At 39.7% G+C, this 59522-nt stretch overlaps 1 protein-coding gene across 4 annotated transcripts; it reads left to right on the forward strand.

Annotated features, from left to right (window-relative positions):
- The first annotated feature begins 7995 nt into the window (after positions 1-7995).
- gpr155a (G protein-coupled receptor 155a) lies at positions 7996-58248 on the forward strand. Of its 4 annotated transcripts, none has more exons than XM_079821584.1 (17): positions 7996-8211; positions 11867-12341; positions 14872-15271; positions 22556-22724; positions 25967-26122; positions 28193-28276; positions 33432-33552; positions 35611-35695; positions 37598-37688; positions 41009-41210; positions 46866-46952; positions 47294-47433; positions 50279-50374; positions 50463-50527; positions 50839-50973; positions 54658-54892; positions 57924-58248. In XM_079821584.1, exons 2-16 carry the CDS (start codon positions 11915-11917, stop codon positions 54851-54853), a joined length of 2454 nt encoding a protein of 817 aa, XP_079677710.1. In that variant the 5' UTR covers positions 7996-8211; positions 11867-11914; the 3' UTR covers positions 54854-54892; positions 57924-58248. The 4 variants fall into 4 exon arrangements, with proteins under 4 accessions (XP_079677710.1, XP_079677711.1, XP_079677709.1 ...); XM_079821585.1 differs by lacking the exon at positions 57924-58248 and adding an exon at positions 57014-57853 and having other exon boundaries at positions 54658-54721; XM_079821583.1 differs by lacking the exon at positions 57924-58248 and having other exon boundaries at positions 54658-55720.
- The last annotated feature ends 1274 nt before the right edge of the window (positions 58249-59522 follow it).

Below are 59522 nucleotides of genomic sequence, written 5' to 3' on the forward strand. Positions count from 1 at the left end.
ACATGGTATATCCACAAATGTACTATTATGAAAGAAGTGTTTGCCATTTGATGCAAATGCTTCATTCTGACATGCGTTTATGGCATTTTGAATGCGGTGTTACATTTTGAAGGAGATGGCATTTTGCATTTTGTGTGTGCAGTTTTAGGAATTGTGTGTAGAATTTTGATGTAAATGTGTATAAGCAGTTGAAAAAAACTGTAACACTGATTATCTCTTCATCAGTGGGTGAGATGTATTAGGGAGCAAGTGAACATGTTGTCCACAAAGTTGATGTGTTAGAAGCAGGAAAAATGGGCAAGCGTAAGGATTTGAGCGAGTTTGACAAGGGCCAAATTGTGACGGCTAGACGACTGGGTCAGAGCATCTCCTGGTCCGATCAAACAGACGAGCTACTGGAGCTCAAATTGCACAACTTATTATTATTTGTTATCTTTCACAACATTACAGTTTTTCTTGAATGTTTACACACATTTTCTGACTACACAGTTACTCTCAGAACTCGACACACAAACAAAAAAACACACACACAATGGGCAAAACCCCTCAATTCTCCTGCAAAATGAACCTTTACATTCAAAACAATGTTATTTCTTCTCAAAATGGTATTTTGTTTTCAAATGACACACACAAACCATCATATGAATAGATATTTATAAGAACCAGCTGAACACTGACGTGCTCAATGTAAAACACTTCTTCTCCATTCATCACAATGAGTGTGTTGTAAAATATTTGAGAATGTTGTTTTTATAGTCAGAACACACAAATACACGGTAACAAATATATTTTATTGTTCCCACAAAAACAGTGTACACCGTGTACATCCCAACCAACACAAAGTTGCACATACAGTGGTCTACATACAAAACAACAGAAGAATTTACTGTATTTACAGTAAAAAACGATGCTGCTCCAAAACAGAAGAGCTCACCTGTTGCCCTTTTATGCTAAAGTTCTGCTTGCTGATTGTAAAACTGTGACGGGTGTTTGCCCATGTGAAGAGTCAGTGTGCTGATTTGAATGGCAGTGTGTTCCTTGTGAAAACAAGAGATTTTCTGCATGGAAATTGTGCCAAATGCAGAGAATTGTGTGGTGTTTTGAAAAAAAGAGTGCTTTAGACCTGCAATAGCGGGAACTGTGCTTGTAGTTTAGCAGCATTGGTTCAGGGGGTTGGTGCATGAGTTACATGTTGTGGTCATTGTGTCTCAAGTCCCAGTATTTGTGTGTAAACAATTACGAAAAACTGTAGGTGGAAGAAATAATGCCTATTTGCAAATAACCTCAATGTTAGGTTCACAGAAATGTCCATAAGCTTACTGGATAATGTCCGGGTAATAAAGCTGCCTGTACTTTTTACTGCCAATGTTATTTTACAGATTTATTTTTTACAGTGTAGTTTGAAGTTTTGATTTTGTGTGTTTTGCGAAAGTGGGCGGTGGTTTCGAGAAATAAAAGCTCTACTGATCATTCACTACACATCAAGAAATGGAGAACACAGCATCCGGAATGTTACAGAAAAAATATATATCATATACAATTTTTGCAATTACATAAAAAAGTATAGTAATTGCAACTGAGTAAGGAGTATATATTGCAAACTGTACTGCAATTTTAATATTGTGCTGAATATTGATTAGTCTCAGCACTTGCGTACTGTAAACATACTGCAGCCCAACTGCAAAAGACAAGAAGGTCAAATAAAACTCTAAAAGAAATACTGAGTTATTAAATATATTTTTGTGCAAAGAGTGCATGAGATTTGCAAACATTGTCTAACTGCATTAACTTATTTAAGGTTTTGCAAAAATAGTGATTTATTATTGAGAATTTGGTTCAATGGGGTTTAGTGCCTTAGCAATTGTTTAATATTTTTTTATTTTATTTTTATTTATTAATCAATGCCATGAGAACAAGAGGTATCACATACTCACAATGTCACATTAACATCAGCAGGGTTGCCAACTTTTAAGATCAGGTTGGAGTGAGATTTTCTTTTTTTAGGGGTGTTGAGGGGCTGGCGGTTTTTACGACGGTATATCGATTTCGATTTGAGTATCAATTCATAGCCCACTGTACATATAAGGAAATAAGGATATGTACGTTATTAACATTTTAAAGTTTCACATTTAAAGAAATCTTGTGTTTGATCATATCTAAATATTTATTAAAATGCAAAACTGCAATACTTTTTTGAGCAACTAGATTAGATACATGTATATTGATTAAAGAGCCATAAAGGCACCTAATGGCATTACAAATGGAAATTATTATTTTTCGAGCCACAAAATGACTCTAATTTGCCTCTTTGAATAAGAATTCTCTAATTTAACCTTAATTACTATACTAATTGTAATATAAAAAAAATATTAGAAGAAAAATATTTTAAGTGGTCATTAATGGACCATAATTATTGAACAAATAGTATTTAGTACCAAAATATCTCAAAATATTCAATAAATATTATTGAACTAAAATATAGAACATTTATTCAATTGAAAAATAGTTAAGGTCACATTTGACCATCAATGAGTAGCCTATGAGTGTGACCAATGAGTATGGAATACCTGAGGGCTAAATAGCCTACAATAAAAACATTAACATTAATGTTAACAATGTTGCATCTCCATCACTCTCCATTATAAAACGATCCTGTATGGTTGACGTAATAATCAATGCACACTATGCTGTAGTGTTTACCAAAACTTGCTGCAAACACCTGTAAAGTGGAGCTGTTGAGCATCAAGCCATTGACATGCATTGACCCAGCGCTAGAAGTATTGAGAGCTCCGTGAAGCACGTGACCGCGCGCGCCCCCGCGAGATGAGAGAGCATGGCGCAACTCCGAATGGTTTTTCAACACTCTGGCTTTATAGCTGTCAACCCTCCCGTTTTTTCCGGGTTTCTCACGTATTTTAGCTCTTTTCCCGTTGTCTTCCCGGTTTAGTATTTCCCCGTAAAATATCCCGTATTTTTACGTTCTGATTGTGTTAACTCAGAACACGCAACTATCTGGTTTAGTGCCAGAAGACGCGAATGAGAAGTCACGCGCGCTGTGAGAAAATGTGTCTGTGCACTCATCCGAGAGCGCGCACACGTCTCTCAGCGCGCAAATATTGAGTTCTCTTTCAAGTCTTGCTCTTGAACGGACAAACTCACGCAAAAAGTGTGTCAACATGTCCATATTGATGAGTATTCTAGCAGACATAGTCTGTATATGGCTTAAGTAAACTTTATACAGTCCAGAAAAGACGACGCATATCCGAGGTCTTAAAGGGGCAGTAGCCTTTACTGCTGTCTGTTTAATGTCAAACAAAAGACTTTTTTTAAGTTTGTGGGTAAGAATCATGTAAAAAAATCCCTTATTTTGTGGATGGATTCCGGGAAATCTCCCTTATTTTCAATGTTCAATGTTGACAGCTATGGCTGTTATGCCATATTAGCGCCAAAACGCTTATTGTTTGAATTTCGCATTTATTTCGCAATTTTTGCTTTAAAACTTAAAAAAACTTAAAAGCTTAGACTTTGTTTAATATCAAAAGCAGGTTTGGCAATTTGGCGTGAGATTAAGTTGGGCAGCGTGAGAGCGTGAGAATTACGCCAAATGCGTGAGAGTTGGCAACCCTGCATCTGCAGACAGGAAATTCATATATATGGCGGCGCCAAGATGGCGGCGCGAGTAGATCGCGAGGCTCAGCGTCTCTCCAGATTCTGCAATTTTGCGGTATTTTTCCTGTTCTTCTCGGGTCTGTTCGCACAGAACAGTTGTGCCTTTACATCGTACACCCGCGCTGAGCTTTTGGATATTGGTTTGCGAATTTCCGACAGTTTTATGGACAATCTACAACTCCTTCCTGAGATCGCTAAGACACCGGTGACTCTGCACTCTACCCGGCCGGGCGGAAGTGCACGCAGACGGCGGCGTGATCATAAACAAAGGCGAGGGAGACGTGGAGGAACGCGTGCTAAGCTAACGCTTACTCCTCATCGGCTCTCTTTACCCAGCATTTTCCTTGCCAATGTACGGTCGCTAGTGAACAAAATGGAGGAGATTCGACTCAGCATCACACACAGTAAGAAACTTTTGAACTGTAACGTCCTAATATTCACGGAAACCTGGTTAAACAGCGGAATACCGGACACCGCTATCGAGCTAGCGGGACGCCACACACTCCGGGCGGATAGAACATTAGATGGCTCTGGGAAGAGCAGAGGGGGTGGATTGTGCATTTATATTAACAAAGCTTGGTGCACAAACTCTGCTATTGTTGGGAGTCATTGTTCAGCTAACCTGGAGTTTCTCATGGTTAAATGTAGACCGTTTTATCTACCGCGGGAGTTCACCTCCACTATTATCACAGCAGCTTATATTCCACCCGATGCTGATGCCAAGCTTGCTATGAAAGAACTTCACGCAGCCATCAGTAAACAACAGACTGATCACCCGGAAGCTGCGTTTATTGTTGCAGGTGACTTTAATCACTCAAACTTAAAGTCAGTGCTACCCAAGTTTCACCAGCATGTTTCCTGCCACACCAGAGGAAACAAAACCTTAGACCATGTCTACACAAACATGGCCGGAGCTTACGTTGCGACACCCCTCCCCCACCTGGGACAGTCAGACCACCTCTCTTTGTTTCTCAGACCCAAATATTCACCCCTCATCAACCGCGTGAAGCCATCAATGAAAACCATCAAGGTGTGGCCTGCGGGGGCAGACTCCACACTCCAGGAAAGGTTTCTAAACACAGACTGGAGTATGTTTGCTTCTCAAGCCACCAGTGGCGCTCACACGGACATTGACTCCTACACCTCCTCAGTATTGGATCATATCAATACCACCATCGACAGTGTTACAACCCAGAAACAGATCACCACATACCCAAATCAGAAGCCTTGGATGAACAGGGAAGTACGACTCCTGCTGAAGTCACGCAATACTGCCTTCAGATCAGGAGATGCACAAGCCTACAGCGCATCCAGGGCAAACCTGAAGAGGGGCATCAAAAAGGCCAAGCACTGCTACAAGCTTAAGATTGAGGGTCACTTTTCCAACTCTGACCCTCGACGCATGTGGCAGGGCATCCAGGCCATCAGTGACTACAAACCCCCCCACTCCACCCCCGCAGCCACTGATGTCAACTTCCTGAATGAGCTAAATTACTTTTATGCTCGTTTTGAAAGAGACAACAGAGAAACTGCCACCAAGCTCAAACCCTCAGCTGACCACCCACCAATCACACTCTCCACCACAGATGTCTGCAAGGCACTGAGCCGGATCAGCGCGCACAAGGCTGCTGGACCAGACAACATCCCTGGACGTGTGCTCAGGGCATGTGCGGAGCAGCTCGCTGGGGTTTTTACAGACATTTTCAACCTGTCTCTCGCCCAAGCAGCTGTACCATCATGCTTTAAACGCACTTCCATTGTGCCAGTGCCGAAACACTCCAGCCCGAGGTGCCCTAATGACTACCGCCCTGTAGCACTCACACCCATCATTATGAAGTGCTTTGAGCGGCTGGTCCTGGAACACCTAAAAGACTCTATACCATCCACATTGGACTCACACCAGTTTGCCTACCGCAGCAATAGGAGCACAGAGGATGCCGTTTCCATGGCACTGCACTCTGTGCTCACCCATCTGGACAGTAAAAACACTTATGCACGCATGCTGTTTGTTGACTTCAGCTCAGCATTCAACACTGTCATCCCATCCAAGTTAATTGCCAAACTTGGAGACCTGGGCATCAACACTTCAATGTGTAACTGGATTTTGGACTTCCTAACTGACAGACCCCAGAATGTTCGATCAGGATCCACCTGCTCCACATCCATCACACTCAACACTGGTGTACCACAGGGCTGTGTGCTAAGTCCGTTTCTCTACTCCCTCTTCACCTCCGACTGCAAGCCTGTGTATGGAACTAATTCCATCGTCAAGTTTGCGGACGACACTACGGTGATTGGTCTCATCAGCAACAACGATGAGACTGCCTACAGGGAAGAGATCCAGCACCTGGCCACATGGTGCGCTGATAATAACCTGCTCCTCAACACCACCAAAACGAAGGAGCTCATCGTGGACTTCAGGAAGGAGTCAAGAGGCACACACGACACCATCCACATCAATGGAATGGCTGTTGAGCGTGTCTCCAGTTTCAAGTTCCTGGGGATCCACATCTCGGCGGACATGTCGTGGACGACCAACACCTCCAGCCTGGTCAAGAAGGCTCACCAGCGCCTCTTCTTCCTGAGGACACTGAGGAAGAATCAGCTCTCCTCGGCCATCCTGGTGAACTTCTACCGCTGCGCAATAGAAAGCATCCTGACCAACTGTGTGGCAGTGTGGTATGGGAGCTGCTCTGTTGCGGAGCGCAAGGCACTGCAGCGGGTGGTGAAAACTGCCCAGCGCATCACAGGGACTCCACTGCCTGCCATCGAACACATCCAGAGGAAACGCTGTCTGCATCGAGCTCGCAGCATCCTCAAGGACTCCTCTCACCCAGCCCACAGACTGTTTTCTCTCCTGCCCTCCGGCAGGCGTTTCAGGATCCTCCGGACCAGGACCAGCAGACTAAAGAACAGTTTTTTCCCCAGAGCTGTCTCTTTATTGAACTCAAACCCCCGTTGATCCACTTCCCTCATAAACTGATAACTCTCCTACCTCACATCTGCCTTCACTTTGTTATTTGCACTACTGACTGTTTATTACAGTAACAACTGTTTACTTATGCATTCTGCACCACCATACCGTAACTGGATAATGCTCATCTGCACTGCCGACTGTATTTACAGTAACAATGTTTACATTTGCATTTTGCACCGTACTTCTAACTGGAATATGCAACCACTTTCCACTGCACTTTTACACTTTCTTTCGGATAGCTCTGTCCATAATTTATTGTACTAACTTAATCCACTGCTATATTCCTCATATTAGCCTAACATATTACTGTATACCTCTAACTGTAAAATTCTGTTCAAGTAATAACCGTCTGTATATTTATTCATAGTACATAGTCACCTGTAAATTCTGTTTATAGTAATAGCCATCTGTATATTTATTCATAGTACATATTCACCTGTAAATTCTGTTTATAGTAATAGCCATCTGTATATTTATTCACTGTATATATTCATCTGTAAATTCAGTTCTACTTATAGTAATAACCATCTCTCTACTTATACATATTTATATATATTCAGAACATTTTTATGTCCTGCACTTACGCAACCATTGTATATATCCTGCACTTGCTGCTATTGCACTTCTGGTTAGACCTAAACTGCATTTCGTTGCCTTGTACTTGTACTTGTGTAATGACAATAAAGTTGAATCTAATATAAAATCCTGTGCTTTCGAAGCATAACATGTTTTCATCGCATTTTTGTTTTTAGTTTGTTCCAAAAGATTTACATATCATTTAAAGCCATTTACAAAATGACTGAGGCCACTTCTTTTTTATGTGTGCTATTTTCCTAATAAAATCAATAACTATATAATATGTTGTTCTGTACATTCCAAAATGTTGTTCTGAGTATGAAAATGCACATCGAATATACACATTTCTATCATACACTTCAGTTTTCTATTAGGTGGAAGGAATAATGACTATTTGCCATATAAAGACGTCAAATCACTGAAAGATGCTCATTGGCCCAGGACATTATTTAGCAGCTTAAATGCACATTTTAAGGCCTGTGTTGTTCTCTTTCACACGGAGTTCGCAGTGCATTGAGAATCCTTCATTTAGAGCAATGCTGCCCTCTATCGACCATAGCCAGAACATCTGCCTGGGTAGTATTTCGCAAAGCTGTTCAAAATGGTTCAGAATGAATACAAATTGAGTGTATGAAATGTAAGCCTTATTCTAATAGATTTTAGAGTTTTCATATCTTTTATGTTAATAAAGGAGGTGTCCATATCAAGTCTGTTTTGGGCTCTTATGCAAAGCACCACGTGAAAGGTCCCTGGGCTCTTATGCGCATGCGCACACTCTTAACGATAACTTGACTGCAGCGGTGTGTGTTAGTACTGATATAACGAGACACACGCTTACTCCCAGCGCACAGACAGAGCAGAGGCGATGCGGAAGAGCAGGCACGGGTCTGAGAGTCATCCTCTGAACGAGACAACATGAGGGAAAGTGTGTTTGTGTTGGTCTGTGTGTGTTTATCACTAGGTCGGATTTACAGGATTCAGCTGATCCGGTGAGTCTGTCAACAACTCACTGTACATACAGAACATCTGAAATACATTCTGCTGTTCGTGCTAAAGGATATTTCGCCTGGCACGTACATGCACTGGACGTACTGTGTACAATTTAGACCAGTACCAGAAAGTGCCATGGGTAACTGGTAGCATGACAGGCAAGACCATGATGTTATCTTGGAGTAAATACATAAATCTGATGCTATCACTGGTAAAGTGCTTGTTATACTATACCCACGTCTCTGTCTGTGTAACAAGATGCTGGATTAGATTAAAATCATGTCATGGTGTTCTGTTTCAACAGAGTATAGACTAAACATAATATTATTAGACAAAATATTATAGAAAATCTAAATAAAGTTGTATCATATTTGGCTTTTATGGCTCATATGGTGAGATATACTGAGAATATGGAGCTCATACTCGAGGAAGAAAAAAAATAACCCAAACTGAGCAAAAATATGCAATTTAGTACAGTTGTTGTTTAATTCTGATGTTTGTAATGTAAGTCAATGAGATCTATATCAAAGTAATGCTTACAAATATCAGTCATTGCTCTTTATCTCCCATTAATGTCTTGGTAAGCTGACATTTAAATGCTTAGTTTTATGATCAAAGCTCTTTAGTTTTTAAAACAAATAATGCAACGCAATAAAATGATGATTGAGAGATGAACCCACCCCCAAAAAAGTTTATCAAAATGGATCATATTTGATACTAATTACCTTAACAATAAAAAAAAAAGTGCAGTTAATCTTAAAATTACTAATAATAGGTATGAACCGATATGAACATTTCGGCCGATATAACCGATAATTCTTTATATTTGAAAGCTGATGACCGATATATTGGCCGATAAATCTAAATACAAATTTTTATATCATTTTTGAAAGCCTGATTACAAAAACAAAAGTCTCACCATTAAAAGCCATGTCCCAAGCACACAATTATAAGGTTTTAATATAATTTATATGACCGCTGCACATGTTGCATTAACTGTATTTAAATTTTTTTGAAGTGATTCCAATCATATTTCAAGCCATTCAAACCCATCATGGTGAACCGTGCGCATCTGAAGTGTCTCAGCTGAAGGAAATAATCAATTATTTTATCGGCTTTAATATATCAGGCAAAATTTCTTATCGGGCCGATAACGATAACGTTAACGTTAAAAATGAACACAGATCGGCCGGTACCGATATGGTGGTGATATATCGTGCATCCTTAATTAATAACAATATAAAAGTTATTGTTACATTAAAATAGCAAAAAGTATCACGACCTGATGGAGGAAATTTTTTTAGAATTATATTAAAGGACTTTTTACTTGTAAAAAAAGTACAAGCTATAAACGAGGGCAGAAGACATGTAGTAGATTGTGTACGAAATGTTTTTCGAGTTTTAATAATGTTAGAAATGTATGTATGAAATATGATACAGTAGGCACCTGCCAATGGCCGGTGACTTAAGAAAAGGTACCGTCCATAAATATTTTTTACTGGCAATGAAACTGTTTTTGCAAAAACAGTCAGTTAGGACACCAACATTTTAGATACCAGTGAATATTCACAATTTCAGTTTGATACAACAGCTAAAACTACTAGCCTAACTAATGTAAATGTAAAACATTAGCCTATTAAACAGTCAGTAATAACTGCTTTTCAGGTTTTTTTTTTTTGTAGGTCTAACAGTATTAAGGTACAGAATTAAACTTATTAATCCTTATTAAAGTTACAAAAGTTATTTAGTTGAGAGCAGTGCGCAAATTTTTATTTGTTTTGTTGTTTGATTTAACATTTAGAGCTGCAACTAACGATTATTTTTTCTGTCGACTAATCTAACGATTATTTTTTCGATTAGTCGACTAATCTAACTTTTCCGGATTAATCTTATGATTCTTTTTTACTGATTATTGTACTTCAAAGAGGGTAGTGAATTTGTATATTATTTTAACATGAAATCAATGAATGATGAAAATATTAATTGTATTTCAGGAAGGGTAGTGTACATAGTATGCCATTTTATAATGAAATATATGAACACAAGAAGCTTTTTAAACATAATATATAATGATACTATTCATCATAAAATGTATACAGAGTAGGCCTAATTAGGAAAAGTTGTTTACTATAGTATGATTTACTTATTGATTTGTGTCAATAGTAAACGAAAATGCACTTGTATTTATCTGCAAAAGGTTCACATGCAGGAGCTTTCATCATAGTTTTAATATAGTATAACTAGTCGTCTATTTTGAAGATACATGTGCATAAACAACGACTAAAGCTGCCAGAAGTTTTCGCCCAAACTTCAAAGACACATTTAAATGATTAAAGCTAGAGGAATATCTTAACTTTAATGTTACTTTAATCATGCAAACTACCTATATACAGCATATTGTTATTATGCATATGTGTTTGGGACAGAGGGGAACCAGGTCGCATTAACAGGATTTATGCAGCCCATAATAAATAAAAGCACGAGACGTACTGAGGTCGGAGAAGAACCCCAGAAAATGTGACCGAATGTTGCAATACACGCGCCACGGTTCAGCGAGACGAACACTGGCAGCAGGGTTGCCAGGTTTTCGCAACAAAACCCACCCATTCGTTACTCAGAACTAGCCCAAAACAAGCCCAATCGCGTTTCGGGGAGGTTCTCCGGTAAACATCGCATTCGGGGGGTTAAATATGTGTGTTTTTTTTGCAGGGCTGCCTGCTAAAATTCTCATTCCCGGGGCTAAATATCACATAGTTGGGATCGCTTCAACCCGCGGACATGAGACACAGCCCGCGGCAACAGTGTAGAAGTAGCCCAATTCCGCGGAGAAAACCGGGACTTGGCAACACTGATTGGCAGTGTGAAAGCTCCCGCTCTCCACACACACATCTCCTGCTCTGCCACCGCGCGCAGTGTGAAACCGGCATTACAGAGCGAACAAAGCACAGTTTTATTCGGCTTCTGTTTAAAGTACTCCCACACTTTTGAATGTCGCGGTCTGGCTTTATATGATAAATGATCATTTTCACTATGCCCGGGAGCAGAAGCCGCCATTATTCTAGATCTTCTGTTCCATTCTAGAACGTAAATAATGTGCCGTCGACGCATTTCACGCACGTATTTTCGTAGTCGACGTCATCGACGACGTCGACGCGTCGTTGCAGCCCTATTAACATTAAAAACTCAGCAGCAGGATTATATAAGCTGCTGTCACTTTAAGAGCTGCACGGATCGATTCTACTGTTTCACATTTGTTTTCTCAACTGTTTACACTCACTTAAGGCATAACCAACTGTGTTTACTAGGATACTCGCCGAGCATTTTGACATATTTTGTGGGAATTTGTCCGTTCAAGTGCAAGAAGACGTGAAAGAGAGTTAAATTTACTATTCTCGGATATTCATCAAACCATTTATACTTGTAATAATATTCCATTATAAAGTATAGTTGACTTGGTAGAATGATACCATGGCACATACATACATATAGTAATCATTCAGAGCCCTTTTATTAACACCAGGATTTGAGTACCCTTATATATTCAAATAGTCACTGTGCTATATAACGTTTAGTTAGAAAAATACATACATATTCACTAGATATGTATGACTGTTATATTTTGTATTCTAATGATTCTTTTTCTTTGCTTTTCAGAGTGTTTAGTTACTTTAGGCCTTTGACAGGCCTGTAGTCAAACTCAGGATGGATGATCTGTCGGTTAATATTTCCATCTTGAGCAGCGGGGATGGATCTGACCCCCCCTCCGTCCCACCCAGCATGTCAATTGACAAACTCCTGCCAGCCCTGCTGGAATGTTTCGGGATAATTCTCTGCGGATACGTCGCAGGCCGTACAAACATCATCCCAGCTACACAAGCCAAAGGACTGGGCAGCTTTGTGTCCAAGTTTGCGCTTCCAGCCCTGCTTTTTAAAAACATGGTGCTTCTGGACTTCGGGGATGTAATCTGGCCGTTTTTCTTTAGTATCCTGGTGGCAAAAGTGACTGTGTTCTTTTTTGTGTGTGTACTCACACTTTTGGTGGCAAACCGAGAGAGCCGTTTCTCCAAAGCTGGCCTGTTCTCGATATTTGCCACACAGAGTAATGACTTTGCCCTGGGATTCCCTATAGGTGAGTAGAAAAGGACCAGTCCTAAATAAATTATTATATACAGTATGTGTCATAAACCTGTTTTCTAAGAAAACTATGGTTATGGTTCACAGGACAAATACAAAAATAACCTCAAGCCCACAGATCATGAAAAACTTGATGATCATATTTCTGACTGTATGCACGTTTGTTCTTTCACTTTCATCTGCTCAGAGTTTTCTCCATGCATAAGTTCGTAGGAAACACAATCCATATGCTGTACAGGCTTTTAGTTTAGTTTGAGGTTCATTTTCATTGTTTTGAGTGCACTGTTTCCAGTGCTTTGCACATAACACTGGTGTGATTCACAGAATACCTCAGCCAGTTAAAATGTCAGGTATTTCAACATTGAAAAACATTGAAATGGTTAAATGTACATAAATATACATTTTAAATTCAAAATCACCTATGGTGAAAAGCAAGATGTTGAAACAACATTGCGTTATGAATAAGTTTGAAACTATTTGCAAAATTTACCAGTGATTCAACCTTCATCCATGACATTGATTACCCGGGAATGAATGTAGAAATGTCAATATACACTATATTCATAAAAGTATTGGGACGCACCTCCAAATCATTGAATTCAGGTGTTCAATCACTTCCATGGTCACGTGTAAAAAATCAAGCACTAGGCCTGCAGACGCTTCTACAAACATTAGTGAAAGAATGTGTCGCTCTCAGGAGCTCAGTGAACTCAAGCGTGGGACCGTGATCAGCTGACACCTGTGCAATAAGTCCATTTCGAGAAATTTCCTCAATACTAAACATTCCACGTTCAACTGTTAGTGGTGTTATAACAAAGTGGAAGCAATGGGAACAACAGTAACTCAGCCACGAGAAGTGGTAGGCCACGTAAAATCACAGAGCGGGGTCAGCGCATGCTGAGGGTCCCAGAAGTCGCCAACTTTCTGTAGAGTCAACAGCTCCAGACCTCCAAACTTCATGTGTCCTTCAGATGAGCTCAAGATCAGTGTGTAGAGCTTCATGGCCGAGCAGCTCATCCAAGCCCAACATCACCAAGTGCAATGCAAACCGTGGGATGCAGTGGGGTAAAGCGCGCCACCACTGGACTCTAGAGCAGTGGAGACGTGTTCTCTGGAGTGACCAATCACGCTTCTCTGTCTGGCAATCCCATGGACGAGTCTGGGTTTGGCGGTTGCCAGGATAATGGGACTTTCCTGACTGCATTGTGCCAAGTGTAAAGTTTGGTGGAGGGGGGGTTATGGTGTGGGGTTGTTTTTCAGGGGTTGGGCTTGGCCCCTTAGTTCCAGTGAAAGGGACTCTGAGTGCTTCAGCATACCAAGACATTTTGGACAATTTCATGCTCCCAACTTTGTGGGAACAGTTTGGGAATGGCCCTGTCCCAACATGACTGACCAGAGCACAAAGCGTCTCCATAAAGACATGGATGAGTGAGTTTGGTGTGGAGGAACTTGACTGTCCTGCTCAGAGTCCTGACCTCAACCCGATAGAACAGCTTTGGGATGAATTAGAGCGGAGACTGAGAGCCAGACCTTCTCGTCCAACATCAGTGCCTGACCTCACAAATGCACTTCTAGAAGAATCCCCATAAACACACTCCTAAACCTTGAGGAAAGCCTTCCCAGAAGAGCTGAAGCTGTTAGAGCTGCAAAGTGTGGGCCAACTCCATATTAAACCCTACGGATTAAGAATGGGATGACATTAAAGTTTGTGTAAAGGCAGGCGTCCCAAAACTTTTGGCATATAGTGTATATCAATTGCTTTATGGCTTTGCAAGAAATAAACACAGAGAATGTGCCCTAAGGCCCGTTCACACTCCCTATAGTTAACAATAACTATATTGATAGCTATATTAGCGTCCTAATCAATGCACAATAATGTTCTCTGCGTGTTACAGTTTTGCGACGGCAAAAAATTATTCTCTTACTTGGCATTTTTGTTTTGTTTCCAATCCAAATATCTAAAAATTCTTAAATCAAGATGTGTTCACTAGATTAAAACAAACTAAATTATCTGCCAATGGGGTAAGGCAAATAATCTTAATTCAAACAGAGACAAGATAATGTTTCTCACCCCATTGGCAGATAATTTTTTGCAATGTGTGTCGTCTGCTTTAAATGCTCAAGCTCTTGAAAGTCAAGTGGATTCTGATTGGAAAATGTTTTTTTGCACTCTTAAAGTGATTCCAATAATGTCTTTCCTCTTAGTATATCGTTATAGCAGTGTTGTGGCCTTTAAACTTACACACATATAGTATTATCGGTTGATTATGTATAAAGTAAATGGTGTTTTATAACCCAGAAATTGAGTAAACCAAAGGTCAGATGGAACTGAAAAAAAAAATTCCACAACAATGTACTAAATTCAACTTCTCATTTTATCCATCGACGGCACACGCCGTTCCAAACCCATATTATCTTCTTTCTTCCTCAAAAGGATATTTTTTTGAAGAATGTCCAAACCTACTTAAGTAAATGGATGATTATTTTAATGTTCTGTTAATGTTGATCCTTTGCGTCCTCCACAGTTGAAGCTCTGTACCGCAACACCCATCCTGAGTACCTTCAGTACATCTACCTGGTGGCTCCGGTCTCCCTCATGGTCCTAAACCCGCTAGGCTTTGCGTTCTGTGAGGTGCAGAGGTGGAGGACTGGAGAACCTCACCAGCAGAGTAAGCTGAAAGTGCTGGGCTTGGTGGTCCTTCAGGTTGTCAAGAACCCCATTGTCTTTATGGTGGTGATCGGGCTCATTTCTCACTTTCTGCTGGGCCAGAAGATCCCGCCCTTCATGGAGGAGTTTGTAGATGGTCTGGCAAACTCATTTGGGGGAGCGGCACTGTTTTATCTGGGTCTGTCCATGGTGGGTCAGCTGAAAAAACTTACCCGCTCCACTGTGGTAGCCCTCATTCTCCTCATCACGGCAAAACTGTAAGTCTACCATGCAAATTGTTAGTAGTAAAAGATGGAATATTCTGTCATCATTTGTCATTTCAAAATTGATTTTTGTTCTTCTGTGGAACACAAAAGGAGAATGTTTAGCAGAATCTCAATCAGTGTTTCAAACTGTCAAGCTGCGAAATGGACAAGAAAAACACCATCAAAACATTATAAAAATGGTTCTGTACAGTGTTGGGCAGTAACACGTTACAGTAATAATATTTATTTCCCTGGTAACTAGTAGTGTAACTAATTACTAATAAAATTAATATTACAGTTACCATCCAAAAAACGGCTAGTAACTTTTTTTGTCACAATCGCTAATTATTTGAAATTTAAAAATCCAATCATCCCTATCAAATTTCATAATCGTTGTCGTGCGTGTACGCATGTGACGTCACCAACGCAGCAAGAAATACAGAAATTAGTTTAATTTTGTAGGGGACCATCAATGTCTTATGTAAATTGTGTAAAGGTACTAATGCCGAGTTCAGATTGCACAATTTTTCAAACTTTTAGGATCACTGCTCATGACTATTTGGGCCAGCATTCAGTCACTGCTGTGTTCACACTGACCGATGGATCGAGGACAGGGGGTTTCACACTGCATGACTGTAGAAGAGGAGGTATCGCCGACAGCTCTGTCCCGTCCGCAAACTACGTTTCACAACCAAACACACGCGAGAAGTGACAAGGAAACAACGCGAGATCACACGAGCGTCAGACTGGAATTGTTATTAAAAACGATAAACTGCAGAAAGCTTGCGATCCAAATTGTCTGTGCGCTGATTTGCAGCGAAAAGGAGAAAAAGAAATAAGATTATGGCGGAGGAAATGGTTGGGGAAACACATGGAGCAATGATTGAGTTCTGCAAAGAGAGTTGGAGGTAAATAAATAATTGTTCAATGTGCTACTTCTGCGGCAGGTCAAGCAAATGTTTGTGCTTTGTTTCTGTTTGATATAACTGTAAATGTATCAATTAAAATACGGATATTCTGGTCTATAACTCCTCCCTGAACCTCCCGCTGCCCTGTATCTTGCGCTCTCATTGGCTGTTGGTTATCGCAGATGTAATTTTCAGTCAGAACTCATCTCACACAGCATGAGTTTGAATCGCCGACAGGTCCAGATATTTAGCATGCCAAATATCTCATGGGCATCGGCGACTCATCTGCGATTCTCTCTGATTGCGTCTTTGATCATTCACCACGTGCAAGAGCAACGATTTGCCTATGATTTTGGGCATTTGTTGCGATTTTGGAGAGTCAAAATCGGGGCATAAGAACTCGGCATAAGACTTTGTATACTGTGATCAACTCCACCTCAAATCTCCTGAATCACCTTCTAGGACAGCACATCAACGTGAAACTCGTAAAAAAAAAAACCTATGTTGCTGCGTTATTATAACTTTAATAACAGAAGTTGTTAAAAAATTGTGGCTTGTCATCAGTTTGAGTCATCTACTCATAGACTGTAAAATATGGACGTAGTGTCCGTGACGTCACTCATAGGTTTCTGAAGAGCAGTTTTGAAGCCTAAAGTCGGCCGTTGCAGGATAACTGACTATGGGCAAAGAGGCGGGATGTGGGTGGAGCTGAGCTGCCTGGTTGCTGTAACCTGTCACTCAAGTGGCCACGCCCTTAAAAAAACAACTATGGGAGGGGTCTATGGGATTGACTCCATTCTGGAGCCTGTCTCTAGCGGCCAGTCGATGAATTGCAGTTTAAGTCACTTCCATGTTGAATTCGAGAGATCGCGGGAGGTTGCCGCTTGGTTGTACTCTTCATTTATCTGTAACTTTCATGGATTCACAGGCTATGTAACTTGTAATGTAATTAATTACTGTCATTAGGGCGTAATAAGTAATATTACTTTTGAAAGGAGTAACTAGTAATGTGTAATATAGTAAATGTTTTGAGTAACGAGCCCAACACTGATTCTGTATCCCAAGTCATAGCCTTGTCTTTGGAACAGACCAGAATTAAGAGAAGTATTTATTCACTGATCTTTCCATTCACGTTATTTCTCAATATTGATTCACATTTGTGCACATTCAGACCTTCAAATCATATTGCGTTACACCCTAAAGAAGTAACTAACTATAGAAAGAAATGTTATGTTTGCGTTGCTTTTTCTTACCTGTCAGAGGCTCGCTCTCTTTTTAGGCCTTGCAGGTGTGTTCTTTTTTGCAAGTGTTTAACAAAGTAATGCATTCAACAACATAGCCTGTATGACATAGACTTTCATTTTCTTTCAAAAACATATTTATAATATTATTATATTCAGTGTTGTGGGTAACACAAGTAACGTGAATTGCCAGACATGACCATTTTACCATTTCATTTGTCTTTTTAAATATATATATTATAAAACACTCATTTTCAGTCAATCTAATGTCAATCTTGAGTACCTATAGAGTAGTATTGCATCTTTCATATCTCCGAAAAGTCTTTAGTTTTATTATATTTATAAAAGAAAGATACGCTGTACAGAGTCTTTCCGAAAAAGCTGAGCGGCTGGGGGCGTGTCGCTCGGGCGGAGCTAAAGAGTCGCGAGTGTGCGCAGCTATTGCGTTGAGCTGTGCATGTTTACATAGAAAAACAATGGAATCGATAGCAAACAGCACAAAGACATTTGAAGCAGTTTTACTCACCGCCTGCTTCCAACACACGACCGTGAACTTTAACCACTGGGACTGCTCACTCTTTCAGCATTAAGACGAGCTATACGAATCCGGAGTTGAACTGTATCTTGTTTATATCCCATCGTCGCCGAAATTCAGGGAACAAACAAACACTTGCACAACTCTGTTGCTGCTCCGGAAAAAACATGATTTTCTTGCCATGACAACCAAAAACACAAATCTTTGGTGACATTGTTGATTTTTTGGCACAGAAATACTCCTTCAAACGTTGTACTTTTTTTTGTTGTTGAAACTTTGTCCATGTTTAGGATGGGAATCCAAGTCTTTTAACAGTGAAAAAAGCTCAGTGTGCATGAAACCGCATTTCGTCCCCCCTTTAATGAATATCTTCACATTCATTTGAAAATGTCCTGTATCATCCTATGACACGTGATTCATCTTAATTTAAATGTTGAATAGACGTCCACACCTACACCACATATATCATGATCACATGCCTTATAATGACAGTAAACATTTCATACAGGCTTTTTCTCTCTCTTTTAATCAAACAGGTTAACAGTTTTAAGCTACCGTAGACAGACATCAGTGTTTATAACCAAACTATAAACTTCTATATCCCAGGACTTCTGTGATCATTTGAATTTTTGTAAGACAAATAATGATACTGTGTGGTTGAAAAGACTGTTTGTGAAGCGGTTTCATATCTATACATGACAGCTGCTCTCTCTGGCTCAGTGGCATCGCAGATCTGAATGTTCACTGTGATCGTACTTGGCAAAGGTTTAATAGACACAGCCGAATCGCTGTCATTTAGAAATAAGATTGTGTGGGGGTTTGAATCGAGATGACCATAATCTTTTAAAGTGCCCCATAATGGATTTTTGAAAATTGCCTTTCATGTAGTGTGTAACATAGCTCTAAGTGAATGAAAACATCCTGCAAAGTTTTACATCTGAAAGTGCACCGTATATAAAGTTATTGTCTCTCAAATGTAAGGGTCAACTCTGAGTCAATTAAACGAAACGCTTTTTAAACGAATCCCAAGCCGTTTCGTTGTGACGCATATTGTCCGTCCACTTATTGCGCGTGCAAATGCCGGGGAAAACTTGAACCACCTCAAACACTGCAGCGGATACTGGATAGCATCATGTGGCGAAGACGCTGTGCTCTACAATGTGTTTATTGTGTTTCATATTGTGTAGGTATCTGGCTAACCGGCTAACTCACTGAAATACTACTGCAAATCAACTGTGGGCTGCAGTTTTACCTAAAACTGAGTCTGTTAATGCAGATTATCTTAACTCAAAGTAGTAAGAATGACAGACAAAGGATGGAGCAAGATTTGTTTTGCAAACTTTAATGTTACATCAGTCATTCACGTTAGTGTTTGGCTAACGTATGCGCTGCTATTGATACAGTTCCTGCATGTGCACCGCAATAAATTAGAAACACACGCACACACAGACACACACACACACAGACACACACACACATACATGGGGGTTTGTTGGTGGATGCACACTTGCAAATGCTGATGGTGAGGAAGTACAGTTGCAACATCTCATAATGTACCTCAAATTGACTAGCATCACTGAGAAACGTCCTGCTCAAGATTCGGGTTGAATAACTAGTTCTTCAAATGTTTCATGATCGATTCGGACTTGCACTTGGATTTGTGTAATATCGACATCATCGCACGGAGCTGGAGTTCAGTTATGGTAATGGGCATTTGTTTTTAGAAATGCACGCTGTACACGGTAGACCAATCACAACAGACTGGGCCATCTGACCAATCAGAGCAGAGTAGGCTCGTGGAAAGGAGGGATTTAGAGAGACTGATCCATCTGTCGAGTCGTTTGAGAATCATTGAACACTGGTGATGTGCAATGTATATTATGAGAAAATGAAAGTGTTTTTTGATGCATGTAAACCTGTTGTAGGAGACCTCCAAAACATAATGAGGACATTTTAAAATAACATAATAGGGGCACTTTAACAATGAATCCTGCATCTTTTGTATAGATTATTGATGATTGAATGCTGGCTTGCTTTGGTGTCCTATAAATAATCTTCTAGATCCGCCCCTACTGTCCCCATATTGAGATAAATAGTGAGTAAAGTGCAGAGGCGTTGTGTGCACTGTGTAAACATGTTGTTGTAGATCTAGACTAAATGTGAGCATTTACTCATCTCACTGGCACAAAAACAGATTCACAGGGTTCCCACGCTTCTTGAAAGTACTTGAATTTCAGACACATGGATTCAAGGCCTGGAGTAAAGTACTTGAAAACAAACATAGGTCCTTGAAAGTGCTTTAATTAAGTGTGAACTACATTTTGTTAGAGTAGCATGGTGCTATTAAAAAAATTGGCCTGTATGCACTGCCAAAGCCAGAAAAAAACAGCGCTACTGATTGGGGAGGAAGCGGTAAAAAAAGCCTGAAAAAATACTGCATGAGCGGATGGATCGTGATCACGTGCAGGCAGCTCTGCATAATGAGCACATAATGTGGAGCTTTTTAACTAGCTTAGTGCCAGGGAACTGCAAATTCAGTGATGCTTGGCTCAGTGTTGAGCTACATAAAAATTGGTTTTATCAAAGTTCCAATGAATAATGCTTAATAATGTAGTGTTTATCAGCGCTCCTTTGTTTTACAGAGCGTAAATGAGCGTGCATCAATGAGCCTCGGCCGCCCATGACCCTGTCGCCGGTTCACCACTGGTCCTCCATGACCCTGTGGCCGGTTCTCCACTGGTCCTCCATGACCCTGTGGCCGGTTCTCCACTGGTCCTTCCTTGGAGCACTTTTGATAGAGACTGACCACTGCAGGCCGGGAACATCCCACAAGAGCTGCAGTTTTGGAGATGCTCTGACCCAGTCGTCTAGCCGTCACAATCTGGCCCTTGTCAAACTCGCTCAAATCCTTACGCTTGCCCATTTTTCCTGCTTCTAACACATCAACTCAGAGGACAAAATGTTCACTTGCTGCCTAATATATCCCACCCACTAACAGGAGCCGTGATGAAGAGATAATCAGTGTTATTCATTTCACTGGTCATAATGTTATGCCTGATCGGTGTATATCTCTCGGTTTAATATGCGTCACACGACTGAAACGAGTCATGTTTTCAAATGCCTCCGTTTTCACAGTCCACACTACAACGCGAAACACCGTTTTCAAAATTATCCAATGTTTTTCGCAGGACAAACCTTGTTTTTGGCAAGAAAATACGAAATTTATAAAGTAATGCATTACTCATTACATCAAAAAGGTCATCTGTTTACATGACGCACATTATTTGTAATGTGTTACTACCCCCAACACTGTTCATGGGACACAGGATAAGCATTGACATCAAGCCTGACACAACATGTTGTGAGGTCCAAGAGTAAATAAGATGTGAGAGCCAACTTTTGGGTGAATTGTCAGTACATTGGTAATGCATTTCATTTCTTCTAGACACTCACTCTGGGCTTTGCATGTTTTACTAAGGCAAGAAAACTAATTTAATGTTCACACCCTCGGGGTATTTGAATAGTAATTTGCATCCAGCGTAACTTGGCGACAGTACAACTCTGTGTTGGTCCAATGGGAATGTTCCTCAGGGCATCAGCAGAGTAAACCCACGAGCTTTAAAGGTCCCGTTCTTCGTGTTTTTTTGAAGCTTTGATTGTGTTTACAGTGTGCAATATAACATGTGTTCATGTTTCGCGTGTAAAAAAACACAGTATTTTTCACACAATGTACTTATCTGTGTACCGCTGTTTCCACTGTCCTAAAAACGGCTGGTGATTTCCTCTTTCTATGAAGTCCCTCCTTCAGAAATACGTAACGAGTTCTGATTGTGCAAGCGCTTACCGTGTTGTAATTCGACCGCAGCTTAGCGCACGTGCCAGCAGTTCCTGTGTTATGATTCGACAGCAGCTTAGCGCACGTTGGAAAGGTCACGCCTCTTAACGGAGAGATGTATGCGTTCAATAATCTCTACAGCGTCCCTGGGAAAGCCAAACAAAGGTGATTTGACTCCTGGATGAAAATAACAGCGTCTCGACGACATGGCGATAAACACACTCAACGCAACAGTTCCTTTTCTCCACGCGACCGTCCGCTTCTCCACGTGGGACAGCAACAAGACCGCGCCCCCTTTTTCGCGTTTCTTTGTGGGCGGAGGTAAGTCTGTTCTACTGCTCTACTGACGTAATTAAAGAAGGAAGTACCAGGATGTAGTCCAAGCCAGCCGTTCGCTGTAGGCTTTGAAAGGGAACTTCTGTTAAATAAAATATCTCGCTTGGCATTGAACTTTGAGCTTTATAATTTTACAGGTATTATTTATGCTCTAACAGCAACATTACACACTAACTAAAGTTTGAACAATGGGATCATGCGGAATGGGACCTTTAAACACACAAGCTTCGCTAGAGGACAGAGACACTGTTTAAAAGAACTGATCAGTTTTACCTGGATGTTTACTGAACTCTACCTCTCTATTATAATGCATTCAGGCATTATCGATGAGCGAGATCAAAGTCTAATTCTGATATCGCTGAAAGTGTTTCCTGTGATCTGAAGATCTTGGGTTGTTGACGGTTTCATGACATTATGCGTAACTCCTTCTGGTCTCTTTAGGCTGGTGATGCCCCTGATCTGTAGAGGGATGGTGGAGGTTTTGGACAGTGGAAACAGAAGCTCCCTCAACCACACCAGTTTGTCAAACTACGCCTTTCTGTATGGAGTCTTCCCCACGGCCCCTAGTGTGGCCATATACGCATCGCAGTACAACATGGAGCTGGAGGTGGTATGTAGTGTACCTCGTGTAGATGTGTATACCTACTCTACAGCTCAAAACTTTATGTTAAATGCATTAAATTAATCAAAAGTTACAGTAAAGATTTACATTTTATTTCAAATAAATTCTGGTCTTCTGAACTCAAAGAATTCTGAAAAATGCTTCTTTCTTGAGCATCAAATCGTCATATTAGAATGATTTCTGAAGGATCATGTGACAAGACTGGAGTAAACTGGAATAAACTAGATGAGTAAAGTTTGATAGTTTTATAAGCTTTACGTTTAGTGAAGTTCAAACGTTAACACATTGCCAGCATGGATGTGCGTATTTGCAAGCATGTTTTAACAGGTTGCTAGCATTATTTTGCGTGTTTTAACACACTGCTAATATGAATTAGCATTTTGTTAGCCTGTTTTAGCACTTTGTTAGCATGTTTTAACAGGTTGGTAGCATTAATTTGCATGTTTATAGCATGTTTTAACACCGCTAACATGAATTAGCATTTTGTTAGCCTGTTTTAGCACTTTGTTAGCATGTTTTAGCACTTTGTTAGCCTGTTTTAACAGGTTGGTAGCATTAATTAGCATGTTATAGCATGTTTTAGCACGTTTTAACACTGCTAAGATGAATTAGAATTGTGCTAGCATTCTTTAACATGTTGCTAACAAGATTGAACATTTAAATTACATGAATTAACATTTTGATACCTGAACTAAAGTGCTGCTAGCATGAATTAGCATGATACTAACATGAATTGGCATTTTGTTTGCATGAATTAGCACATTGTTAACACGATTTAACATGTTGATAGCATGATTTAACAGTTTGCTAGCAGGAATTATCATGTTATTTATTGGCATTAATGAACACGTAGCTACGTAGCATTATTTAGCCTTTTGCTAGAATGGGCATGCCACTTTCAAGATTCAAGATTCAAGATTCAAGAGTTTTATTTGTCACATACACAGTTATATACACAATATACAACTGGCAGTGAAATGTAAACAGGTCCGCTCCATGGACAGTGCAAATAACAGTTACAAGAAATTAAAATAGAAATAGAATAAAATTAGAATAAAAAGTATTAACATAAGTAGAATTATAAATAAATCAAGTAAAAGATAAAAATAGGAAATAAGATAAAAATTAAAATATAAAAATTAAAATATAAAAATATAAAAAAATAAAAAAATAAGTGGATATGATAAGTGAGATAAACTGTAGACTTAGAAATAAGTGGTTAACATAAATATATATATATGTATATATAAAGAAGTATAATGTGCAAGGTTTATTACAGGTTGTTACGCAGTAACAATAGGAAAGTAAAGTGCAGTGCAATGGCAGTATGTGGATGTTAATGTTTAAACTGGATGTTTATGTGTGTGCGGGGGTGAAGTGAAGTCACGTGACTGAGTTCAGGAGTCTGATGGCCTGGGGGAAGAAACTCCTCCTGAGTCTTTCAGTCTTTGCCATCAGGCTACGGAAGCGCTTACCAGATGGCAGCAGGGTGAAGTGAGAGTTTGCAGGGTGATTTATGTCTCTGATGATTTTAGTAGCTCTACCTCTGCAGCGTTTGGTGTAGATGTCCTGCAGAGACGGGAGAGCTGAGCCTGAGATGCGCTCGGATAAGCGCACCACTCTTTGCAGGGCTTTGCCATCGTGACTGGTGCTGTTCCCGTACCACGCTGTGATGCACTGAGTCAGGACACTTTCTATCGCCCCTCGATAGAAAGTTTTCAGGATGGCTGGTGAAACCCTGAATTTCCTCAGCTGGCGCAGGTGGTACAGTCTTTGCCAGGCTTTTTTCACCTGTGTCTGGATGTGTGTAGTCCAGGTCAGATCCTCGGAGATGTTCACACCCAGGTATTTGAAGCTGCTCACTCTCTCTACCGGTGTCCCGCTGATCATGAGAGGGGAGTATGACCGATGCTGTCTCTTCCTGAAGTCCACAATCAGTTCTTTGGTCTTGTTAACATTCAGAGAGAGACAGTTGTCCTGGCACCATGATGTCAGTTGCTCCACTTCGTCCAAGTATGCCGTCTCATTGTTGTTGGAGATGAGACCCAGGACAACAGTATCATCAGCAAACTTGATGATCGAGGTGGAGCTGTGTGTGGACAAACAGTCATGGGTGTAGAGAGCGTAGAGCAGGGGACTCAGCACACAGCCCTGTGGAGCTCCAACACTCAGGGTGATGGAGGTGGAGGTGAACTCCACCTCCAACTTTCATGATGTTGCTACCATGCTTTAGGATGTTACTGACATGAATTAAAATGTTTTAGCATTATTTAGCACTTTGTTTACCTGAATTAGCATTTTGCTATCATGAATTAGCCTTTTGCTAGCATGTTTTATTTGTTGACATCAATGAACACTAGCATTATTTAGCATGTTTGCTAGCATTTTTTCATATGTTACTAACATTGAATTAACATGTTGCTAGCATTCTTTCATATGTTACTAACATTGAATTAACATGTTGCTAGCATTCTTTCATATGTTACTAACATTGAATTAACATGTTGCTAGCATTCTTTCATATGTTACTGAAATGAATTAACTTGATTAACATGTTGTTAACCTGAATTAGCATGTGCTAGCATGTTTTATTTGTTGGTATGAAAGAGCATGTTGCTAGCATGATTTAGCATGTTGCTAGAATGAATTGGCATGTTGCTAGCATGTTTTAGCATAGGGTGACCAAACGTCCTGTTTTCAAGTCCTGTCCTGGCCCTAATATAACAATTTTCTATCCATACAGAGGAGGCATACTTTAAATGTATTGTAATTAATAAGGAATCTTTGAGTAAACTTCGAGTATCATTTGAGTATCTCATTGCCGGGCCGAGTGTCCTGGTTTTCGGTAATCAAAATATGGTCACCCTATTTTAGCATGTTGTCCTAGGGTAGTCATTAAGCTTTGCTAGTGAGAGACAGCTTAAATACTCTATTATACATTTTATTGTACAAAAGTCTATGGGTTTTTTCGTATTGTTGATGGTCCATTTAACAAAAACTGTAAGTCGGATCAGTTTTTTTAAAGTTGAGTTAGATTTTTTTCAGCTTAGGTTGTGTGTCTGATAATATTCCACATGTGTGTCATTATTTACCACTTACACACTCTTGTGGCACAATAGCAAACTTGTGTTATTTTCAACCTTTTATAATGTTTCATTTTACATGGCTCATGTAGTTGATCAAAGCCCCGCCACAGTATGCTTGTGCTCATCCCTCTTGTCCTCCGCCAGGTGACCTCAGGTATGGTGATCGGCACGTTTCTGTCGGCTCCCATCATGTACGTGTCTGCCTGGCTGCTGACCATCCCGTGGATGGACCCGGCGCCGCTAGCGTCCGCGCTACAGAACGTTAGCTTCAACATCAGCATTATCAGCCTTTTTGCATTGGTGAGTGTCGACATGCTCTTTCTTCTTTTCTCTGCTTCCTCTTAAAGACATCAATCGTTACAGTGTGCTGATATTCTCATGCAGCGCATGTTTGTTTGTGTTGCCTCTCTCTAATGCAGGTGGTTATTATGGGATGAAGGTAAATCCATGTTATTATCAGGATTGCTGGCGATGTCGTGGAAACCAGAAATTAAATGTGGACATGCTGTGGGAAATCTGGAATGATGTCAAACTAATGTTTTGGGTTTTTTGGGACAGAGACAAGATTAGAAAGTGACATTTTTTTTGTCTGTATAAACATTATTACACTTATTAAAGTGTATTTATTTATAGAAATGCGAAATGCATTTATTAAAAAAAACAACAACTGTCCTGATATCACCAGCGAAGAAAAAAGTTTTTGTTTTTTAAAATAAGAAGTCTCTTCTGTTCACCAAGGCTGCATTGATCCAAAATACAGTGAAAACTGTAATCTTGTGAAATATTATTACAATTTAAATGTTACATTTTCTACTGTAATATGCAGTAAAATGTAATGTATTCCTGTGATCAAAGCTGTATTTTCAGCATCGCTACTCCAGTCTTCAGTGTCACATGATCCTTCAGAAATCATAAAGATAATGTATTACTATTATCAATGTTGAAAACCGTTTTAGCTGCTTAATTTTTTTATGTATAAAAATTATGATAACTGCCATTCAGAAGTTTGGGGTTGTAAGATTTTTTGAAAAATAAAAAATAAATGAATATTTTTATTTAGCAAAGACACATTAAATTGATTAAAAAAAAGACGGTAAATACATTTATGCAATTAATAAATATTACAATAAATGTATATTTGTAATAAATGCTGTTTTTTTTAACTTTCTATTCATCAAAAAAAAAATCACAGTTTCCACAAAAATATGAGGCAGCACAACTGTGTTTAACATTAATAATATGATGCTGAAAATACAGCTTTGATCACGAGAATAAATGACATTTTACAGTATATTCACATAGAAAACAGTTAATTTAAATTGTAATAATATTTCACAATATTACAGTTTTACTGTATTTTTGATCAAATAAATGCAGGCTTGGTGAACATAAGAGACTCTTTCAAACTTTTGACCGGTGCTGTATATTTACTTTATTATTATTTATTAAAATAAATAATTTATTAGATTATTTAATAACTTTAATAAATAATAATTTATTTTAAAAATAAATAATAATAATAATAATAAATGAGATGTATGTGCACTCGCATGTATTGAAGACGTATATAAGGACAATACATTATTATAGTTGTTAAATTTAAACTTATATTTTTAAGGGCATACAAGGTTTTCAAAACCATAAAAAAATGCATACAAAGAGTAAATGTATTGGTACATGCATTTTAAACCATCAGATTATTCAGGGAAATCAAATTGAAATGGAGTTCACCTACAATCAAACGATAATAAAACGGCTCATTATAAAAACTGACAATGGGTTTTTTCTTTGGCTTTGACAGCAAAACATGAGTGAACGTGTGCAAAGACGTGCACACACTCAATAAGCACCAGGATGCCAGCAAAAGTCTTTACATGCTAATTAATATTGGGCCAAGAGGCAAAAATCGATACGCAGCGATCACAAAAGAAAAGCACTCAAATCATTCTCAGAGTGTTTGCATGATCACATGTTGTCGGGTTGTTAAGCATAATCGCTGCGAGATGCATGTAAACACTCATTTTCATCTTAAGTTGTTATCAAGGCTCCGGTTCAAGCAGGTTCTGTGTTTGCGTGTCTAGTGTGGATATTGGTTGAAAGGTCAGACGTGTCATGCTCTTCTCGGATGCATCTGTTGACACTTCCTTCCTGTTGCTTTCCTGCTCTCTCATTATCTTGAAAAAAAAAAAACAAGAAACAGAAGTTTGGTTAAAGCTTATATATGACCATACTCAAGCACACACATGCACACTTGGACTCTCTGAACCAGTTCAACTGGTTTTGAGAAGTTGTGATGGAGCATGTGCTAAAAGTGTCCAAACTTCTGGATCTTCTGAAATCACGAACCCTTCTCTGTTCCTGTCCCTGCAGGTGTGGAGTGTCGCAGTCATGCTACTGAGCAGAAAGTTTCACAGAGTTCCTCACATTTTCACCATAAACCTCTTTGTGGCGCAGGTGAGCTCGCTGAGTAGTTGCTGGGTTTTAGACACTGTACCTTTCCATTAATATCATAGACAGTGTTGGTGGTTACAAGTAATTAAATTAACATAATCAGATTACTTTAAGTAACTAGTAAAGTAAGCATTACTTTTCAATTTACATCAAAATATCTGAGTTACTTTTTCAAATAAGTAACTCAAGTTATTTTGATTCCCCATGTATTGACTGACGTCTCTCCTGTCCTCATGTTGAGAGAAAGTGCTGAGGCGTTGTGTGTCTGTGTGTGTGTGAACATGATGATTATTAGGGATGCACACATACCATTTTTGTAAAGGGTTAGTTCATTTAAAAATGAAAATTTCCTGATATTTTACTCACCCCATCTCATCCAATATGTTCATGTCTTTCTTTCTTCAGTCGAAAAGAAAATACGTTTTTTGAGGAAAACATTCCAGGATTTTTCTCCACATAATGGACTTCAATGGCAACCAACGGCTGAAGGTCCAAATCAATGCAATTTCAAAGGAAGGGCTTCATAGGCTCAGCACGATTATGGACTATTCTTATGTATTAGTCTTCACACGAGCGCTTTGTAAACACGGGGGCGGTGCTTCTGCCTACGTCTAGTGTGACCTTTCCGACGTGATTGCGCAATCACTGGCGAGCCGCAGAGCAGCGCAAGATGAGCAATTTAGGTTAAAAAGTATATTAATTATTTATTTATTTTTTAGAAAATGGCCGATGGTTTGTCTAGATAAGACCCTATTCCTCGTCTGGGATCGTGCAGAGCCTCTGAAGTAGGGCTGTAACGATTTGACCAAAAATAATAATATCGATAATCTCGATTAATTGAACATTTTACCTCGATTACGTAGCCTGGATGCCAGCCGAACTAGCCCCGCCCACAACATTTTAACTCGGGCAGTTTGGTCTGGACTTGATCCGTAGAGGAGTAATTATACCCGAACAGAAACTTTTTGGACCAATGAAATTGTCAGGACGGGCTTTAGACGATGATGGACAGATGATCAACAGTAACGTAATCATCCACGTCATCAAAGGTGCTTGGGTTGAGTTTGTTCTAATTCTAAATGGAGAACTTGTTCGTATATGCATTCACCTTTACTATTTCTCTCAGAAATGATGATGGTGTTGGTAAGTGCTCCGTGTATCCTTAAATTATTTATTTACAACACCGGCAAAGATCGTTTACCGTTGCTTATTCCAGCGTGCGGGCAGACAGGGTGGCCAAGTTTTTACAACAAAACCCGCCCAATTGCTAACGTTCCTCAAAACTAACCAATAGCTTTCCGGGGGGGGGGGGGTTCTCCTGGAAAAAAAGGCATTTTGGGGGTGAAATATGTGTTATTTTGGCAGGGCTGGCAGCTAAAATTCGCATTCCTGGGTCTGTATATCACATAATTGGGGTCGCTTCAACCCGCGGACTTGGCAACACAGTGCAGTTGAGTTCTGTTGACATTTGATAACTAACGCTATGCGTCGCTCCGTTGCTCTGATTGGTTGTAGGTCTATCCAATTGAGGTCTTTCCTGGTTCGGTTGAAACACGCCCCATAATCACAGCCCAACGGAGCAGGAGCAGACTCATATTTGGACAAGAATTGAGTATGACGACGCCAGGCTATCGATGACGATTAATAAGCGATTATTTGACTCTTCTTTCTTTTTTTTTGCCCTCATAGTTCACTGATAAGGTTTGTTCTGTAAATATGTTCTACTATTAAAGGTGGGATATTTTTTATAATGAAAGTGCATTTCTTTGTGATTTTAAAATACTTGAAAGAAACGGTTGACTTTCAGCAGTTATTGTCTATGGGGCAGATTTCTGCTTGTTGTACATCAGATAAATTAGCACAGTAGGCCTACATTACATTTATTTAAATGCATTAATGAGAGAGTGATTGTGTGTGTGTCATACCGTCTCTATTCATGAAGCTGTGGTTTGTACTTACTTCAAAAGGTATTAAAACCTATGCCTATAACGGTTGAGTTTCTAAGCTACTTTAGTGATAAATCACAGGACAGCGTTGACACTGTGTTTCTGCGCTCCTCTCTGCACGCAATCTTCACGTGATGTGCAAGCTTCTGTCTGAGTGTTCGTGTCTCAATATGTCAGGCATTAGTTCAACATAATACACATCTGATGGACTAAAATCGCTTCAATGTTCAAACTGGCAAGCCTTAAAACACATACAAATGACAAAGCTTTGTGAGGACGCAGGTGAAAGAGTCTGCCTTCAGGGCGCGCGCGTGTTGTCAGAGAAAAGCTGAGAACTGAACGGAGAAGTTTTCCATAACGTTGTTCTTGAATAGTGCACAATCGCTTTACATGTTCAAACTGGCAAGCTTTTTAACTCATTTAATTGACAAACTTCATGAGGACGCAAGTGAAAGTGATCTGGCTTCGGGGCTTGTGCGTGCCGTATCTGTGTGTATCAGCGCATATAAGAACGGCGATTTACTGACCTATATAAACTGTGTAAAACATGCAATTACCATAGTGATTCTGGGCGTCTATAAACAAAGATAACTGCTCCTGCATCTTTTCTTGTGACCGCAAACCGCACTTGATGTGACTGACGGGGCGGAGTCACGTGAAAACCGAAATAACCGACATGGGAAAATTACGTCGTTAGAGGTTCTAAATTTCGGTTTCGATTGGTTTTCGGAAGCCCTTCCTTTGAAACTGCATTGATTTGGAACATTTTGGTTGCCATTGAATCTATGATGTGGAGAAAAATCCTGGAATGTTTTCCTCAAAAACTTCATTTCTTTTCGACTGAAGAAAGAAAGACATGAACATCTTGGATGAGATGGGGGTGAGTAAAATATCAGGAAATGTTCATTTTGAAGTGAACTAATCCTTTAAGGACCGAGTACGAGTACCGATATTTGTTTCTCTGGTACTCTCTGATACCGATACCTATACACCTATTAATTTCTTCTTCTTTTTTTTGGTGATGTGGTAGTTTTCCAAGCACAACACAGTGAAACTAATGAATGTAGGACAGTTTCTTTATTATTAAAAAAAGTATTATTTTTATGTGCTTAAAGCACAAATTTCATTGTCCAATAACCTTCAAAGGGCATAATTACCATTGTCATAATAACAAAAAGCATGTTGTTGTCATTAATTGTGAAGTACTTCCACACCCCTGAGGCTGACGTTGTGTCTGCTGTGCCGCTGGTGTCTCTGGGTCCAGAAAAGTCTGTCAGTTACGTCACGTGAGGTATCGGCCTTTGGTATCGGGGGTATTATTTTTGCGAGTACAAGTACATGAGTTTGAAATCGGGCCCGATTTGTATCTGGTATCGGTATCAGTGCATCACTAATGATTATTGTAGATCTAGAGTCAACGAGAGCATTTACTCATCTCACTTGCACAAAAACAGATTTGGTATTCCTTAAAATGAATTAAAACTGTGAAATGCAAACTCAGTCCACATTTACAGAGAATTAATGGTCGTACACTGCAAAAAATGCTTTTCTTACTTAGTATTTTTGTCTTGTTTTCAGTCCAAATATCAAAAAAATCTTACATTAAGAAGCATTTACTAGACAAGCAAAAGTTTTTGTCTTATTTTGGGGGAAAATAACTAAAAATTATTAAAATGTTGAATTACTTTAATTACTTAAAATAAGCAAATTAATCTGCCAATGGGGTAAGCAAAATAAATTTAATTCAAACTTTCAAATTATTTTGCTTATTTTAACCAAAAACTCCCTTAATTTTGAGTTATTTCCCCCCAAAACAAGACAAAAACTTGTGCTTGTCTAGTAAATGCTTCTTAATGTAAGATTTTTTAGATATTTGGACTGAAAACAAAACAAAAATACTAAGTGAGAAAAGCATTTTTTGCAGTGTAGACCATAAGTAAGCATGTTAGAGGTTCTGGGTTTCGAATCTGCCATCATATAGGTTTTTTTTTTCGTCATTAAAACCAAATGTGTTAATCAGTGATTGTATATCAAGAGCAGGGACATGTTTGTTTGCATTTTATTAGAACTTTTAGCATAGCTTAGCATAGATCATTGAATCTGATTAGATCGTTAGCATCTCGCTCAAAAAATGACCAAAGAGTTTCAGTATTTTTCCAATTTAAAACTTGACTCTTCTGTAGTTACATTGTGTACTAAGACTGACGGAAAATGAAAAGTTGTGATTTTCTAGGCGATATGGCTAGGAACTATACTCTCATTCCTGGGTAATAATCAAGGAACTTTGAGCATGGGTGCAGCGGCGTAATGATATTACACAGCACCTTTATGCTACAAGATGTTTTTTTTTTCAACTACATTAAGTCCCCTGTTATAGGTTAACCTGCAATTTTGCGCATTTCCAGTTTATTCCCATTAATTCCTGTTAATGGAAAATTCTCTGAATTTTGCAGTCCTAAGTGTAGCGCAATATTGTAATGCGTTACTTTAAAAGTAACTTTCCCCAACACTGATCATAGATATATGATATTTTGTAACATGAAGGCTGTGTTCACACTTGGCATGTTTGGTTGGATTAAAACGAACCCTGGTGCAGTTCCAATGAAATATGAACACAACACGGACCAAAGACGTGTATGTTTTTGGTTCGTTTACATCAGAACTGCTGTCGTCTTGCAGCAAATCTTCATTTGTGTGGGATTCCTGCCGCTGTTTTGACTCCTTTACACATTTTTTAAGCTCTTTGTGAGTTCTCAGCTGGTCAAAACACCATCATATGTACACATATAAAACCAGTACATTTAGTCCACAGCATTGTTTTGGATGTTTGGTAAGTTCAGTCGCAAAATATAGGCCATAAAGGCTACCTTTTTTGTATCTTAAGGTTTGGTGTTGTAAATGATAGTATGAGCACTAAGCGAACCAGGACTAAATGTATAATTTTCTTTTTTGGTCCGACTCAAAAGAACCAAGGGAACCGAACTACAAGTGTGAACACCCTCATAGAGTAACACAAAAGCTGACGTTTTTTTTTCAACTACATCAAGTCCCCTGTTATAGGTTAACCTGCAATTTTGCGCATTTCCAGTTTATTCCCATTAATTCCTGTTAATGGAACATTTTCTGACTTGTTTATTGAAAGTGCAGTCAAACAACCTGATGATTTTCCCTCCACACATTCTGCATAAACTAATACTGTCCTGTGTTTGCAGTTAATAGCCTGTGTTGGTATGATAGCGTGGAAATTCGTGGCAGCCCAGAATCACTTCCTGAGTCAGGTGTTAACCTTTACTCTACTGTACGGTTCTCTCTACAGCACCTATATTTGGCCTGGTGAGTCATCAGAGAATATCACTAAACATCACCCATCCCAAATGCAATGCAACTACTGTAGTTATGCTTATAAGAAGTACAACAAACTGTAATATAAGCAGCTAAACCTTTCTTACACGGGTATGGTGATTATCACTAGTGCTGTCAATCGATTAAAAAAACGAATGAGTCACACATTTTTATTGAATGTTATTTACGATTAATCGGAATTAATTAAAGTTTTTAATGTATTTAATCTCCAAATGAATATAGAAACAACATAAATACAGTAACTTATATTTTAAATACTTGTTGTAATGGGATCTTTTTATGAAAGAAGGCTAGTATCACCGATACACCAATACTGATACTGATCTCTATATTAATTTTTTTTTTTAAATCAATTTTAGCCATTAATTATAGGCATTCAGCATTACAGTATAGTTGAAAGTTACAATTTTAAGTTTTGTTAGTTTTTAAAAAAATATAAAACTTTTAATTTAAGTGAACTTGAAACAATCTTCACATAAACCCATTATAATAAGTGCCAACCTATTCCCTTCAATATATCTGGGCTCAATTTTTCAGACCAGTTCAGATTTTTACTTGCCCTGTCAAAATGCTCAAAAAGTTTTAGTTTTCTTTGTTTTTGACCCATGGAACCTTGTAAACAGTGCTTTGGGATTTTTAGGTATGTCCAACAGGTATATATAGACATTGAATATGAATGAGTTATCAAACACTTCACAGACTTTACTGCATAAATGAAAAATTAAATATATATTAATCCATATTAAAGCTACAAAAGTTATTCAGTCAAGAGCAGTGAGTGATTTTCTTGTTGTCTTTAGTTGTTTGATTGATATTAATGACAGACATCAGCAGGTTTATTAGGCTGCTGTCACTTTAAGAGCTGACGCACATGACCCGGATCTGACACACATCCCATTCTCACAACTCTTTACATTCATTTAACCCTTGTGCCTCTATTAAAAAAAGTTACACATAGGTCAATAGAGGACAAAAATGTCCATGTCGAAAAACTGTCATAAAAAAATGAAAAAGTTTGGTCTCATTTTAAAGAAGATCCTTGGCAGATTATTGTTGAAAAATGTATAAAGTGAAACAAAAAAAAAGTTATAGAGGTTTAAGTTTATGAAAATAATTAATGATTTTAGATGTTGAACTCTAAAACTGCTATACAATCAAAGCCATACATCTAAACAAGATGTGTTCCAAATTTGAGGTTGATATCTCAAGAAATGAGCTCTCAGTAAGATTTTGTTTGACTTTTCCTCATTAGATGCCAGCAAAACTACATACAGCGGTTGGATTTGTTATATTTTCTCTCTCAAATATTACAAGCACACACACACAATTTTTTTTATTACATACATACACACCACACTCTGACATCCATACTAACACACCCACACAGTTACAGCTGCATAATTTATCAAATTGGCTTTATAATATGCAGATGGTAATTTTACCATCTGGTAAAATAAATAGGAAAAATTGCCAACAGAATGAAAGCCTATTAACAAAGATTGCATCATTTTATAGTTAAATGGCAATGGGATTAAAAATTGGTTTCAATGGGGACATTGTTGTCCAAACGATGCTAAGAGGAAGTATTTTGTGTACCTAGTGCAACATTTTTTTTAAAGGAAATTGGGGTGAAATAGTAAACTTCCAATAAATATACACACCTGTGGAAAATGTTATGCAGTTAGCATTACAACAGGCAAAGTTATCAAAAAAACTAAACTGAAAAAGCCTAAAATGTCCATAAGGATGCACAAGGGTTAAGACTTCATTTAAGACTGTGCTTGCGAGCATACTCAATAAAACGGCCACTGGATGATGGGAAATAAACGGATGCTGCATTAATTGCGTTAAATATTTTCAACGTGTTAAACTGAAAAATCAAATGAATCGCATGTGTTAACGCGCTAATTTTGACTGCACTAATTATTATTGAAGAAAATCCTTGAAATGATATAAAAGATATGTGTTTGTCAAAGTAACAGACTTTTGGGTTTAAAGTGTTTTAATGGTTTGTATTGTGTGTTGAAGGTCTGATCGCTCTGTCTCTGCTCCTCATGAGGAGAAGCGAGGAGGTGAACTTCAGGCCAGGACTCACTGTGATCGCTGGCTGGGGGTGAGTGTCGCAGTCTACATGTTTACTTCATGACCCTTATTGAGTGTTATACTGCTGAACAAGACAGAGCCGATTCTTACTCTATATGTTGAATATTTACTGCTGTGTAAACCTTTCAAGAAAGACCTACTATGAGCTCTGTTATTGTTCAGCAATAGAATAGGTAGAGTTATTATAAAACAAATTACACAACACTTAAAAATAAATATTCTTTATTGACATTGATGGGTCCATGAAGAACCTTTAGCATCCATAGAACCTTTCCAATCCACAGAAGGCTCGTTATAGTGAAAGATTTTTAAAATGTTCTAAGAAAATGTTTTTCTTTTAAACCCCTTTCATCCCTCCCTCGCACCGCACTTCCTATTTTGTAACAAATCCTTCCCTCGTGGCCTAAATTTATACTTAATTGTTTTTTGTCCAGAAAGCTTATTTCGTTTAGATCTTTTTTATTTACCTTTTTTAATTAGATTTTATCAATAAATAATAATTTAAGCGCATTCTTCACATTCTTTCAACTTAAATTCAAAATAACTCACAATTTCATGCATAACCCTTTTAATTCAGCTCAAAATATCTTACGTTTGGTGTCTTTGCCGACCTCTTGTGGAATAATGAATGATAATATAAGATTACTAGATTACTCTTGCCACTAGATGGCCTTATAGCTCTATATGGAGCGGATGAGCTGTTCTGCTGGGTCCTAAAGTCAGGTTGTGTTTGTGTTGTTCCTAAAGTTAGGCATTTCTAAGTTTTTCTATGTGTACTGAAGCGTTCCTCTCATTGCATTCATTCCTATGGGGGTCAAATTGTCCCGTAAGGGAAGGATTTGTTACTTTTTTTAAAATTTCAACCACAAAACTCCTCGAAATCTAGTCAATATTTTGTGTGTATTCGTGGTTCAGGTACGACAAATGTCCTAAGGTTTTAGATGGACCACTCCGATGCTCACTCAATTTTTAAAAACTTTTTTAAAATGAGTTTTGGGTAACCTTTCAATGAACGTTTGAGTTCCCTTTGGAAACTTTATTATTAAGAGTGTATCCTTGATAAAAGGAAAGGAGAACAGCAGCATAAAGGCCTGTACACACCGGGACGAATATCACGTGCGCTTATCGCCAGCGTTTTTCAAGACGTTTTTCGGCACATCTTTGTGTTCACACCCAAGCGATTTTCACTGGCGATGCGCCGAGTGAACGTGCAAATTCAGTAGATTCGCTCCCGGTACACAAGGTGGTGCTGCGGCACTTACGCTTCTGACACTCGCTCGTCACACAGAAGAAGAAGAGAGACAGTATTTACGCGCTTGCCAAAACCATTCACACACACTTATTTCTAACTGGCAAGCAGCATTAGCAGCTCATCTTTTTCTTTGTCTACTTACTTCCTCTTAGTCGTATCAATGTGTGCTCAGCAAGAGCGTTTTGTGCTTGAGCGCCACCAAGTGGTGTTTTACTGTCACTTCAGCAGCTCCAGGCACGTGAACAAAAGCCAGTTTTTAACGCGCCGCGCCAAAACAAAAAAAAATGTTTTTTTGCGTCGGTCTGCAGACTCACATTGGCGCCCTTTGTTTAGTCACGAGGCGTTAAACGCACCTGAAAATCGTTCCGGTGTGAACAGGCCTTAAGAGCTCAGCAGTGACCTCACGCTCCTATGAGGCATTGCAGATCATTATTGCAGTGATTATGATGTTTCTAGCAACTCCTTGTTATATGTTTGGCAACAGTTCTTCTAACCTTAATTGATGGAGTGTGTAGCTTTTCATGTCTTAAACAACCATGTAGGAAGACACATCATGGCCATATTCCAGGATGAAAATGTCAAGATTCATCAGCTCAAATTGTGTCTCTTTTTGATCTAAAGGCACTGATGTCTGCTGTTCTCTCTCATTGTCTCTCTCAGTTTACCTGTTCTGGCTGTGAGTGTCCTCCTCCTGTCAGGGGAAAGAATGCCAGACACTATTGACTCCGCATTCTTTTATGGAAAGACGCAGGTACAAATCATGATATTGAGATACTGTCTTCTCAAGTTCAAATGTTCAGAATGGAAAAGCAGAATAAAAACGTGAATGTTTGCCTCTGATCATGTCCATCATCACCTCAGGAGGCCATATAAAGGCCCCTATTTTAACAATCTGAGCACATTAGGACGTGTCCGAATCCACTTTTGCTAGTTTAACGACGGAAGGAACGGCCTGGCGTATGGTCCAAAAGTGTACTTAGTCTCTTAATGAGTCATGGGTGTGTTTTTGGACATCGCGTGCAATAAACCAATCAGAGTCTCATCTCCCATTCCCTTTAAAAGCCAGTTGCGCTCGCACCATGGCGGATTCACTATTTACATAGAGGAATTTGCGAGTGGAAAGACTGAACGCTTCTCCAGAGAGGAATCCTTTTATTTTTTATATTTAAAAATGTTTGTGTGCTGCTGCGCGTCCTTGTGTGTGATAAGCAGAGTGTACGGACATTGTACACCTGTCTATAGGCACATATTACTAACACGCACTTTAAATAACACACAAAATACTGCACTATTGACTTTAGAGCAGGTTTTAGTTGGTCAATGGGGCATTTGGTTTTAGCCTCAAAATAGCAACGCGCCAACAATGTGCCTGAACGCACCTGGTTTTCAGACCAGCACGTGGTGTTTCCCAACCTTTTTCTTGCCACGGCACAGTTTTGATAAAAAATCCCACGGCACACCACTAAGAGCTAAAATCTAACAAACATGCATTGCTTCAAATGGCATATTATATTAAAAGTAGTACTTACATTTAACATGAAACTTGAGCTTAAAGTGCTGGCTTTTTAAATTTTTTATACTGTTGTCTGAGGTCAACTTATGACGTTCAAGTGGTTTTTACATTTAAAAACATCATAATGAATAAGAAATAGGCTTCTTTCTGCCTTGGTTTTGAGTCTCTCTAAAAAACGGTCGGTTTTGATGGGCGTGCCGCACTGAAGACTTGGAAGTAAACGCCCACGGCTAGGATTGGATAATATTTGCATATTTAATGAGCTTCTGCTCCTCTGTCAGTGACAGCGTGTGGAAAACGGCAACCGGAATGAATCGCCCAGCCCACAGCCAGGGCTCGCAAAATATCTTTATCAAACAAACACAATGATCTCATCCACCCGCGATTGATTGTAATGTTATTTCTGTATAATTTTGCCCGATCATCAGTGAATATAACCACGAACCGTACACACACACACACACACACACGTGCGCGCGCGTCCGGCAAGCTGGTGATAGCCCATCTGAAAAACACATAGCCCCGGAACGTTGGGCTTTGCGAGCACTGGTGTTAAAAGTCTGAGTCTGATCACGAATGAACCAATAACAGCTTCTCCAGCCTGTGACAGCGTGCTAAGGTATGTAATCAATAGATATCAAACCATCTGTAACAATGCAATACTAACACATATAAAAACATGTTTTACTCACATAAGTGTGTTGCACCGTTCCTGTCAATCCAATATAGAAGCACAGCATTGTGTTTTAATCTCAATATGTCTGCAAATCCAGTCTCGACCTGTATCTTGTTTACAATCGATTCCGCGGTGAAGCGAACAAATGCACAATGTTTTACACACATGAGCTGGATCCGGCATGTTCATTGCTCTGTAGTGCGACCCGTTTAGCTCCACGAGTCGGTGGGCGGGGCTTGAGGCGGTGCTTCTGCATCCAATTACGTCAGTGGTCGACATATTCGGAGATCTCTCGTTTGCTGGGTCTGGTGTTTATAAAAGCTTTTCTTTGACTAACAAGGACATTTTCAGCTCTGAAACTTACAGGACATTCTTATATCACGGTGAACGTTTATATATCAAAGGCTCAAGGGAAAGTTGATTTCTCAATTCATCAGGTAGGAACACCGTAAGGTCATATAAGTAGTAATATGATGTTGTTGGCGATGATAAAACAACAAATTTACATATTACAACTGTCTGGCGGAAATTTTTCAATTAAACACTGTGTTGTCATAGTCGGTATTGTGGTATTATCGTCAGACACTTACATGTCATTATAAATTAACATTTTATGAAAATCAAGATCAATTTGATTGACTAAAATATGTGCTTTGTCCGTCATTAGAACGGCCGCATCTGAGGCAGTAAATGCATCTCATTACGTTTTCATCAACTTACTGGTTATAAAGTGTAACGTAGTTTGTTCGTGTGGGAAGAAGGAGGCGGGAACCGGCGAACATTCAACAACTTTAATAAAATAAATGAACACAAAATGAAAGTAAAAGCAGCAGCCCCTCACTGGCGACTGCCGCGCACACACATAACAAAACGTAAACAAAACACAACTTAAAATCCAGGCCTGGTCCTCTCCTGTCCTTCACTCGTGTCGCTCATCTTATATGCCTCCGGGCTCCCTCATGAGAGGACTCGAGACCGGTGTGCCTCGCAGGTGACGCTCATTCTCAATCACGCACACCGATCTCGCTCGCTCCTCCCATGTCTCCCGCTCGTCCACCTCGCCACATAAAGTTTATTGTGGTGCTCAGTGTTTCTTGTTGTTGAATAAATTTGGCCAAAATCTCTTGATGTTAAAGATGAAGTGCTATGCACGGGATATTTCAAACTGTATTTTGGCGACAACTAGATGGCAAATACCAGACTAAGACAGCATCCGTTTTTACCGTAATTACTTTGTGTTACTTTTTCTGGGCTTGCGTGTTTGTTTTTTGATAACAATTTCTATTTTTGGCAAATGTAAAGGCCCTTTCACACCAAACGTGAAATGAATAAGCCTCAGGCTGAAAGAAATGCAAATTCACGCCTGCACATTAGACGGCGCAGTAAAAAAAAACCAGGAGAAGAAAGTTCAACATGCTTCAGCAATAGTCATTTTTGCTTATATGCATGGCTGAAGTGGATCTTCGAAGGTCAGCAGCAAAGACATTGGTTAATAAAGTGAAATTAAATACATAAAGTATATTTGTGTCATTTACATAATATATTTCAGTCAATACATGAAAAAACAAAGTAACGTGTGTTACTTATTTGTAAAAGTAACTCTGATGTTTTGTTGTAAATGTAAAAGTAATGCGTTACTTTACTAGTTACTTGGAAAAAGTAATCCGATTACGTAACAAGTTACTTGTAATGCGATACCCCCAACACTGGTTATGATGTTATCTAGTCTTCTCCTAAAAGCTGACACAATTCTGGGAAAATGGGCCCTACTCATATTAAATGGATAAACCAAACTGTGCAAGTAATTATATAATGACTACATTTTCACTACAGGTCCTGAAATGTAGCTGAAATGCTTTTGCGATTGTTTGTGTTGTTGTAGGTGATATGCACATCAGTGGTGTTATCCGTGAGCATCACGCTGTGTGGAATCTCTCTCGCACTCCTCAGCAGACGAACTCAAGACTATCACACCCTTGAGCATGGATCAGTCTCTGACAGTGAGGAGGACGTGAGCCTTCCCTACGACTCAAACACACAGAGCGCTGTTGAGCAGCCCAGTGCTATAGGCAGCATCAACACAGGTATGACACTGACTATGGGGTCAAGTAGATATAGCTGCAGATGGGAGAACTCCAAAACGGGGTGTGAAAGTGGGCGGTGCCTCTGAAAGGGGGCAGGGTTTACACACGCAAAGACTTTCTTTTCCACTAAATGTCGTTATAAAACATGCTATCAGTGTTGAGTGTAATTAATTACTAAGTAATCTAATGACTGTCATTTAATTACATTTCTCTTGAAAAGTAAGGGATAATCTGTAATTTAGTTACAGTTACTTCTGATGTAATTGCATTAAAGGTCCCATGGCATGAAAATATCATTTTATGAGGTTTTTTAACATTAATATGGGTTCCCCTAGCCTGTATATGGTCCCCAAGTGGCTAGAAATTTTGATAGGTGTAAACCGAGTTATGGGTGTCCTGCTCTGCCTTTGAGAAAATGAAAGTTCAGACGAGCCGATCTGGAATCTTCCCTGTATGCCGTCATACGGGGAACGGTTACCTCCCCTTCCTCTGCTTTGCCCGCCCAGAGAATTTGGAGAAAATGGATTTAGTTTATCAGTCGCAATGTCAGCACAGGCTTTACAAACAGACTTTTACCATATGGATTCGACAGCACCGCCACAAACAGTGAGTAACAGTGTTCATTAATGCCTGATCTGTGATCAGTGATTTCTGATGTGTAGCTAATCATTCAAGTTCACACAGACTTACTGTTCATGCATCAGTGAATCAAGCCAGTGACTAAACGATCAACTTCGCATCGTTTCTGTTAGTAGCATGAAACAAATCTGTTATTTAAAGTGTGTATAACTACAGAAAGCGATCAAAGAACACTCTTTATAATGTTTGGATCTGTCACGTCGCGAGTGTATCTGCACACTTGCCCAAACTGCCGTTATAATGAATGACGCTGTTATGCTGCACAAAGCTCTTACTGTATTCATGTCGACGTCGTGTTTGCTGTTAGTTGTGGTGAAAGCATTTTGTGAGAGAAATAGCGTTGCAATGACGAGATCACTGCATTCACGCGATCAACAGACTGCCTGTTTACTCAATGCTCATCACTGCAGCCTTTGATGTGATAGGAAAAGGTCTAAAAATAATGCTATAATCAACACTTTGACGATTTGTTCATCTCGACAGCTGTAATGGTGAAAAAAAATGTAGTAAAAGTATTCGAGAGGGGTTCCACATGTTACAAAGTTGGTAGAATAAGGAGGAAGAAGACCGGGTCGGCGTGACTGGGACTCGAGTTTATTCAGAACTCTCAGATACAAACAAAATAAACTCGCGTTTACAACTCAGTACAATAAAACTTTCTCAGCGATCTTTCTCCAGCTCTAAGGTCTCTCGGGTCCACATGCAGTCAGTCTCTCTCTCTGGCAGTGTTTGCAGATCTCACTAAACCACGCCCCCTCCGCCACATAATCTGATACTCATTTCAAATGCAAAGATGTCAGCCAATCACAACAGTGGGCGTTTTCACTGAAGTCTCACATCAGACACGCCCCTTGAAACTAGGGATGCACCGAATCCAGGATTCGGGTTCGGATTCGGCCGAATATTGGGCTTTTTGACGGGGTTCGGTTTCTGCCGAACCTCAGAATTTTTTTCCACCGAACCCGAACCCTAGGCTTGCACTATGCGCGCTCCGCTGGTCGAACATAATGATGCCGCAGTTGAAAGTGAAAATGAAATTCATGAACAGAAAACGTGGCAGTAGCTACTTTAAGTCAAAAGAAGGTAATTCAAGTCGAGCTTCATGTTCAATTTGCAATGCCGGTTTGTCTCGTGATGGACCCTAAACAACAGCTGCTGTAAAAACATTTGCGTATGACACATCCGAGAGAATACGAGTTGTGCATTAAGGAATCTACAGACAGCAGCCAAAATGTATTTTATTTTACCGTGCAAACAGCCGCATATAGAACAGATAAAATATAAATAAAAAGAATAAAATACATAGGCCTACACTAAATATTTTTCACTTAAATAATTACCAAATTAAGATGACAAAACGAAAATACACTGAATCCGTAAGCTTTGAAGAACCAGAATCGTTTTTTTCTTCTTCTCTAAATAAAAATAAAAGGCCTAGAGAGGCTACCTCAATCCACACCTTGTATGTTTTTTGTTTGTTTGTTTGTTTGTTTGTTAAGTAACATGTCTAAGTGATGTGGGTTAGTCTGGAGCACAGCCTGTTGACAGTTAAACCTGCGGCAGAAAACACCCTCAATCCTTCTGTCTCCGCACGCGCGCGCCTCCTGCGCTCTCCGTTGTGCTGTTCTTTGAAACGACAGAGGACGACTCGGGGTAATTTTTCTATAAACCATCAGGAAACAGCGGGGAGAAGAACATGCGCGACAATGTTTACTTTAGTAAACTTGACCAAAACCACACTATTAAAAGCCTTAAACAAGTCTTCAGATGGCACTGATGTCCCGGGAAGAGATAACGCCTCGCTAGAGTGGCCAGCCTCGGGAAGCGCCGTTCATTTGCTTTCCACCAGTCAGAGCTTATACTACTGCTGTATTTTTCTGTTGAAATGGTCCCACACAGTAAGCTTTTCCATTGCTTTATTTAGCGAGGCTATATCTTGTTTGTGGTTGCACGTCGACGCACTCCGTGAGTGAACAAATAACGCTATACAGCATATTTTTCTTAACCATGCATCAAAAAACAAACAAACAAAAAAGCGTTAAAAAGATTTAAACTGTTTAACTGGTAGTATTAATTGGTCAAAGTTCTTACTTTCGGTTAACAGTTTAATGGTCAATAGCATCCCTACACTGCTGGAGGACGTTGTTTACTTCATTAATGTGTTTACTGTGATAATGGACTGAGGATGGGAGAAGGATTCTGTATTCGGTTTCGGATTCGGCCGAATCTTAACCAGTGGATTCGGTATTCGTCCGAAGCCCAAAAATCTGGATTCGGTGCATCCCTACGTGAAACAGAGCATTCAAGCCAGAGAGCTAATATCAGGATAGGAAAAAATGCTTTTCATTTCTAAATTATGACATTTTATGATGTAAAACTCATACTAACAATATAAGTACACCTCAGGAAACATAAAATAATAAAAAAAATCCACGCCATGGGACCTTTAAATGCTGTGGAGACCAGGGGTGGCGAACTCCGGTAGTTCAGCTCCAACCCTGATCGAACTCACCTGCCTGTAGCTTCCTAGTAACCCTTGATTAACTTGTTCAGGTGTGTTTGATTAGGGTTGAAGCAAAACTCTGCAGGATTTTTTTATTACACCACTATAGTCACTATACACTGGTCAGGCATAAGATTATGACCACCTTCCTAATATTGTGTTGGTCCCCCAAAACAGCCCTGACCCATCGATGCATGGACTCCTCTAGACCCCTGAAGGTGTGCTGTGGTATCTGGTACCAAAATGTTAGCAGCAGATCCATTAAGTCCTGGAAGTTGCGAGGTGGGGCCTCCATGGATCGGACTTGTTTGTTCAGCACATCCCACAGATGCTCGATTGGATTGAGATCTGGGGAATTTGGAGGCCAAGTCAACACCTCAAACTCGCTGTTGTGCTCCTCAAACCATTCCTGAACCATTTTTGCTTTGTGGCGGCGCATTATCTGCTGAAAGAGCCACAGACACCAGGGAATACCGTTTCCATGAAAGTGTGTACATGATCTCAGCAATGCTTAGGTAGGTGGTGCGTGTCAAAGTAACATCCACATGAATGGAGGACCCAAGGTTTCCCAGCAGAACATTGCCCAAAGCATCACTGCCTCCGCCGCCACGCCATCTTCCCATAATGCACCTGGTGCCATGTGTTCCCCCAGGTAAGCCACACACACACACCCGGCCATCCACGTGATGTAGAAGAACACGTGATTTATCAGACCAGGCCCTTCTTCCATTGCTCCGTGGTCCAGTTCTGATGCTCTCGTGCCACTGTTGGTGCTTTGGGCGGGGTCAGGGGTCAGCATGGGCACTGGTCAGCGGCTGTGCCGCCCCATACACAACAAACTGAGATGCTCTGTGTATTCTGACACCTTTCTATCAGAACCAGCATTAACTTCTTGAGCAGTTTGAGCTGCAGTAGCTCGTCTGTTTGATCGGACCACACGGGCATCAATGAGCCTCGGCCGCCCATGACCCTGTGGCCGGTTCTCCACTGGTCCTCCATGACCCTGTGGCCGGTTCTCCACTGGTCCTTCATGACCCTGTGGCCGGTTCTCCACTGGTCCTCCATGACCCTGTGGCCGGTTCTCCACTGGTCCTCCATGACCCTGTGGCCGGTTCTCCACTGGTCCTTCATGACCCTGTGGCCGGTTCTCCACTGGTCCTCCATGACCCTGTGGCCGGTTCTCCACTGGTCCTCCATGACCCTGTGGCCGGTTCTCCACTGGTCCTTCATGACCCTGTGGCCGGTTCTCCACTGGTCCTTCATGAGCCTGTGGCCGGTTCTCCACTGGTCCTCCATGAGCCTGTGGCCGGTTCTCCACTGGTCCTTCATGAGCCTGTGGCCGGTTCTCCACTGGTCCTCCATAAGCCTGTGGCCGGTTCTCCACTGGTCCTCCATGACCCTGTGGCCGGTTCTCCACTGGTCCTCCATGAGCCTGTGGCCGGTTCTCCACTGGTCCTCCATGACCCTGTGGCCGGTTCTCCACTGGTCCTCCATGAGCCTGTGGCCGGTTCTCCACTGGTCCTCCATGAGCCTGTGGCCGGTTCTCCACTGGTCCTCCATGACCCTGTGGCCGGTTCTCCACTGGTCCTCCATGACCCTGTGGCCGGTTCTCCACTGGTCCTTCATGACCCTGTGGCCGGTTCTCCACTGGTCCTCCATGACCCTGTGGCCGGTTCTCCACTGGTCCTCCATGACCCTGTGGCCGGTTCTCCACTGGTCCTTCACTGGAGCACTTTTGATAGAGACTGACCACTGCAGACCGGGAACAGCCCACAAGAGCTGCAGTTTTGGAGATGCTCTGACCCAGTCGTCTAGCCATCACAATCTGGCCCTTGTCAAACTCGCTCAAATCCTTACGCTTGCACATTTTTCCTGCTTCTAACACATCAACTCAGAGGACAAAAAGTTCACTTGCTGCCTAATATATCTCACCCACTAACAGGAGCCGTGATGAAGAGATAATCAGTGTTATTCACTTTTACTCACTCCCCTGTCATAACGGTCATGTTATGCCTGATCGGTGTACTGTATTTGATCATGAAATAGTATGCCATATGCACTATGCAGCAAAACATGTTTTAAACAGTAGTATGTTTTCAGAGATGATCTCGTCACATTCAGTTCAGCAATCGATGTCTGGGTATAATAAATAGCTTTATTCTGCTTTTTTAATCCAATTTTGTGTGAACTAAGTTAAGAATGAGATAAAAAAAAAAAAAATTGGTATCCAATGCATTTGTCACACTGGAAATGGAAGTCAAGAAAATTGAATTGTGGAATTCAGTATTTCACACAATGCTCTGGTTGCACACTTTAGAAATGGAATGGGCCATCTGGTTATTCCATAAACATAGAAGGTGTTATAGTGAGTACATAATACATACTACTGAGGATGAAAAAGGTAAGTAGTAGGTAGTAGGCTATGCCACTTTGAGCTTACAAAAGCAGTGAATGTGAAACCTCTATGGCTCTATGAAAGATGAAGGCTGTTGACCAATCTTTGTGTTTGTCAGAGTGTCAGCTGTGCGAGTGTGCGTGTGACCCTGTGCAGACCATTCCTGACATAACAAGCACCAAAGAGGAAGGATCCATGCAAACAGGTTCGCTCTTTCTTTCAGTTCCTGTTCACTCAAACTGTCTCTAGATGCATAAGAAATGGCTTTATTGTTCAGAGGGAGTTTTGAGGAAGTGCTATAGCTAGAGCTCAATAAGACGTACTGCAGATGTACAGATAAGGAAGTGTTTCCTTCTGAATACCTGTTGAAATATCTCAAACCAATGATACCACACTTTTAATAAAACACATTCAGAGTGACAGAATTTTCATTATTGCATGAACTGTTAATGACTTCTGCAACAATAAAACCCTTTTATTGAATGGAATGCATTTTTAAAAGGGGAAGAAATGTGAAATATGCATAGTATTAAATGCTGTCTTCAGGTCAATGTAGCCAGGAATGCACATCCACAAGCTGTTTGCTGGCTGAAGAGGAACAGAAACAGGTGGAAAGACAGAACACCGATATACAGTCGACTAGACACGTGCTGGTGTGTCTGTTACTGACCGTCAGTCTCCTCGCTGTGAGTACAGCATCACTCATTCACTCTCATTCATTCACTGGGTATAAAACATCTACACACCCCTGATAAAACAGCTGGCTATAGTGATGCATTATCCTCTCTTTTTCACACACCACACCAATACAAATGTAATCTATACTTTGAAACAACACCTCTTACAAAAAAAAGTCCAATGGTGTTAATGTCTAATGGTACCATAAAATGTACCAGGCTAATAATAATATGCTCTTTGTTTTTGTCATAGAGACATTGGGTCTCATTCACTAATAATTGCGTGGATTATTCACACTTGACTTCTCATTTTTCACGCCCTTCCTTTGCTAACTTCCCTCCATCTCGTTCACTCGGATGAACGTCATTGCTTGCGTTGCACGAGTGCCCACTTCTGGCAGAGCCATTGCAATGTGTTTAAATGGAACGCCCTTGATCACTTGGAGCCCGCAGTTGAGCTGATTTATTATTTACTGTTTTTTTCCCTTATGAATTTGTTTTATGCACCATTCTATAGCCCTGTATGTATGATTGGACTGTTAAAAAATGTAATATAAACAAATATTAAATATGAATATATATTAATATACACTGAACAAAATTATAAACGTGCCCCCATTTTTCATGAGCTGAACTTTTTCTATGTACACAAAAGGCCTATTTCTCTCAAATATTATTCACAAATGTGTCTAAATCTGTGTTAGTGAGCACTTCTCCTTTGCCGAGATAATCCATCCACCACACAGGTGTGGGTGAAAACTTTCAAACAAGATGAGGATATTTCCCCTTATTTTGTTTAAATATCAAATTTTTTTTATTCTGCTGAAGATACTTGCATGTTTCTCGGAAGATAAATTTACAAGTACAATTTACCTTGATGCTCTTAATGCATTGTGATTTTAGAATAACATTTTGATCGAAAGTTTTTGATGAATCATGATTTGTTCATGAAAATATTAGTACACAGAAAGATATTTACATCAAGAATTGTTCAATAATATTTTTTCTTTTCTTTTTTGGTGTTTTGAGATCATTTTATGATTAATAATTAATATTTATGCAATAATTATGACCCATTTTTTCCCACTGAATATAATAAAAAATGTATATATATATAATTGTATTTTTTATTAAAGCTGCATTTAATTTTAGAGTCAAGCCTAGGCCTCATGAAAGCAATTTTTTAAATGTGATCTGTGCCATCCGGTGGACACATTGAGCATTTTTATCACGCAATAGCACATTTTTACCACTATAGTGGATCTTGCGTTTTATAAAAACATTTGAAAAATCGTAGCTTCATCGGAATGGTCCGAAACTTGGTGACTTTATTGGTACTTGGTATATGAACACCCAAAAAAAAAATTGTCACACTCAGAACCTTCGGGTCAAAAATGACCCCCATAGGAAATTAATGGGAAATTAGTTTTTTTGTGCATACAATCTACAAATCAGCCAGGATGCAGAAAAAAAGGACTCAACAGTGAAGGAGTGCAAAACAGACAAAAAAACTCACACACACACACACTTATACACACAAAAACACACGCACACACGCGTGCCATTCCAAAAGCTAATTGTGTTTTTGTGTGTGAGTTGTTTTGTCTGTTTTGCCGGCCAATTTCCCATTCATTTCCAATGGGGGTCATTTTTGACCCGAATGTCCTGAGTGTGACCATTTTTTTTATGACCACTTAGACTTTTCAAATCCTGTCCCCAATTTGTTGGGGTGTTCATATACCAAATACCAATAAAGTCACCAAGTTCCGGATCATTCCGATGAAGCTACGATTTTTAACATTTTTTATTTTAAAAGATTCGGGTCAGAAATGACCGAAGAGCCCCAGAGGGTTAATGAAAAATAAAGATCCATGTTTAATAAAAAATTTCACGAAACGAATTGAAAATGTTTAGAGAAATTAGAAAATGTTTAAGAGATCGTTTATTTAGTTGTATACATGTTCTCCCATTCTCTATTCTGTGTCACAAGTAATATTGGGTTTACACGATTCTTTCGTAGTGTGGTTTTGGTCAAGTTTACTAAAGTAAACAGTGTCACGTGTGTCTCGCCGCTGTTTCCTGGTGGTTTATAGAAAAATTACTCCGTCGCCCTCTGTCGTTTCAAAGAATATTACAACGGCGAGCGTGTCGAGTATAAACACCTCCACAAACGGACGAGGCGCGCGCGCTGTCAGCGGAGGCTCGCGCTGCGGAGCCAGACGAAAGTATAAACATGGCTTAAGGTGGTAAAACAAGTTTGTGGTATTACCAGGCTTGGTGGGGACGACGGTCTTGCATAATTTGTAGACGACATTGGTCTGACTACGGTTACACTTATAAAATCCATACTGCCATACTGGCGAGCTGACTTGTTTTCCTGTTTTATCAACAATTTCCTCGCTCACTGCGGCACTCATTTATCACTCCATGCCGGTTCTGTTACTGAAGAATCCAACATGAGACATCGATATGGCGCAACTAAACTTGATACTGTTACATGATTGGCTGTTAGCGTGTCACTCCCTACGTTGCTAGGTTACCAGAGAGTGAGTGCCTTTGTTCATGCAACCAAACTTGCTTCGCAACCTCTGGTTTCTTCCGACGAAGAAAAAAAAAATTGAACGTTTTATCGAACGCATTTTTTACTGATATCGATTACGTGTCTATCGTGATGCATATCGTTTTATCGCCCAGCCCTATTTGACTGTTATTTACAGTACAGTTGTAGTCTAGTCACTCTTCATTCTCTCTGTGTGTGTGTGTGTGTGTGTGTGTGTGTGTGTGTGTGTGTGTGTGTGTGTGTGTGTGTGTGTGTGTGTGTGTGTGTGTGTGTGTGTGTGTGTGTGTGTGGTAGAATCTCTCCAGCTGTCTGTGGTGGCTCTTTAATAAAGATCCAGGACGGCTGTATCTGGAGCTGCAGTTCTTCAGTGTTGTGGCCAACTATGGGCAGGTGAGTGTGTGTGAGCCTGTCACATGTGTTGTGCTGAAGTCTTACACTTTTCCTGAAGCATGCGTCTCTTTCTGTCTTCCCACTGTAGGGTCTCATTTCATTCGCATTTTTTGGCCTTGACAAGCATTTGATTATCTCTCCGTTCAAAAAAAGGTAACTCGACTTGCAAAGCTATAAAGGGCTCAAATGATGATGAATCAGATTTTACTTGCTCTTTTGACACTATGAAAGCATGCTGTTATTTTCTGGAATCCCCATTCCAAAAGGAGCATTTATTGATTTATCAATTATATATTTCCACAACTTTTTTTTAAAACCATTTTTGTGTCTTTTCTTCAATAAATGGTCTGGATGGGAGAAAGAGCTTAAGAAAAAAAACCCAGTTTAATGTGAATATTAGATGTAATATAACTGCAGTATACACAATGAGGCAAGGATTAGATGTTGTGTGTGTGTTGGTAAAGGTTAGCGAGGCTGTGGCGGGGTTGGGGTCAGGAGGTCGCGGGCTCTGCGGCGTCTGAGGAGATCAGACTGACCTGCCGTCAGTTCCTCACATATCATAAGCAGCAGTGCGTCAAAGACATCGTTCACAAGAAAAGGTGAGAGACTCTTCACTGATACCTATCTCTATGGCAAGCCATTTATTCATTACGAAATCTTAATATCAGGAATTCGATTTATACTAGTAACAATGGCCATTTTTGATATCAGGAATTATTTTCTGATGTTGAATTCCTGTCAGCACCAATAGCCCCATGGTTAGCAATCGTTTTGATATCAGTAATATCAGTAAAAATATAAATTCCCCATATCAAGAACTGATATAATTTTCACGGTCCCACTTTATATTAGGTGGCCTTAAGAAATATGTTCAATGTACTTATTGTGTTCATATTGTATTGCAAAACACTTTTGCTCATATTGAGGTGGGATACGGGTAAAGTTAGGGGCAGGTGTGGTGGTATGTGTAGGTTTAAAGGGATAGTTCACCCAAAAATGAAAACTAGCCCATGATTTACTCACCCTGAAGTCATCCTAGGTGTATATGACATTCTTCTTTCAGACGAACACAATCAGAGTTATATTAAAAATGTCCTGCTCTTCAAAGCTTTATTGACTTGATGGGTCGTTTTTGAAGTCCATAAAAGTGCATCTATCCATCATATAACTGCTCCACACGGCTCCAGGGGTTAATAAAGGCCTTCTGAAGCGAAGAGGTGCATTTGTGTAAGAAAAATATCCATATTTAACCCTTGACCCTAGACGCATGCGTATTGACAAACGCAGAAGCACAGAGCAAAACAAAACCGGTCATGAATTAGAAGTCTAAAATGAGAATTTTTAAAGAGAAATGCGGAGGATTTCGATATAAGAGAAGAGTTTGATGTCCAGCTCTATCCGCGAGAGGCGTCAAAGCTTGTGATGCTCCTGTACATCACCTCAGGCGTTACTCTTTTAGTGCAAGTCGACTTGTGTACCACTGACCGCCGGAAGCTAGTTATTTTACTTTACAAAGTTTTTAAATATGGATATTTTTCTTACACAAACACATCACTTCACTTCAGAAGGCCTTTATTAACCCCTGGAGCCGTGTGGAGCAGTTATATGATGGATAGATGCACTTTTATGGACTTCAAAAACGACCCATCAATTCACTGCCATTATAAAGCTTGGAAGAGCAGGACATTTTTAATATAACTCAATGTGTTTGTCTGAAAGAAGAATGTCATATGCACCTAGGATAGCTTGAGGGTGAGTAAATCATGGGCTAATTTTCATTTTTGGGTGAACTAATCCTTTAAGGGTAGGGTTAGGTGTAAGGGAAGTGTCAACGGTGTAATTATAAATGTAACTACATAAATGAATTACAGATGTAATTACATGCAGGTCATTTTTAAAATGTAAGTACAATGTAAAAACATGTATGTACACAATAAGTGCATTGTACCAAATGATTAATTTAAATGTTAGTACATTGTAGTCAAGGCCACCGAATATAAAGTGGGTTAATTCTTGATGTAAATATCTTTCAACATGTTACATTTATTATTTCTGATATCAGTAATTAGGAGAGTAAGACATCTAAAATGGTTTCCTTCTAGTAACAATCACATTCATGATATCAGAAATGAACATCGTCACCAGTGACAATCGAATTATTGATAACAAAAATGAACATTTTTACAGTAGCAAGTCAATTGTTGATATGAAGAACAGACATTTGCACTAGTAATCATGCAATTATTGATCTCCAATGATGATTTTTATTAGTGAGAATTAGGGGTGTGCCATATCATACCGTCCACGATAATGCCGGTATACATTTTTACATGATAAAAAAGTGTCATATCGCGATATCAATGATATAACGACGCAATGACGTATGGCGCATTTACATTCCCTAGCGCGCACAACAACAACACATGTCTGAGAGTGTACACGGAGAGCAGCATGTCAGCCTCCAATAACAACTTAGTACCTAAAAGGGAGCTACTTGGTTACAAGAGGTCTGCACTCTTGACAACTGACAAAACATTGACAACTTAAAGCTGTTTATTGATGTTGGCAGCGCAATATTTGACCGGAAGGGTCAAATAATTTGTATTATTTACAAATATTAATAACATTGACAGTTATTTTCGTCTGTTACGGCTCGTGAGATCTAGCATCTGCCTTCTTTGAATCAGACACAGAGATAAAGTAGTGCGTAAGATTACATTTATTTGAATGAATTGATTATATAATTTATTTGGACTAATTATTGAGAAATTCGTACCTGCGTCTGTTCAGCGTCTCTCTTAACAACGAAGATGTGCGTTTATTACTTAAAAATAGCGATGTAACCTCATTGTTGCTGAGAAATATAATGTAGTGATCCAGTAGCTTAAAGTCGCAGGGCGGCGTTAATAACAAGTTTCTGTGCTCATGAATGTGCAGCGCGATCTCTGCTGTCTGTATGCGAGTGACGCATGTGTGTGTGCGTGTGCTCTTCAATAGCCCCGTTTACATGCACACTTTTATGTAATTCCGATTAAAATCATTCCGATTAAAATCTGTGGACCGTTTACATGAGACGTTATGTAAACCGTTCTGGTGTTGCTGTAAGAAACACCTCAGCAAAATCAATTCTTCTGTCAGGCGCAGTTGAAGTAGAAAGTGCCTGGGACAAACACTGTCAGGTGAGATGGTGTAACTAGGCTTTGTCTGTCATTATTCCAACATTATCTTCATAACTTGTTACGAAATAAAGTTTAACACTTCAGAAAAATATAATGTCGATGAGAGGAAAGTACAACATATTTTTATTCGGATTTAGGTGTTTATATGGAGCATTTTCATTCGGTTTGGACTTAGTGCTCCATGTAAACGCACCTGAAATGAAAACAGCGCGTTAATATAGAGCGAGGATTCATCTGACTTGGAACTACCTGTGCATTAAACGATTTTATTGCAAACCTTCCGGCCAATCAGAATCAAATATTCAGACAGACCCTGGCATAAATGACTTTAGTTATTGTTAAACTAAAATGTTATGTTATAGTTTTGTTTGCACTAATACATGCTGCTGCCTACCAGCTGCAATAACCAATAAAACTTTGTTTCATATATTTTTTTCTATATCGTCATAAATATTGTTATCGCAAATATTCTTGAAATATCGTGATATAATTTTGAGGCTATATCGCCCACCGCTAGTGAGAATTGTATTTCTGATGTGAAATTGGAATTTCAACTAGTAAGAAAGCAAATCTTGTATCAACAACTGAACTTGAATAGCAGCCTATGGTGATGTTTCACTAGTGAGAATACAATTACACATATTAATAATTCATATTTCTGAGAGTGGTGACATCATTGTTCATACCAATAATTTTTACTAGTGGAAATGTAATTCCTGATATCAAGAACTGCCATTGTTACTTGTAGAAATCCACTAAAGAATTCATATCCTGGCTTGCCATACTATTTCGCTCTTTAGTTTTTTGCATTCATTCGCATGTTTGGTTTGTTTTTGTTGCATGCATAGTAAAGTATCATTTAGTCTAGATCTGATCACGATTTTCTCTTTACAGCATGTTTGTTCATTAAAACATGTTTGCACATTTTGCATGAATCTCACAGATTTCCCCCCCCCCATTTGTTTGTGGTTCAAAGCTCTTCCCTTGCTTTCTAATCATCTGTTTTTCCTGTCCGTGTCCCGCTTGCGTCCTCCGCCGCTCTTGCTTCTCTGTGCTGGTGTTTGTGGGTTGGGTGCAGTGGGTGACGCGTGCTCTGCTGTGCAGGTGTGGACGGAGGAGCACCACAGACACGTTTCTGGGCAGTGACATGGTTCGCTGGCTGCAGAGCGTGGGATTGGCTGCTGACCAGGGCGAGGCTCTAGCGTACGGCTCGCGCCTGCTCGAGGGCGGAGTCATCCAGCACATCATCGGCCTGGAGCAAGGCTTCCAGGATGAAGCTTTACACTACCGCTTCACATAGAAGAGCCGGATCGCTTCGAAGGCTGGTGGATGGACGATGGTTCGAGCATCATTTTAGCCAATGCGCATTTAAAGGGATAGTTCACCCAAAAATGAAAATTAGCCCATGATTTACTCTCCCTCAAGTCATCCGAGGTGTTTATGACTTTCTTTTTACAGACGAATATAATCGGAGTAATATTAATAAATGTCCTGGCTCTTCCAAGCTTTATAATGGCAGTCCAAAATTTGACAATATATTATATATCCATATTTAACACGTTATAGTGTAAAATATCTAGCTTCCGGCGAACCGCCTTCTGTATTCAACGTAACTAGCGCGACGTGTTTCGTAGAGGCGTTACACTTTCTTCATAAGTTAAATATGGAAGGCGGTCTGACGGACGCTAGATATTTTACTTTATAACGTGTTAAATATGGATATTTTTCTAACACAAACCCATCGATTCACTTCAGAAGGCCTTTATTAACCCCCGGAGCCGTGTGGAGCAGTTATATGATGGGATGGATGAATGCAGTTTTTTTGGGCTTCAAATTTTGGACTGCCATTATAAAGCTTGGATTAGCCAGTATATGTTTTAATATAACTCCGATTGTGTTCGTCTGAAAGAAGAATGTCATATACACCTAGGATGACTTTAAGGTGAGTAAATTATGGGATAGTTCAACGCTATCTCACAACCAATTTGTACATATTTGTACAAGGTGGCTAATTCACACAACCTCACTTGTACGGTTTGTCTATAGAGACACAGCGTATTTAGGCCACGCCCACACCAGGGGGAAACAATCCAACGCTCTCCAGTGACTTTGTATTGCGTGAAGCGCCTCCTTGTCATTTCTGACTTATAACAAAAAACAGAACAATGTTTAAAAGCTGACATGTGACAGGGTGTTGAGCAAACAAGCTAAACAACCCAGAAAAACGTTTTTATAAGCTGTCGACCCAAAAAAACGAGCGTTTAAGGAGACAAAAGTGGATACAGGCAATAAGATGTGAAGCATCAGCAGGAAGAATGGGTTCATTTTGAGATCCTGACACTCAGTATGCCTATGTGTGCAGTAAACATTTAGTCACTGTTAGAAATAGAGCTTATTCAACATCTTTCCTACATTTAGATATGTGTGCAAATGCATTTTTGTCTCAGTGCATGCATTGTTTTAGTTTGGCAGGGTCGCCGCTAGCTTAGCTTAGCATAATGAATGGAATCCTATGTTGCCAGCTAGCATGTCCCGAGTAAAAGGGATAAAAATAAAAAAAACCCACCTAATTACTTCTTGTGGCCTGCGTATTCACAACGAATACAAATAGCGATGCAGATTAAGACTAGGCGATTTCCTAAGCAGATATTGACTTGGGACTATATTGGGGTGAAGCACAGGCGAAGCACTGCTACTTGGGCGCAGAGATATCACGCAACACATGAAATCCCGCAACTTCCGTCAACACACCGGTGTGCAACGCGACAAAAAACGGGAAAAAACTATATGTTGATGGAAGTTGTGGGATTTCATGTGTTGCGTGATATCTCTGCACCCAAGTAGCAGTGCCATAATATAGTCAGTATCTGCCTAGGAAATCGCCTAGTCTTAATCTGCATCGCTATTTGTATTAGTTTTGAATACGCAGGCCACAAAAAGTAATTAGTTTTTTTTTGGATCACTTTTACTCGGGACATGCTAGCTGGCAACATAGGATTCCATTGATTATGCTAAGCTAAGCTAGCGGCGACCCTGCCAAACTAAAACCATGCATGCACTGAGACAAAAATGCATTTGCACACATATCTAAATGTAGGAAAGAAGTTGAATAAGCTCTATTTCTAAAAACGGTGGAGTGTTCCTTTAAGTCAAATATCCAAATGTCAGTTTTATATATGATATTTCCTGTCGCTGATCGCGTTCCCCTCCAGTGGGTGTAGTTCTCAGTGTAATATAACCTGTCACGCTCTGTCTCAATGGCCTGTTTCCACTTTTGTGTCCTTAAACACTCGTTTTTTGGGTTAACAGCTTATAAAAACTTCTGGGTTTTTGGTTCTGTGTTTTTTAGCTTGTTTGCTCAACACCCTGTCACATGTCAGCTTTTAAACATTGTTCAGTTTTTTGTTACAAGTCAAAAATGACAAGGAGGCTCTTCACGCAATACAAAGTCAATGGAGAGCGTTGGATTGTTTTCCCCTCGGTGGGCGTGGTCTTCAGATTATGACGCGTGTCAATCTGTCTCTATACCGCATGGGTAGGTTTTAGGGGCGGGGTCAGGGGTAGGTTATTCATACTAAATCATACTAATTTACCAACTCGTCAAATATGTGCGTTTGGCAAATTTAACAAAAATCTTACAAATTTGTACGAGTAAGGACATACAAATTGGTCCGAATTAGCCACCTTGTAAAATATGTACGAATTGCCGAGAGATTGGGTTGGACAATTTTCATTTTTGGGTGACTTTAAGTGAAAGATTTGTTCCACTGATGCTAATAGCAATAACCAGATGTGAAAGTCGTTGGCTAGAATGAGGTCTTGAACATTTTACCTACCTCACACATACAGGACGCAAAAGGACTAAACATTTCACAACTGATCAGGGACTGTTGAAGCCCCCAAATCCTGCTGGTCTGCTTTTATTTCCCCTGGACATTTGAATATTAGTCTTTTATTATTCTTTTGACACAATAATCCATAACAGAATTGAAATGTATTTATTTTTTTGCAGTCATTTAATTGGGTTAAATAACAATATTGCACTTCTGGTGGAGTATTCCACACTAAATTAAGACTGTATCCCGTACTGCGCTCATTGACAATTTATGTTTGAAAAACATTTGTCAGATATGTGTGGCCGAATCACTGGTGGATATGTATTTATTTCCACCATGCTGCTATTTTAGTGGTATGTTTGAGTTGATATCACGTGTATTGAGTGACAGCCCATGTGATAACTAGCCCACATCTTGGTTTTCCAAATAATTCTGTTTTGTTGAAATAAATTGAATTCCAAATGATGCGGTTGTTTCATTTCACAGCCACACGAGGGCAACAGACATGTTTTGTTTTTTGTCTTGGTTGCACAGAAAAGTCCCAACAAGTGAAATCATTGAAGGAGAATCCTGGGATGTCAGTGGGTGCTTCTAATTTCTTATTTGTGCATTACCTCACTCCACGGCTGCGTCCGAAAACTGGAAAATGCTGCCTTCGGAGGACACATTTCAAGACAGGAAGGCATCAACAGACGTCCGAATCTAATGTTAGCTTCACTTCCTGTCTCCTGAGAGACCTTCATCTGATCGAGTTTTGAGGGAAGCATGATGTATCATAGATGTATCCTTCACTGCCTTTGATATCCCACAATCCTGTGCGTTCCATTCTGTGACAGTTGAGCTGGAAAAGAAAGATGGCAAAAAAAAAAAACACTCATAGTTTGCTTCTTTTCTCTCAGTTGTTGGTTTCATCAAGGATTCTCGAATCGTCCTCGACATTTGCTAAACAGCAGCTAAGTGCATTTCTCAAAACAATTCGTACAAATGGCAAAACACCATGGCTTACCTGCAAAAGCCAGTCTCTTGCTCAAAATCCTTAGTTCATCTCTCAAAAGTAAATATCTGTGTCAGTGAACATGTCAGTGCCAGTCATGTTGTCAATAGAACAGTGTACCCTGGAGGGATGTTCTGATGGAAACTATGGTGAAAGTTTTGATGACAATTATTGTAAATTGTAGGTTACGCTTACGCCTTTAGTGTATGTGGGAGTTTGAATGCAAGAGACTGGACAAGATTCACATTTATGCTTTTACTGTTTGTACTGTAATTTGTTGACAGACCATGTCATTGCGATACAGAAAGGAGAAGACAGCACTGCATAGCACAAAGAAAAAAACAAAAGTAGACAGGACGATCTCCTTAGGGAAAACTGTACATGAAGTGTTGTAGGACTTACAGCACATTCTTCCTACACCTGATGTTCCTGTCTGTTGGGCCACACATTTTCATCCACATCACAACTAATATCTGTAGAAAAAAAATGTAATTGAAATGTGACATTTGACAACTTGTTCAGCCATTTTGGATGTAAAGTCTATGAACTAATGCCTAAATGTTGTGGGGGGTGAGACTATTCAACAGCGACCCATTACAGGTGCTGGTCATATAATTAGAATATTATCAAAAAGTTGATTTATTTCACTAATTCAATTTAAAAAGTGAAACTTGTATATTATATTCATTACACACAGACTGATATATTTCAAATGTTTATTTCTTTTAATTTTGATGATTATAACTGACAACTAAGGAAAATCCCAAATTCAGTATCTCAGAAAATTAGAATATTGTGAAAAGGTTCAATATTGAAGACACCTGGTGCCACACTCTAATCAGCTGATTAACTCAAAACACCTGCAAAGGCTTTAAATGGTCTCTCAGTCTAGTTCTGTAGGCTACACCATCATGGGGAAGAAGCTGACCTGACAGTTGTCCAAAAGACGACCATTGACACCTTGTACAAGGAGGGCAAACACAAAAGGTCATTGCAAAAGAGGCTGGCTGTTCACAGAGCTCTGTGTCCAAGCACATTAATAGAGAGGCGAAGGGAAGGAAAAGATGTGGTAGAAAAAAGTGTACAAGCAATAGGGATAACCGCACCCTGGAGAGGATTGTGAAACAAAATCCATTCAA

The sequence above is a fragment of the Gobio gobio genome (assembly GCF_949357685.1).
Source record: "Gobio gobio genome assembly, chromosome: 7".
Classification (NCBI taxonomy): Eukaryota; Metazoa; Chordata; class Actinopteri; order Cypriniformes; family Gobionidae; genus Gobio; species Gobio gobio.

Bases quoted from the DNA above. Each gene is read 5' to 3' on its own strand.
- gpr155a (XM_079821584.1), top strand. From the start codon at position 11,915: ATGGATGATCTGTCGGTTAATATTTCCATCTTGAGCAGCGGGGATGGA. The intron at 33,553-35,610 runs GTGAGTCATCAG...TGTGTGTTGAAG, and splicing joins CAGCACCTATATTTGGCCTG to GTCTGATCGCTCTGTCTCTG. The intron at 50,528-50,838 runs GTAACTCGACTT...GTGTTGGTAAAG, and splicing joins ATCTCTCCGTTCAAAAAAAG to GTTAGCGAGGCTGTGGCGGG.